The 71,151-nt window shown below is 45.4% G+C and overlaps 1 protein-coding gene across 1 annotated transcript; it reads right to left on the minus strand.

Moving 5' to 3' along the window:
• Nucleotides 1-979: 979 nt before the first annotated feature.
• LOC141106704 (intelectin-1-like) lies at nucleotides 980-39,518 on the minus strand. Its single transcript, XM_073597640.1, has 5 exons — nucleotides 39,240-39,518; nucleotides 38,722-38,880; nucleotides 32,227-32,347; nucleotides 32,025-32,128; nucleotides 980-1,147 (listed from the first exon to the last, which is right to left on the minus strand). The coding sequence occupies exons 1-5, from the start codon at nucleotides 39,429-39,431 to the stop codon at nucleotides 980-982; spliced, it is 744 nt and encodes a 247-aa protein (XP_073453741.1). The 5' UTR covers nucleotides 39,432-39,518.
• Nucleotides 39,519-71,151: the final 31,633 nt, after the last annotated feature.

The raw sequence follows: 71,151 nt of genomic DNA on the forward strand, positions 1-71,151 counted from the left end.
AGGAAACAGGCTTTCTTCCCTTTGATGGGAGAAATTACTCAAACTATTCAAAATGAGTGGTCTAGGACTGATAAAAAGCTGTCGTTTGGCCGTTTCAATAAATTGTATCCCTTTGCCGGAGGCGGGAACAAAGTCACTAAACTCCATGCCTGTGGTAGACGCATCAGTGGTGCGACTCGCAAAGAATATTACCCTGCCTATGGAAGATTCCACTTCTTTCAAGGATCCTCTTAACAGACGAATCGACCTGGACCTCAAGAGGAGCTATTTAGCTGCAGGAGCTGCATGTAAGCCAGCGATCGCCCTCACCTCCGTGTCTAATGCCATTAGAGCTTGGATGGATAACATTGAAACAGCTCTGCGCCAGGATGTCCCCAAGGAAGACATAATTAAAGCCTTGGAAGAAATTAGATTGTCAGCAGACTTCGTTGGAGTAGCAGCTATAGACACGATTAGGTGTTCAGCAAGATCTATGCCGCACTCAGTAATGGCGAAAAGAGCCTTGTGGTTAAAACCCTGGATGGCGGATTTGGCTTCCAAGCAAAATTGGTGCAAAATCCCGTTCGACGGGAAGGCATTATTTGGACACAGGATGGATAAAGCCATATCTAGGTTGTCAGGAGGAAAGTCAGGTATGCTTCCCCAAGACAGAAGGATGCGAAGATCCAGAGGGGGTTCTTCCAGGTTCCGCCAGTCAAACCCTAGGGATTTCAGACAATCAAGGCAGTTCAGAGACGGCAGAAGACCCTGGAGGGGGCACTCAGGCATCCTTTTTGGGCAGAAAATCGAAGGCCCCTCCGACTCCACATGAGCAGAAGCAATCCTTTTGACGCCAGATTAGCCCAGACACTCCCGGTGGGAGCCAGGCTAAAATTCTTTCTTCCAGTCTGGGCCAGCAAATGCCAGGATCCCTGGGTTCTGTCAACAATCCAATGGGGACACTTTTGGAGTTTCTCTCATCCTCCACCTCAAAATTCGTTCACGAGAACGGAAATTCCATCCTCTCCGCTGAAGGCTCAAGCCCTAAGACACTTCGTATCGTCACCCCAACTTCAGGGAGCAGCTGTGCCGGTTCCTTTGGCGGAGCGCTTCGCAGGCTTCTATTCCACTCTATTTCTGGTCCCAAAGAGAATGGGTGGATGGAGGCCTGTGATAGGTCTAAAAAGACTCAACAGGCACATACACCCAGAAAGCTTCAAGATGGAGTCTCTACAAACAATTATTCAGGCAGTACAGCCAACAGATTGGATGATCTCAATCGATCTGCAGGATGCGTACTTACACGTGCCAATTCTACCTGCCTTTCAGAAGTATCTCAGATTTGCAGTAGGTCGGATCCACCTGCAGTTTCAAGCCCTGCCCTTCGGTCTGTGCACCTCCCCCAGGGTGTTCACCAAGATTCTAATATAAGCTCTGGTTCCCCTGCAGGAGAGGGGTTTGAGGATATACCACTATTTGGACGACATCCTCCTCCTAGCAAGCAGTCCGGGTCAGTTGGTGTATCACCGAGACATTCTTCGCCAGTCCCTGAGAGAACTAGGATGGTTGATAAACTCAGAGAAGAGTCAGCTTGCACCTACACAGCGGATGATCTATCTAGGTGCGATGTTCGACACCCGGGAGGGGACAATGTCATTACCATCCCTGAAGATGAGGATTATTATCTAGAAGATGGTCAAAACCATTGCGAGCCGGTATCTAACGGCATCGCAATGCCTGAGCCTCATTGGCACAATGTCTGCTTGTATACCGATGATTCCTTGGGCCCATTGGCATTTGAGGTATTTTCAGATGGGTTTCTTGGCGCAGTGGAAGAAACAGCGACTCTCTCAGACAATTCTGCTGACGGGAGCAATGCGCAGGAGCCTCCATTGGTGGACTCTTCCGGAAAACCTCTCCAAACCTCGTCATCTGGGTTCCCTCTTCTGGATCATAGTTACGTCCGACGCAAGTGGACAGGGCTGGGGAGCCCATTGCGGGGAAACCAGGATACAGGGGAGATGGTCCTGTTCCACCCTGGGAGTAGTATCCAACATACTGGAGATGAGAGCAGCGTTCTTGGCTCTAACTTCATTGGCTTCTCAGATCAGGGGCCAGAGAATACTTTTACGCCTGGACAACAGGGCAGCTGTCGCGTACCTGCAGAGGCAGGGGGGCACTCGCAGCACATCACTCCTCAGGGAAATAGAGCCGATTATGCTCTGGGCAGAGAAGAACGTCCTAGACCTCAGGGCGATGTATCTCCCGGGAAGGTTGAACACGGAAGCAGACACGCTGTCGAGGAAATTCTTGGACAACAACGAGTGGGCTATTTATCCCCAGGTCTTCCATCAGATTGCCAACCTCTGGGATCCTCCTCAGGTAGACCTATTTGCCACTCCGGGGAATGCCAAACTGACCAGATTCGTCTCTCGCCTTCCGTATACGCAAGCAGGGGAAGTAGATGCCCTGTCATGCCCCTGGAGGTTCACCACCGCATATGCCTTTCCCCCCGGCCATTAATATTCAAGTTCCTCCTGAGACTTCTCAGAGAAACAGTCCAGGTACTGGCAGTACTCCCATATTGGCCGAAGAGACCCTGGTTTCGGCTAGCTATGCGCCTCAGTGTGACCTCTCCAATCAGGATCCATTCTTTCCCTCAACTTCTGACGCAGGGCAGTTTAGTTCATCCAGACCCTCAGAAGCTGAACCTTCGAATCTGGAGGTTGAGAGGTGAAGGTTAGAGTCCCTAGGATGTTCCCCAGGGGTCATAACAACCCTCCTAAGAGCCAGGAAGCCAGCAACCAATGCTATATATTCAAAAATATGGGACAAGTTCTTGTCATTTGCTGCCTCAAATGAGTTTAATCCAATCTCTCCTTCTACATCAGATGTTCTCGGTTTCCTCCAGTCAGGACTTGATCTGGGTCTTGGCCTAAGTTCCCTCAAAGTGCAAGTAGCAGCAATTTCTGCCGCAACAAATAGAAGATGGGCAGAAGAGCCCTTAGTAGTCACTTTCCTCAGAGGAGTGTTAAAGATTCGTCCACCTGTCAGACGGTCTTTTCCCAAGTGGGATTTATCCCTGGTCCTTGAAGTCCTCTCTGACCATCCATTTGCCCCAGTGGAACAACTGACAATATGGAACATAACACTAAAAACGGTTTTCCTGCTAGCCATTACATCCAGTAGAAGGATCTCAGAACTCCACTCGTTAGGGATAGGTGATGACCACATCTCTTTCTTCCACGATAGAGTGGAGCTTCGTCCCCTTCGGGGGTTCACACCCAAAGTCGCTACTCCAAGTCACCTTTTTGAGCCTTGGGCACTACCAGTATTTGCTGAAGCGGATTCGGGATCATGTCACGAGCTGGACGTTTCCAGAGTGCTCAGAGCCTACCTAGAGGCCACTAGATCCTTCAGGAACTCGGTGTCACGGGCAAGGCCAGAGCGGAGGCTGTTGGAGAGGACTGTGTGCAAGCCTGTTGCCCACCGATTATGGGCCCTAGCATTTGGGGCAATGGTGCTCTCTGTGAGCTGTATGCCTGGGGACCCTGGGGTTGGTGTTACTTTGGATTCAGCTCCATGTTCCCCCAAAACACACAGACTCTGGAACCCGTTGTATGCCATATTAGAATGATAAGACTGAGTTATACTGTTGGGACACATCCTGTGAGGAGATGCTAATGTCATCATCTCCACTCACCTGTCTGATGTCAGCTATAATGGGTTTAATGTAAATAAGTTTAGTCTAGGTTCTAAAGGTATTCAACTCATTGTTGTTTGTTCTAATTAATCCTGTGTTGATGTTTATGGTAATGTGTGTTAATTGAATGAGCTGATCACATTGTCCTCTATACAATGTAGGAGACGGGACGACTCCTATTGGAGCTCATGTTAATTAGGTTAATTAGGTTACGTTTGTATTGTTAGAGTAATCTTCGCCTGTGTATATAAGACTGTATTCTGGTTCTGAATAAAGTGAGTCCATGTTAGCAGTGAAGCAAGTGTCGCCTTGTTTTCTGCTCAGAAAGAGGTTGGAATATCTGATATCTGTATACAGACTGGGAGGAAGTGGTATATGACGGAAGCACTCAAGCGGAGTGTGGGGCGTTCCGTGACATTGGTGGCAAGCAGCGGGAAAGCTTCTTGAAGTCTGGGACATCCAAACTTCCATCTGGATCCAAGGTCCAGATAGCAGAAGAGGAGAGGTACAGATACCAGCCGCCATGGATGAGGAATTCAGAAGGAGGTTGCGAGAGATGCAGATACAGCACAGAGGACCAGTATCGGAGCAGGTCCTGCTGGGATGGTGTGATTCTATTCGCTGCAAACTCTGGAAGGAAGTGCTAGCCCGTGAGCAGCGACACCAGGGAAAAGTTCTCCCCTCCATCGAGGAAAGGTACTGGTCGCAGTACGGACTGCGGGTGCGGTTTTTGGGAGAAAAACCACACAAGAAGCAGACAGCTGAATTAAGCAGGCTGGTCTGGGCAGAGATGAAGTTGGATGAGAGCTACAGAGCCCTCCGGTGGCATGTATCCCAAGCATGTCCCTGGATAGCGGATGACAGCCCAATGGAAGGCTTAAGCTACGGCGGCTTGGGACTGTTGTTTGTGAAGCTGACAGGGGACCCTAACTTTGGGAGTGATTTGGAGCGGCGGGTGGACGAAATCATGGATTTCAGAGAAGGGCTACTGAACATTTCGGAAGTGCACTGGGCACAGGAAGATTTGGAGTTTCTGGCCGTTCAGGAATGGGAGCTAGAGATCGCCTACAGACGGCTGCTAGACATGGCTCAGTGCCAGGGCTGGGCTCCCTTTGCCTGGGACTATCAGGAAATACCAGCTGACAACCCTGAAATCCTGGCTGAAGAGTCGGCAATGTGGCAGAGCGATAGTGTGCTTTGCCAACCTGCCCCCACAGCTATGGAGGCGGAGGTCTTATGGCGGATGCAGCAAGTGCTGACTGACCTTGATGATCCTGTTTCTGCATGGGATGATCTTGGATGGAGGAATGTGCCTGTCCAGCAGCATGCCAGAGAATCTGCAGTGGAAAATCTGGAGATTGCCGTCCCCAAACCTGAAGTGCTGACAACAGGGCAGAGCTCTGCTAACCTCTGTCCAGAAATGATAACATCTTCTGGGTTCCATGGACAGGAGATGGTGAACCCCTATTCCCCGACATCAGTTGCAGAGACATGGGATTTGATAGACTTTTCTGCTGAGGAAGAACCGTCGGGTGAGCCCCCAGCAGAAGAGTTGGGATTAGGGCCAAACTTCATTGCGCTCTGCTCAGCACTGATGACATCTTCTGAGTTCCACGGACAGGAGATGGTGAACCTCTATCCACAGACACCAGTTATAGAGGTAGAGGATTTAATAGACTTTTCTGCTGAGGAAGAACAACCTGATGAGCCTCCAGCAGAAGAGCTGCTATCAGGGCCAAAGTTCACTGTGTTCTGCCCAGCACCAACAGTGGCTTCAGCCTTCCTGAGAGAAGAGGTAGTCAGCCTTTCTCCCACAACACTGACAGGGACATGTGATTTTCTGCCAGCAGCATCTACGGAGTTAAAACAAACTTCTCCAGCAGAAGTGCTGGCAACCGGACAGAGGGTCCAAGACCTCTGCCCCACACCTGCAGCAATTGTGGAGGTCCAAGGAGAGAATGCAGTCATCACCTCACAACTGCAGCTTGATCTGGTGTCAGTTGATGGGGCTTCAGTCCCCACCTGTATACCCCAGGGATGCTGGGCAGTCGGCCCAGATCCCCAACAGCAGGATGGAGTGAGCCCAGTCCCCCTGTCTTCTCTCCAGCGGCAGAAAGGATTCCAGGGAGAAGAGCCAGTCCGGGCCTCTCCCCAGCGGCAGATATGTTCTCTGAGAGAGGCAGAGGATGGCTGGGTGAGTAATGCACTGTTTGGGATGATTTGTTTGGGGTACTGTGTGGGTACAGGCAGTAGAGGACTGGAGCTGTGGATTAACTTCGGAGTCAACCCGTCTGGGGTCTCCTCCTGTGTTAGTCTCCTGCCGAAAGGGGAGAAATGTCACGGGCAAGGCCAGAGCGGAGGCTGTTGGAGAGGACTGTGTGCAAGCCTGTTGCCCACCGATTATGGGCCCTAGCATTTGGGGCAATGGTGCTCTCTGTGAGCTGTATGCCTGGGGACCCTGGGGTTGGTGTTACTTTGGATTCAGCTCCATGTTCCCCCAAAACACACAGACTCTGGAACCCGTTGTATGCCATATTAGAATGATAAGACTGAGTTATACTGTTGGGACACATCCTGTGAGGAGATGCTAATGTCATCATCTCCACTCACCTGTCTGATGTCAGCTATAATGGGTTTAATGTAAATAAGTTTAGTCTAGGTTCTAAAGGTATTCAACTCATTGTTGTTTGTTCTAATTAATCCTGTGTTGATGTTTATGGTAATGTGTGTTAATTGAATGAGCTGATCACATTGTCCTCTATACAATGTAGGAGACGGGACGACTCCTATTGGAGCTCATGTTAATTAGGTTAATTAGGTTACGTTTGTATTGTTAGAGTAATCTTCGCCTGTGTATATAAGACTGTATTCTGGTTCTGAATAAAGTGAGTCCATGTTAGCAGTGAAGCAAGTGTCGCCTTGTTTTCTGCTCAGAAAGAGGTTGGAATATCTGATATCTGTATACAGACTGGGAGAAAGTGGTATATGACGGAAGCAATCAAGCGGAGTGTGGGGCGTTCCGTGACACTCGGAAAGACTTTTTATTGTTCCATTCGGTAAATACAGAGGCAAGGAAGCTTCCATCAGAATCCTGGCATCTTGGGTGGTAAAACTAATCCAGAAGGTCTACAGGATGAAGAATTTGGAACCTCCATCCCGAGTGAATGCTCATTCTACAAGGGCAGTCTCAACCTCCTGGGCAGCAAGGGCTAACGTGTCACTAGAGACGGTGTGCAGGGCCGCCACCTGGTCTTCTTGCAATACTTTCCTCAGACACTACCATATCGACCCAGGAGCTCTCACAATGGTTGAGTTCGGGAGAAGGGCAGTGCAGGCTGCAATGTCTCATTCTAATTAAACTTCTATTGTTAAGCATTATCCCACCCGTGTCAGCTAGTTATTTATCACTAGTATGCTGCCATGGAGGCACCAGGAAAACTGAAAATTGTATCATACTTACCGTAATTTTCCTTTCCTGGTGCCTATCCATGGCAGCATACGCTCCCACCCTCGGTATTCTATTTGACGGAGAATGTTGGGGGAGGGACTACGTCTTTAATTTATGCTATTCACTGGTCCTGAGGGAGGAGTCGAGGTGGAGCTCTATCACTAGTATGCTGCCATGGATAGGCACCAGGAAAGGAAAATTACAGTAAGTATGATACAATTTTCCGTTTCTGAGCTGAACCTGAAAGCAAGACTTTGGAGACCCCTGGTATCAAGGAGATCGGGAAGCCGGTGTTTCATCTGATACTTGCTTATTAGGCTGTGATCGTTCAGCCAGGAGGTGAGAGGCTGGAGGAACAGCTACCCTTACACACTATCTATCTATCACTGATTACTTTTGGAAGAACTTTGTTTGGCACGTTTTTTCAATTACACCTGTCACAATGGAGATCTAATTTTCTATGGGACTTTTTTGAGATTGTTTTGTATAAATATTTCTTTTTCACAGTATTATTCATTCACACTCTGTGTCATCACATATGTTGCAATTCTTGTATAATTTTTTTCACTTGATACTCTTAGTGATTTAATAATTCCCTCCTTTTTTGGATGGGACTTCTTTGAGACTGTTTTGTATAATTCTTTTTCTTTTTCACAGTAGTATCCATTCACACTCTGTGTCATCACATATGTTGCAATTCATGTTTAATTTTTTTCACTTGATACTCTTAGTGACTTATTAGTTCCCTCTTTTTTGGACGTCACACTGGTTGTATTATTCATATATAGTTCCAGTATTTTTGGATTAGTAGATTTTTATTATTTTAATTTATGCCGCACTGACTACACTTATTGTTTCACTAGTCATTTCCTTGTTCAATTATTTTATTTATTCTTTGATTGCTGCACCAATTATCGTACTTGCAGTCACTTTGTTCTTTAGGGAAATGTCTTATTTTGGATTTATTTATTTGAGTGGTGGTGTTTGAAGATCCTCCTAGGCTGTTTGGTCTGTGGATATTAACATTCATTATTTCTTTCTTTCAGTGGACCATTTATTTAGTTATTCATGTACATGTTAATGGGCTAATAAGAAACAGTTACTAATTATTCACATTCTGTGTAATTACATAGGATTTGCTTCTGTTTTAGCTATTTCATCGTTTGATGCAATACTGGCTTTCTGTGACCTTTGATTGTAGTGGAAGATCAAGTATTTAGACATTATTGATACCTGGAGATCTGGCTTTGTTGCCTCTTAGTATGGTTGATGGTTATACATATGTATTTACTTTTATGGGTAAGCGCCGTATATCTTTTATTATTACTGTTCAGCTAAAGCTACCTGTAGAAGATTGGTGGTGTTTTTCTGATCCTATCACTACCACAGGCAGCTACATTATTTTTTAGTGTAGTGCGACCTCTGCACAGTGTTCAGCTAAAGCTACAAGTTAGCGTAGTGAGACCTCTGCACAGTGTTCAGCTAAAGCTACAAGTTAGTGTAGTGCGACTTCTGCATAGTGTTCAGCTAAAGCTACAAGTTAGTGTAGTGCGACTTCTGCATAGTGTTCAGCTAAAGCTACAAGTTAGTGTAGTGCGACCTCTGCACAGTGTTCAGCTAAAGCTACAAGTTAGTGTAGTGCGACCTCTGCACAGTGTTCAGCTAAAGCTGCAAGTTAGTGTAGTGCGACCTCTGCACAGTGTTCAGCTAAAGCTACAAGTTAGTGTAGTGCGATCTCTGCACAGTGTTCAGCTAAAGGTACAAGTTAGTGTAGTACGACCTCTGCACAGTGTTCAGCTTAAGCTACCTGTAGAAGGTTGGTGTTGTTTTCCTGATCCTATCACTACCGCAGGCAGCTACATTATTTACATGTTAGTGTAGTGCGACCTCTGCACAGTGTTCAGCTAAAGCTACAAGTTAGTGTAATGCGACCTCTGCACAGTGTTCAGCTAAAGCTACCTGTAGAGGATTGGTGGTGTTCTCATACTAATAATACTACAGGCAGGCAGTTGATTGAGACCTCTGCACAGTGTTTAGCTAAAGCTACAAGTTAGTGTAGTGCGACTTCTGCATAGTGTTCAGCTAAAGCTACAAGTTAGTGTAGTGCGACCTCTGCACAGTGTTCAGCTAAAGCTACAAGCTAGTATAGTGCGACCTCTGCACAGTGTTCAGCTAAAGCTACAAGTTAGTGTAGTGCGACCTCTGCACAGTGTTCAGCTAAAGCTACAAGTTACTGTAGTGCGACCTCTGCACAGTGTTCAGCTAAAGCTACAAGTTACTGTAGTGCGACCTCTGCACAGTGTTCAGCTAAAGCTACCTGTAGAAGGTTGGTGTTGTTTTCCTGATCCTATCACTACCCCAGGCAGCTACATTATTTACACGTTAGTGTAGTGCGACCTCTGCACAGTGTTCAGCTAAAGCTACAAGTTACTAAAGCTACAAGTTAGTGCAGTGCGACTTCTGCATAGTGTTCAGCTAAAGCTACAAGTTAGTGTAGTGCGACCTCTGCACAGTGTTCAGCTAAAGCTACAAGTTAGTGTAGTGCGACCTCTGCACAGTGTTCAGCTAAAGCTACAAGTTAGTGTAGTGCGACTTCTGCATAGTGTTCAGCTAAAGCTACAAGTTAGTGTAGTGCGACCTCTGCACAGTGTTCAGCTAAAGCTACAAGTTAGTGTAGTGCGACCTCTGCACAGTGTTCAGCTAAAGCTACAAGTTAGTGTAGTGCGATCTCTGCACAGTGTTCAGCTAAAGGTACAAGTTAGTGTAGTACGACCTCTGCACAGTATTCAGCTAAAGCTACCTGTAGAAGGTTGGTGTTGTTTTCCTGATCCTATCACTACCGCAGGCAGCTACATTATTTACACGTTAGTGTAGTGCGACCTCTGCACAGTGTTCAGCTAAAGCTACAAAGTAGTGTAATGCGACCTCTGCACAGTGTTCAGCTAAAGCTACCTGTAGAGGATTGGTGGTGTTCTCATACTAATAATACTACAGGCAGGCAGTTGATTGAGACCTCTGCACAGTGTTCAGCTAAAGCTACAAGTTAGTGTAGTGCGACTTCTGCATAGTGTTCAGCTAAAGCTACAAGTTAGTGTAGTGCGACCTCTGCACAGTGTTCAGCTAAAGCTACAAGCTAGTGTAGTGCGACCTCTGCACAGTGTTCAGCTAAAGCTACAAGTTAGTGTAGTGTGACCTCTGCACAGTGTTCAGCTAAAGCTACAAGTTACTGTAGTGCGACCTCTGCACAGTGTTCAGCTAAAGCTACCTGTAGAAGGTTGGTGTTGTTTTCCTAATCCTATCACTACCGCAGGCAGCCACATTATTTACACGTTAGTGTAGTGCGACCTCTGCACAGTGTTCAGCTAAAGCTACAAGTTAGTGTAGCGTGACCTCTGCACAGTGTTCAGCTAAAGCTACAAGTTACTGTAGTGCGACCTCTGCACAGTGTTCAGCTAAAGCTACCTGTAGAAGGTTGGTGTTGTTTTCCTGATCCTATCACTACCGCAGGCAGCTACATTATTTACACGTTAGTGTAGTGCGACCTCTGCACAGTGTTCAGCTAAAGCTACAAGTTACTAAAGCTACAAGTTAGTGCAGTGTGACTTCTGCATAGTGTTCAGCTAAAGCTACAAGTTAGTGTAGTGCGACCTCTGCACAGTGTTCAGCTAAAGCTACAAGTTAGTGTAGTGTGACCTCTGCACAGTGTTCAGCTAAAGCTACAAGTTAGTGTAGTGCGACTTCTGCATAGTGTTCGGCTAAAGCTACAAGTTAGTGTAGTGCGACCTCTGCACAGTGTTCAGCTAAACTACAAGTTAGTGTAGTGCGACCTCTGCACAGTGTTCAGCTAAAGCTACAAGTTAGTGTAGTGCGACCTCTGCACAGTGTTCAGCTAAAGCTACAAGTTAGTGTAGTGCGACCTCTCCACAGTGTTCAGCTAAAGCTACAAGTTAGTGTAGTGCGATCTCTGCACAGTGTTCAGCTAAAGCTACAAGTTAGTGTAGTGCGATCTCTGCACAGTGTTCAGCTAAAGGTACAAGTTAGTGTAGTGCGACCTCTGCACAGTGTTCAGCTAAAGCTACAAGTTACTGTAGTGCGACCTCTGCACAGTGTTCAGCTAAAGCTACCTGTAGAAGGTTGGTGATGTTTTCCTGATCCTATCACTACCGCAGGCAGCTACATTATTTACACGTTAGTGTAGTGCGACCTCTGCACAGTGTTCAGCTAAAGCTACCTGTAGAAGGTTGGTGTTGTTTTCCTAATCCTATCACTACCGCAGGCAGCTACATTATTTACACGTTAGTGTAGTGCGACCTCTGCACAGTGTTCAGCTAAAGCTACAAGTTAGTGTAGCGTGACCTCTGCACAGTGTTCAGCTAAAGCTACAAGTTACTGTAGTGCGACCTCTGCACAGTGTTCAGCTAAAGCTACCTGTAGAAGGTTGGTGTTGTTTTCCTGATCCTATCACTACCGCAGGCAGCTACATTATTTACACGTTAGTGTAGTGCGACCTCTGCACAGTGTTCAGCTAAAGCTACAAGTTACTAAAGCTACAAGTTAGTGCAGTGGGACTTCTGCATAGTGTTCAGCTAAAGCTACAAGTTAGTGTAGTGCGACCTCTGCACAGTGTTCAGCTAAAGCTACAAGTTAGTGTAGTGCAACCTCTGCACAGTGTTCAGCTAAAGCTACAAGTTAGTGTAGTGTGACTTCTGCATAGTGTTCAGCTAAAGCTACAAGTTAGTGTAGTGCGACCTCTGCACAGTGTTCAGCTAAAGCTACAAGTTAGTGTAGTGCGACCTCTGCACAGTGTTCAGCTAAACTACAAGTTAGTGTAGTGCGACCTCTGCACAGTGTTCAGCTAAAGCTACAAGTTAGTGTAGTGCGACCTCTGCACAGTGTTCAGCTAAAGCTACAAGTTACTGTAGTTCGACCTCTGCACAGTGTTCAGCTAAAGCTACAAGTTACTGTAGTGCGACCTCTGCACAGTGTTCAGCTAAAGCTACCTGTAGAAGGTTGGTGTTGTTTTCCTGATCCTATCACTACCGCAGGCAGCTACATTATTTACACATTAGTGTAGTGCGACCTCTGCACAGTGTTCAGCTAAAGCTACAAGTTACTAAAGCTACAAGTTAGTGCAGTGCGACTTCTGCATAGTGTTCAGCTAAAGCTACAAGTTAGTGTAGTGCGACCTCTGCACAGTGTTCAGCTAAAGCTACAAGTTAGTGTAGTGCGACCTCTGCACAGTGTTCAGCTAAAGCTACAAGTTAGTGTAGTGCGACCTCTCCACAGTGTTCAGCTAAAGCTACAAGTTAGTGTAGTGCGATCTCTGCACAGTGTTCAGCTAAAGCTACAAGTTAGTGTAGTGCGATCTCTGCACAGTGTTCAGCTAAAGGTACAAGTTAGTGTAGTGCGACCTCTGCACAGTGTTCAGCTAAAGCTACAAGTTACTGTAGTGCGACCTCTGCACAGTGTTCAGCTAAAGCTACCTGTAGAAGGTTGGTGTTGTTTTCCTGATCCTATCACTACCGCAGGCAGCTACATTATTTACACGTTAGTGTAGTGCGACCTCTGCACAGTGTTCAGCTAAAGCTACAAGTTAGTGTAACGTGACCTCTGCACAGTGTTCAGCTAAAGCTACAAGTTACTGTAGTGCGACCTCTGCACAGTGTTCAGCTAAAGCTACCTGTAGAAGGTTGGTGTTGTTTTCCTGATCCTATCACTACCGCAGGCAGCTACATTATTTACACGTCAGTGTAGTTCGACCTGTGCACAGTGTTCAGCTAAAGCTACAAGTTAGTGTAGTGAGATTTCTGCACAGTGTTCAGCTAAAGCTACCTGTAGAGGATTGGTGGTGTTCTCATACTAATAATACTACAGGCAGGCAGTTGATTTTGCTAGCTGCAGTATCAGTATATATATATTATTATTATTATTATTATACGAGATTTATATAGCGCCAACAGTTTACGCAGCGCTTTACAATGTATAAGGGGGACAACACAATTACAGTACAGTTCAATACAAAAGGTACAGGAGGGCCCTGCTCGTAGAGCTTACATTCTAAAGGGAGGGGGTGGTGGTGCAAAAGGTAATAGCTGCAAAGAATGATTTGATGGGGGTGGCTCAGGCACAGTTATGTGGGTGTGGGATAGGCTTGCCTGAATAAATGAGTTTTCAGGGATCTCCTAAAGGTGGACAGGGTAGGGGCTGATCGGACATACTGGGGCAGGGAATTCCAGAGGATGGGAGAGGCTCTGGAGAAGTCCTGAAGGCGAGCATAGGAGGAGGTAACAAGGGAGCTAGAGAGCAAGAGGTCCTGGGAGGAGTGAAGGGGGCGATTTGGGCGATATCTGCAGATGAGGTTGGTGATGTAGATGGGGGCGATGTTGTGAATGGCTTTGTATGTTATGGTTAGCATTTTGAATTTTACACGGTGGGGTAGGGGAAGCCAGTGAAGGGATTGGCAGAGAGGAGCAGCAGTCACAGATCGATTAGTGAGGTGTATTAGTCTAGCAGCAGCATTCATAATAGACTGAAGGGGGGATAGCCTGCTTAAGGGTAGGCCATTAAGGAGAGAGTTGCAGTAGTCGAGGCGGGAAATAATCAAGAAGGGAATAATTTGCTTTGTGGTGTCATTAGTCAGGAAGGGTCGAATGCTGGAGATGTTGCGGAGGTTAAGGCGGCAGGATTTAGCCAGTGATTGGATATAGGGGCAGGACCCTGGCATGTGTGGAGGGACCAATGGTTGTGTTGTTGATATTAATGGTGAAGTCACAGGAGAGGGACCGTGAAGAAGGAAATATAACAAGCTCAGTTTTAGAAAGATTAAGTTTGAGGAAGTGGTGTGACATCCATACCGATATGTCATTCAGCAAGTTTGAGATCTGTGAGGAGATAGTGGGGATGAGTTGAGAAGTGGAGAGATAGATCTGTGTGTCATCGGCATAGAGGTGGTATTGGAAGCCATGGGAGATTATCAACTGGCCCAGGGAAGAGGTATAGAGTGAGAAAAGGAGAGGCCCAAGGACGGAGCCTTGGGGTACCCCAACAGAAAGAGGAAGGGGAGCAGAGGAGATGGAGTTGTAAGTGACACTGAAAGTGCGCTGAGATAGGTAGGAGGAGAACCAGGATAATGCAGAATCACGGAGGCCAAGGGAGTGTAATTTGCTGAGGAGCAGCAGGTGGTCAACTGTGTCAAAGGCAGCAGAGAGGTCTAAAAGTATGAGTATGGAGTAGGGGCTATTGGTTTTGGCAGTTATTAGGTCATTGGTGAGTTTTAGTAGGGCAGTTTCAGTAGAATGTTGTAGGCGGAAGCCAGACTGTAGGGGGTCGAGAAGGTTGTTGTCCGTGAGGTAGCGACTCATTTGGTCATGAACAAGGCGTTCGATGAGCTTGGAGGCAAACGGGTGAAGGGAGATAGGTCTTAAGTTATTCAAACAGGTGGGGTCTAGTGAGGGTTTTTTGAGTATGGGGGTAACCAGTGCATGTTTGAGCGGGGAAGGAAAGGTGCCGGAGGAGAGGGAGAGGTTGAAGATGTGGGTTAGGGAGTTGAGGATAGAGTGGGAAGGTGGTTGCAGTAATTGAGAGGGGACAGGGTCCAAGGAACATGTAGTGAGGTGGGCCATGGAGAGGAGTTTATCAACTTCTTCTGTGGTAACTGGGCAAAAGGAGGAGAGTATTGAGTGTGGTGTTGGACCTGATATGTTGGGTAGGAGAGGAATTTGAATGCTGGATATCTCCTTGCGAATTGTGTTGATTTTGCTATTGAAGTGGTTGGCAATATGCTGAGCGGTAAGCAAGTTGGTGGGTGGGGCAGTGGGGGGTGAAGTAAGGAATTAAGGGTATAAAAGAGTTGACGAGGTTTGGATGAGAGGGTTTTGATGACAGTGTTGTAATAGGTTTGTTTAGCAGTGTGGAGGCAGGAGTTGTATTTGAGAAGGACAGATTTGTAGAGGGTAAAATCTTGCAGGGATTTAGATTTACGCCATGCTCGCTCAAGAGCACGGCTGTGTCTCTTGAGACTTCTGGTGCTGTCTGTTTGCCAGGGTTGTGGCAGATGGGGCCTGGTTCTGCGTGTAGAAAGAGGAGCAAGTACGTCTAGGGAGGATGACAACGTGGTGTTGTAGATGGAAGTGGTTAGGTCTGGGCAGGACAGGGGTGCGATTTTGTCATAAAGGCCATCAGTAGCAGATTGAAGAAGGAAAGGTTTGAGGTTGTGAAGGTTCCTGCGGGTAGTGGTTTGTGGGTTGGCAGCATGGGATATAGGAGACAAGGAGAGTGTGAAACGGATAAGGTTGTGATCAGAGAGAGGAAAGGGTGCGTTGGAGAGATTGCAGGGAGTGCAGCAATGGGAGAATACAAGGTCGAGAGTGTTGCCGTTGGAGTGAGTGGTGGTTTGTGTCCATTGTGTTAGGTTAAAAGAGGAGGTTAGGTTGAGTAGTTTAGAAGTGGTAGCATTATTAACATTGATTGGAATGTTAAAGTCACCTAGGATGATGGCAGGCACTTCGGATGAGAGAAAATAGGGTAGCCATGCAGAGAAGTCATCCAGAAAGCGTGATACTGCTCCAGGAGGCCGATAAATGACTGCGACCCTCAGACAAGCTGGAGAGAAAAGACGAATGCAGTGCATTTCGAAAGAGCAGGTGGAAAGAGAGGGAGGTGTGGGCAGTACCTGGAAGGTGCATTGTGGGGAGAGGAGAAGTCCGACACCACCTCCTTTTCGTCCACTGGGTCTGGTGGTGTGAGTCCAGAGAAGGCCACTGTGGGACAGTGCAGCTGGAGAGGTAGTATTGAATTTCTGGAGTCAGGTTTCAGCTATAGCAAATAGATCAAGGGATTTGGAGAGGAAAAGGTCATTGACAGAAACTAGTTTGTTGAAGACTGAGCGGGCATTCCAGAAGGCACATGAAAGAGGGGGGCTGACTTGTGGAATCAGGGGAATTGGGATGAGAAGGTTGAAGTTACGACTACTGTTGGAGGAGGTAGATGGCCGATCTTGGCGTTGGGAATTGGGTGTGGGAGGGCCGGGGTTTGGTGCGATGTCCCCAGACATTAGGAGTAGTAGGAGGGTGAGGGTGGTAAGGCGGGAGTGGGATTTATAGGAGGGCAGATGCTGTGGTGGAATGGACGTGGTGATACTGTGTGGGCTTAGAATGAGCAGGAGGTGGTAAGTGGAGTAATATTGAGTGGGCAGAAGAGAGGGAGATATGTAAAGGTTGGGGGCTGAAGAGGGTTGGTAAAGACATGAGAGTTTGAGGAGAGAGGACATTATAACAAAGATTAGTGTGAGCATTTTAGAGGGTGGGGACAGGCTAATAGAAGTAAGGCTGAGGAAAGTTAAAGAATGAAGTGGAACTTCCTGCAAAATAGCTGTGGAACAATGTCTGTACTTACTTTTTTGTAGCAGTGCCTTAGTCGAAGTGCCCGTGTCCAAGTGCCAAACACCTGTTGCCGGCGTGACACTTTGTGCAAGGAGTGACCAGCCTAAACCCTCGCCAGCCATCCCAAGAAATTAACTAAATTTTTAGTGGGAAGGTGTGGGGGGGGGGGGGGATTCAAAATTATTCAATTAGAAGCTGATAAAACCAAGCTTGTGGGGGGGGGGGGGGGGTGGGGTTTTACAACTGGTCTGGACAGATTGCAGTGCAAGAGAGGGCAACAGAATAAGGTTAAATGTTTGATCTTGTTCAGGGCAGCAGAATACAAAATAAGTGACACTTTCAAAAACAAACAAGTATAGACAGTAGTTTCAAATTCTTAGTAAGGCAGAATTAAAGTTCAGTTAGGCAATGTAGTCCAGTGTTTAAGAGAAGAGTGGAGTCTTTGCAGTTACCAGAGGGTATGAAGAGTCATATATATATATATATATATATATATATATATATATATATATCCCAGCTTAGTGCAGCTACATCTCACTGCAGGCCATTAGTATGTCTGGAAGGCCAACAAGGAGAGGCAGACAGTCACAAGCCAATAAAAGAGGGCAAGCAGGCTCTGTGTCTAGAGGCAACAGTGCTGGTCGTGGACACGGTGCATCCTCATTAGCACGTGGCCGTGGGACACGCTTGCCCTTTTTTTCAGCAGCTGGCCGTGTTGAGCCGCAACATGCGGAAGACTTGGTCGAGTGGATGACCAAGCCGTCCTCATCCTCCTCATCCTCTCTCACTCATGCTCAGGGTACTTTGTCTGGCAAAGCAGCTGCCAACGCGGGCCTCTTCCCTCGGCTCAATGGCATCAGTGACTCCTTCCCTAGCCCCACCATGTCCTCCTGAGGATTCCCTCGAACTGTTTGACCACAGTGTTGGGTACATGCTCCAGGAGGATGCCCAGCGTTTAGAAGGCTCTGATGATGATACTGAGCTAGATGAAGCCAGTAACGTGAGTACGGACAGAGGGGGGTGGCCAAGAAGGACAGCAATCTGGCAGTCATGTTCCCCCTGCTGCAGCATACTGCCAGGTTTGCTCCAGTGAGGAGGAAGGAGATGATGAGGTCACTGACTCAACATGGGTGCCTGATAGGAGAGAGGAGGAGGAGGAGGCACATCACCAACGAGGCAGGATGCCCTCCGGGGGCCAGCCTAAGGGCAGCACACTGACTGCATCACACCTCAGAGCTCCGCATGTGCAGGGCACTGCTGTCTCTGAGCATTATTCCAAAAGTTCTTTGGTGTGGGCCTTTTTTGAGACGAGTGCATCAGATGGCACCGCTGCTATTTGCAACATATGTCTCAAGCGTATCTCGCGTGGCCAAAACATCTCCCGCTTGGGCACCACATGCTTGACCAGACATATGTTGACCTGCCATGCAGTTCGTTGGCGTACCTAAAAGACCCAACCCACACCAAAACACAAAGAGGACCTCTCCTTACTCCTCATCAGCTGGGATCTCCAACCCCACTATACCTTCAGTCCTCTCTGAGACCTGCACTGAGAGGAATGTAGGTGTAGAATTAGGTGTGTCACAGCCAAGTACTTGCGGGCAATCTGCTATCGGTACACCAACGTCAGATTGTACCAGGCAAATTTCCCTGCCCCAGCTGCTGCACCGCAAAAAGAAGTTCGCTCCCAGCCATCCACATGCCCAGCGGTTGAATGCTAGCTTGGCAAAATTGCTAGCACTTCAACTGCTATCTTTTCAGTTGGTAGACTCTGCCCCCTTCCGTGAGTTTGTGGAATGTGCGGTTCCTCAGTGGCAGGTTCCCAAACGTCACTTTTTCTCACGGAAGGCGATTCCGGCTCTCTACCGGCATGTGGAAGGCAATGTCTTGGCCTCGCTGGACAGGGCGGTCAACGGTAAGGTGATTATTACAGCTGACTCGTGGTCCAGCAGGCATGGACAGGAACGTTACCTAAGTTTCACCGCGCATTGGGTGACTCTTCTGGCAGCTGGGAAGGATGAAGGACAAGGAGCAGTAGTTTTGGAGGTTGTTCTGCCACCACGCCTCCCAAATGCCACTACTAGTGATTCTGACACACCTCTCTCCTCCACCCCCTCCTTGTCACGTACCTGGTGGTGGAGCCCAGAATGCAAGGAGTAGCCTCTCGTGTGCCTCTGGTTCGAGAGCCCCTGATAGAGAAGACAGGGACTCAGGAGTGCAGGGGGCCACAAGTGCTTGGTAAGTGGCAGGTGTAGAGTTGATCCGGACCTCTGGTGAAGCAGCAGGAGGACTGACAGGAACACTGGATCCACTGGCAGGAACTCAGGAACAACAGGCAACAGGGAGGTGTTCTGTAGTACAACTGAAGCACTGGAACAACTGGTAGAAGAACCGGAACTCTTGGCAGGAACACTGGAACTGTTGACTGGATAGAGAAGCACTGTAGCTAGAAGGAACCCACGAACAAGCAGGCAGCAGGGAGGTGTTCTGTAGTACAACTGAAGCACTAGCAAAGTCAGACAGGCCGGGTCAAACACAGGCAAGCAGAGCAGGTACAAAACGGAATCAGGAGAGTAGTCAGGGCACGAACCGGGTCGGCAACGGACAGGCAGGTAATAACTGAAGGATGAGGCAGGAGAATCGTCAGACAAGCCGAGGTCGGAGACAGGCAGCAAACAGGAGAAGTCTGCCTGCCGCCGAGTACCGATCGTACGTGCCCGTTCGTCTCATCGTGTACCCGCGTACACCCGCTCGTATTAGCGTGCACCCGCATGCGTCCGTTCGCGTCAACGCGCCTCCGAACGCGTCCTCTTGCTCTACTGACAGTAGCTCTGTTAACCGATCTTCCGCCGACGGCTGAACTAGCAGAACGTCTTTCATGACATTGCCCCCCCCCCCAAGGTGCAGCCTCCGGATGCCCAACTGTGCCATCTTACTTGGATGAGATCTTTTAAAGGCAAGAATCAACCTCCTAGCATGGATGTTAGACTCCGGCTCCCAGGAGTTTTCCTCAGGCCCATACCCCTTCCATTTTACCAAGAACTGGACTTGATTACGTCTCTTCCTACAATCCAGAATGGACTCAACCTCATATTCGGTTTCTCCGTCAATGATCACGGGCTCAGGAGGATTGACCATCCGGTTGACAAAAGGATCAGGAACTGCAGGTTTGAGTAGGGCAACATGAAAGACCGGATGAATCCGGAATGATTCTGGTAGCTTTAGTTCGTAGGCCACATTATTAATTTTTCTTGTCACTGCAAAAGGACCCACGAACTTGGGACCCAATTTTTTGGAAGGACAAGCCAATCTTAAATTCAAAGTGGATAACCAAACCAAATCTCCAGGTTTAAGATCAAGCTCCCCCCTTCTCTTCTTGTCAAACACCTCTTTGTTATAGTCCTGGGTCCTTGCCATAGTCTCTTGCAGAAGCTTATTATTTGATTCAAAGAAGTTTAGGTTTTCTTGCACAGCTGGTACTGGACACTCCGGAATGTTAGTGGACAAGAACAGAGGATGGAACCCATAATTTGCAAAAAATGGTGTTTGTTTTGTAGCGGAATGAACAGAGTTGTTGTATGCAAATTCGGCAAGGGGAAGAAGCGGAGCCCAATCATCCTGAGAAAACGAGGAAAAACAGCGCAGATACTGCTCCAGCGTCTGATTCGTTCTCTCTGTCTGGCCATTTGTTTGGTAGTGATAGGCAGAAGAGAAGGCAAGATCAATTTTCAGGGATTCACAAAGAGCTCTCCAGAACCTAGAGGTGAATTGTACCCCCCGATCAGAGGTAATATTGGCAGGGATGCCATGAAGTCTCACCACCTCCTTAATGAATGTCCTGGCAGTTTCAGCAGCAGTAGGGGTACCTTTCATTGGTAGGAAATGTGCCATCTTGGATAGTCTATCCACTATTACGAAGATCGCAGTGTAGCTTTCAGAAGGTGGCAACTCGACAATAAAATCCATGGAGATCATCCTCCATGGCTTCTCCGGGACAGATAGTGGTTTTAACAGGCCCCAGGCTTTAGATTTGCTGCCTTTATTTTGGATACAGGTGACACATGCTTCCACGTAGTCCTTGCAGTCCTTTCTTAATGATGGCCACCAGAACGTGCGCTGAAGAAGTTCAGATGTTTTATGTACTCCGAAATGGCCGGCTAACATATGGTCATGGCAAGAACTAACAGCTGCCGTTCGCGCCTCCTGAGGTACGAAGATCCTATCCTTAAACCACAGAAGATCATCTCTGGCCTGTAGGGTTGTATCAGGTGGAGTGGAAACATTCCTGGAGGCTTGCTTGATCTGTGACAGTAGATCCCCTTGGAGTAACAGAAAGTTCCCTAAGGACAAGATGGTATCTGGCGGAGAAGGTGCTTCTGAATCACTGTACATCCGTGACAGAGCGTCAGGCTTGATATACTTTGACCCGGGACGGTAGGTAATATGGAAAGAAAATCTAGTAAAGAACAGTGCCCATCTGGCCTGTCGTGGTTTCAACCTCTTGGCAGTCTTTAAATATTCTAGATTCTTGTGATCTGTATAAACAAGAATCGGGTGGGCTGCTCCCTCCAACAGGTATCGCCATTCCTCCAGCGCAGCTTTGATCGCTAACAATTCTCAATCACCCACGTCATAGTTCCTTTCTGCTTCCGATAATTTACGGGAAAAAAAAGCGACTGGGTGCAGAAGAGCCCCTGTCTTTGGGAGAGTACTGCGCCGACCGCTATCTCCGAGGCGTCCACCTCCAGGATGTAGGGCAATGTGGAATCAGGATGTTTTAAAACTGAGGCCGAGACAAACAGATCCTTCAGTGTAGTAAAGGCCATCTGAGCTTCCGTAGACCAGTGGAACTTGAGGCCCTGTTGGGTTAATCTTGTAATGGGAGAAATGATGGTGGAGAATCCCTTGATGAATTTTCTATAAAAATTCGCAAATCCCACGAAACGTTGAATCCCTCTTTTGTCAGTAGGAGCGGGCCAGTCCAAAATGGCGGAGACCTTCTGAGGGTCCATTTTGATGCCTTCCACTGAGATAATAAGACCAAGGAACTGAATACTCTCCTGCTCGAAGACACATTTCTCAGGCTTGGCGTAAAGGCCGTGCAGGCGAAGTCGGGTCAAAACGTTTCTGACATGTTCACGGTGTTCAACTAGGGAGGAAGAGAAGATTAGAATGTCATCTAGATAAATAACAACAAACAGGTCAAGGTAGTCTCTGAAAATGTCATTTACAAAATGCTGAAATGTAGCAGGAGCATTACAAAGTCCGAAAGGCATGACTAAATATTCGAAGTGCCCAAACCGGGTACGGAAAGCAGTCTTCCATTCGTCTCCCTTGCGAATGCGGACAAGATTGTAGGCACCACGAAGATCTAACTTAGAAAACACTACTGCAGACCCCAGCCTCTGAAAAAGTTCTGGCACTAATGGTAAGGGATAACGGTTCTTGATTGTGATTTTATTGAGTGCCCGATAATCCACACAAGGGCGCAATGAATGGTCTTTCTTTTCCACAAAAAAGATTCCTGCTCCTGCCGGGGACGTGGAGGGTTGGATGAAGCCTTTCTTTAGATTGTCTTCAATGTAAGTCTTTAATACTCCTAGTTCCAACTCTGACAAAGGAAATATTCTCCCAAAAGGAATCTCTGCCCCTGGGAGAAGCTCAATCGGACAGTCATATGGCCGGTGAGGAGGAAGGGTCTCGGCCCCTTTTTGACTGAAAACGTCCAGAAAGCTATGGTAGACTTCGGGTACAACTTGAAGGGTCTCGGCATCAGTTTCCAGGCACAACAGGGCAGAGGGAGCTTGAGTAACTTCTGGTAGACAGTGTTGGTGGCAATAAGAGGAGGGAAACTCAATTTTCCCTGAGGCCCAGTCAACTTGTGGGTTATGGGCCTTGAGCCATGGCATGCCCAATATGATGGGGAATAGAGGAGATTCAATGACATCCAGGCAAAGTAGCTCTTGATGAGTGCCAGCAATGGTAGTGAGCATAGGTACTGTTTCCTGGGTTACTGGTCCTGATCTGAGGGTAGAACCATCGGCCAGATATACGGAAAGTCCTTTCGCCCTGGGCCGGATGGGAATGTGATGTCTGGAAGCGAAGGACAAGTCTATAAAGCCACTGCAGGCCCCGGAATCAATGATAGCGCTGGTTGGTATATTCCCTCCTGGGAGCTGTAAAAGAAGTGGAACAGCCAGGTGAGACATATTATTCAGTGCAGCTGGGGTAAGAGCAGGAGAGACAGAGAGGCACTTACGAAGCTTGGCCGGGCATGTTCGTACAAAGTGTCCGGGTTCCCCACAATATAGGCACAGGTTACCAGCCCGACGGCGTTGACGCTCTTCAGGAGTGAGGGATGGCCGTAAGAGTCCCAGCTGCATTGGTTCCGGTGTATCTGAGGTCATGGTAGTAGAAGCTGGAGGAGCGGAGTGGGGAGAACTAGGCACCCGGGGCAGCATCCAGACAGGGCGAGCAGAACCAGAAGATCGCTCCGTACGTCGTTCTCTCAAGCGTCTGTCTATTTGGATGGAAAGGTCTATGAGGTCCTCTAAAGTCTCAGGAATGCCCACTCGGGCTAGTTCATCCTTCAAGGATTCTGAAAGGCCCATACGGAACTGATACCGTAGGGCGGCATTGTTCCAGTTTGTGTCGGAACTCCAGCGTCTGAATTCTGACACATAGTCTTCAATAGGTCTGCAGCCTTGCTGTAGGGAGTGCAAGGCTGTCTCTGCCGCGGCGGTCAGCTGTGGGTCTTCATATAGTGCTGACATAGCCCGAAAGAAGGTATCCAGGGTATCAAGTGATGTGTCTTTCTTTTCTAATAAGCGATGGGCCCAGGACTGGGGCTCGCCGGTCAGCAGCGAGATCACGAACCCCACCTTGGTGGCTTCCAGGGAGAAAGTCCTTGGTTGAAGGGCAAAAAAGAGCTCACACGAAAGGACCTGAATTTGCTCCGGTTACCCGAAAATCTTTCAGGCGTGGGGACCCTGGGTTCAGGCGGCAACATGACCACTGATGGTGAAGCAGAAGTCCCGGATACTGGAGGTGTAGAAGCTGCTAGGGCCTGGACTCGGCCTTCCAGCTGGGTGTAGCCTTCTTGTAGGCTTTTTACTGCCTGGGTAAGTCCAGCAAGATGGCGGCAGAGTTCATCCATGGGAGAGGCTCCCTGCGTGGGCTCAGACATGGCTGTCCGGTACTGTCACGTACCTGGTGGTGGAGCCCAGAATGCAAGGAGTAGCCTCTCGTGTGCCTCTGGTTCGAGAGCCCCTGATAGAGAAGACAGGGACTCAGGAGCGCAGGGGGCCACAAGTGCTTGGTAAGTGGCAGGTGTAGAGTTGATCCGGACCTCTGGTGAAGCAGCAGAAGGACTGACAGGAACACTGGATCCACTGGCAGGAACTCAGGAACAACAGGCAACAGGGAGGTGTTCTGTAGTACAACTGAAGCACTGGAACAACTGGTAGAAGAACCGGAACTCTTGGCAGGAACACTGGAACTGTTGACTGGATAGAGAAGCACTGTAGCTAGCAGGAACCCACGAACAAGCAGGCAGCAGGGAGATGTTCTGTAGTACAACTGAAGCACTAGCAAAGTCAGACAGGCCGGGGTCAAACACAGGCAAGCAGAGCAGGTACAAAACGGAATCAGGAGAGTAGTCAGGGCACGGACCAGGTCGGCAACGGACAGGCAGGTAATAACTGAAGGATGAGGCAGGAGAATCGTCAGACAAGCCGAGGTCGGAGACAGGCAGCAAACAGGAGAAGTCAGGAACAAGCCGGGTAACAGGAATCAGGTAAACAGGTATACTGGAAGCTTAGGGTCACAGGAAACGCTGTAAACCGGACAGCAAGGAAGCATGCTGACAGGTACCCTTAAATAGGCCTAATGGCGCCAAAGGCTGTCACACTGCACGTCTGCGCGCCACCGCGTGCACACGTGCAAGCCCGAGTACCGATCATACGCGCTCGTTCGTCTCATCGTGTACCCGCGTACACCCGCTCGTATTAGCGCGCACCCGCATGCGTCCGTTCGCGTCAACGCGTCTCCGAACGCGTCCTCTTGCTCTACTGACAGTAGCTCTGTTAACCGATCTTCCGCCGACGGCTGAACTAGCAGAACGTCTTTCATGACACTCCTCTTCTTCTTCCTCTATGGCCTTTTCCTGTGCTTTGTCCTCGGAAACCAGCGATGCTCCGTAGGCATTCAAGGGGCTACGCAAGTGCACAGGCCAAAAGATGCCATGCGGTGCTTGAGCTGGTGTGCTTGGGGGACAGGAGCCACACTGGGGCAGAGGTTCTGTCAGCTCTGCAGGGGCAGGTTCAGAGGTGGTTGACACAACGCCAACTTAAGGCAGGAATGGTGGTTTGCGACAATGGCACCAACCTCCTCTCCGCCCTCCGACAGGGACAAATGACCCATGTGCCCTGTTTGGCTCACGTCCTTAACTTGGTGGTGCAGCGGTTCTTGGGCAGGTACCCGGGCTTACAGGATGTCCTGAGGCAGGCCAGGAAAGTCTGTGTGCATTTCCGCCGGTCATATAATGCCAGTGCTCGGCTGGCAGACCTCCAAAAGGAATTTAACCTGCCCAAGAACCGCCTAATCTGTGACATGCCCACCAGGTGGAACTCAGCGTTGGCCATGCTGCAGCGGCTGCACATGCAGCAGAGGGCCATCAATGAGTACCTATGCGACTATGGCACAGGGACAGGGTCAGGGGAGCTTGGTTTTTTTCCCCACGCCAGTGGGCCATGATCAGGAATGCATGCACTGTCCTGTCACCATTTGAGGAGGCCACGAGGATGGTGAGCAGTGACAGTGCATGCATCAGTGACACTGTCCCTCTTGTCCACCTGTTGGAGCACACGCTGTGTGGAATAATGGACAGGGCACTTGAGGCAAAACAGAGGCAGGAAGAGGAGGACTTCCTTAGCTCTCAAGGCCCCCTTTATCCAGACAGTGTTCCTGCGTGCCCGCCGATCACACAGGAAGAGGACGAGGAGGAGCAGGAGGATTGTGTCAGTATGGAGGTGGAGCCTGGCATTTCGTCCTTAGTGACCCAGAGGACTCCGGACCGAATGCCTCAGCAAACCTACGCTGCATGGCCTCCCTGATCCTGCAAAGCCTGCATAAGGATCCTCATATTCGTGGTATCAAGGAGAAGGACCAATACTGGCTGGCAACCCTCCTTGATCCACGTTACAAGGGTAAGGTTGCGGACCTTATCTTGCCGTCGCAGAGGGAGCAGAGGATGAAACATCTTTGGGAGGCCTTGCAGAAAGGTCTGTGCAATGCGTTCCCAGAGACTGGGAGGTTACAAACTCCTGTTTCTGGACAACGTGTTGCTGAGGCTTCGGTCAGTCAAAGAAGGAGCGGTGGAGAAGGTGGCCGTCTGACGGATGCGTTCAGACAATTTTTTAGTCCGCAGCCCCAAGGTATGATCGGTTCCAGCAACCATCGCCAGCGTCTGTTTTACATGGTGCAGGAATACCTAGGGGCAAGACCTGACTTGGACACCTTTCCCACCGAAAATCCTCTGGGTTACTGGGTCTTGAGGATGGATCACTGGCCAGAGCTTGCACAGTATGCAATTGAGCTACTGGCCTGTCCTGCATCCAGCGTTCTTTCGGAATGCACATTCAGTGCTGCTGGAGGCTTTGTAACCAATCACAGGGTGCGTCTGTCGATCGACTGACCGTCATAAAAATGAATCAGTCTTGGATCAGCACCAGCTACCAAGCACCTGATGCTGATGTAACCGAATAATTTTTTTTGAAATGTCAGATCCCTTCAAAGACTGCCTATGCTGATGCTGAGTGACTATCCTGTTATGCTGAGTAATTATCCTCTTCCTCCTCAATGATCATGCTGATAGCTTGTAAGAACATTTTTGGTTCACCACCAGTGCCTAAGGCCCAATTTCTCAGCCCCTGTTTAATAGGGGCGTGTAATTACAATTTTTGATGCAATTCTTTGCAGCAGAACTAGTTCCTGCGCTCCAACTAGCGTATCTGTGAGGGGTTGCAGTGTTGTGGCACCAGTACCTAAGGCCCAACTTCTCAGCCCCTGTTTAATAGGGGCGTGTAATTACAATTTTTGATGTAATTCTTTGCAGCCGGGCTAGTTCCTGCGCTCCAACTAGAGTATCTGTGAGGGGTTGCAGTGTTGTGGCACCAGCACCAGTGCCTAAGGCCCAAATTTTCAGCCCTTGTTTAACAGGGGCGTGTAATTACAATTTTTGATGCAATACTTTGCAGCAGGGCTCATTTCTGCGTTTCAACTAGAGTATCTGTGAGGGGTTGCAGTGTTGTGGCACCAGCACCAGTGCCTAAGGCCCAATTTTTCAGCCCCTGTTTAATAGGGGCGTGTGATTACAATTTTTGATGCAATTCTTTGCAGCAGGGCTAGTTCCTGCGCTCCAATTAGAGGATCTGTGAGGGGTTGCAGTGTTGTGGCACCAGCACCACCACCAAAGGCCCAATTTTTCAGCCCCTGTTCAACAGGGGCATGTAATTACAATTCTTGATCTAATATTTCATAGCAGGGCCCATTTCTGCGCCGACCTAGAGTAACTGTGAGGACTTACAGTGTTGTGGCACCAGCACCACCACCACCAAAGGCCCAATTTTTCTGCTCCTGTTCAACAGGGGCATGTAATTACAATTCTTGATCTAATATTTCACAGCACGGCCCTGTGAGGGCTTACAGTGTTGTGGCCACAACAACACCTAAGGCCCAAATTTCTGCTGAGTATATAGGGCAGGCCCCTACTTTCAAAATCCAACTTACAAACGATTCCTACTTGCAAACGGAAGGGAAATTCTCTCCTGTAAGAGTTAATATGGGAAAAACTTTTCTCCTTTAGGCCTCTTTCACACGAGGGATCCGTATGTCCATTTTTCATCCTTCTGTTTCTGATGAAAAACGGACATACATTCATCCCTATGGAGCGTCGGATGTCATCGGTGACATGTCCGCTGACATCCGACCCCACTCCGATCCGAAAAGTGTAACGGAGGAAAAACCTACTTTTCCATCCGTTTTCGGATCGGATCGCGTGACGACGGACACTACGGTCCGTCATCATCCGATCCCCCCATAGGGGAGAGTGGCGCTCTGACAGGTCCGTCGCTGCACAGCGTGCAGCGATGGACCTGTCATCTTCCTGCTCAGCGGGGATCGGCGTAGCGATCCCCGCTGAGCAAGCGGGTGTTTACGGGGTGGATCATCACTGATCCGCCCCGTGAGAAAGAGCCCTAACACTGATGCTTTATCACCAATCCTTGTTTCACTAAAAACGCCAAATTTTCAAAAAACTTTTGTCATTGGGACAAAAAGTGAGGTGAAATCTTCTGAAGAGGAGCACAGACAGCAAAACAAATGTCACAGGGGTGATAACCCTTCCCTATGTTTTCCAAAAAGCTTAAAATAGATTTTTTGGCTGGAGCTAAACACGTTCAAAATGTACCAGTTCAAAATTACAAACAGATTCTACTTAACAACAAACCTACAGTCCCTGTCTTGTTTGCACCGCCTGTATACTGCTGTTCAGAGTATATAGGGCCTGGGGGCCCCACACCTTTCCTTTTTTAATTTGGGTGCGGGGTTTCCATTAATATCCATACAAGACCCAAAAGGGCCTGTTAATGGACTGAGGGGTCCCCAATGCCGTTTCTCTCACTGATTTTCATCCATATTGCCAGGACCCGACATTACATTAAAGCCGCAAGCAGTTTTAAATGACTTTTATTCCTTTAAAAATGTCATTTTGTGCAGGGACTGTTCTAAGCACTGGAAACACGTGCCACTTTACAGGCATACTATAGACACCCCCCTGGTACGATATTTAAAGGAATATTTCACTTTTTTTTTTTACTTTAAGCATCATTAAAATCACTGCTCCCAAAAAAACGGCCGTTTGTAAAACTTTTTTTTGCATTGATACATGTCCACTGGGGCAGGACCCGGGTCCCCAAACCCTTTTTAGGACGATACCATGCAAATTAGCCTTTAAAATGAGCACTTTTGATTTCGAACGTTCGAGTCCTCTAGACGTCAATGGGGTTCTAACGTGCAAATTTTCGGTCTGTTCGCAGGTTCTGGTGCGAACCGGGGGGTGTTCGGCTCATCCCTAGTCCCCAGCTTTGACTTTTCCTATGTACAGTAATTACAATGTTTGATCTGGTCAGTGTGCAAGTCGACCATGGTATGGAGAGAAAATTGGCATAAAACAGTTGGACTAGGGAAGCAGGGGATTTAAATCTGGGCCTGAGTGTAAACATAGCTTTATACACACTGCTTATCTCTTATTTAATTTAATGAGAAGTTTAGGTTGATTTATTTTTCCTAAACTGGATACTTTTAAAGCATATGCATTTATGTGTAGATCAATGTTTTTTCAACTTTTTTTATTCAGGGCACCCTTTAAAATGATGCACAATCTCAAGGCACCCGAATGTAAACAACTAAACTAATAGTTTTACATAATGCTGCAACATTCATACATGTAGGACACCCAATGTAAGAGGCGATTTATTCTTCCAAACCATATAGACCTTTGCACACTGGTATACCAGTGTTTCTCTTCTCCCTTGTCTCTCACTGAGCTAGTGTAACCCCAGTGCTGATGGAGAGGGGCAGGGGAGGGACAAACAAAGATGCTGGGTAGGTGCTCAATGCCCCCCTTATAAACCAATGACATTATAGGCTGTTAGGATGCCAGCAGCTAGAAGGTTGTAATGGTGCACAATGAAAACCTGTGGCTTTGTGTAACTTAAAGGCAGTCTTGGTCCCTCCTCTGGTTTGTAGCCAATTTTTGGACAATTTTTAGGCATTGTGCCAAGGCACTCCTGAAGCAACCTGAAGGCACCCCAGGTTGCCTGGGTGCCCTGGTTGACAAAGACTGGTGTAGATAATGAATAAGACAGGTTTGATGCAAAAATGCTATTTACTTTATTGAAGTAAACAAAAATTGTTAAAGGAAAAACATGAACGACATTAATTTCAAATTAACGATAGAAGAGAAGGACAGCTGCCTCAGTAATTTCCTTGGTGGAACTCCATCCAATGTGTGTTCCATAGCCGCCCCAGTCGAAGGCTGAAAAGTCTCCACACTGACGAGGTGATCCCTCTGGGATGTATCCACTTCCTCCAATGCAGTGCTACTAAGGAGTGTTATGCCCCGTACACACGATCGGACATTGATCGACATTCCGACAACAAAATCCTAGGATTTTTTCCGACGGATGTTGGCTCAAACTTGTCTTGCTTACACACGGTCACACAAAGTTGTCGGAAAATCCGATCATTCTGAACGCGGTGACGTAAAACACCTACGTCGGGACTATAAACGGGTCAGTAGCCAATAGCTTTCATCTCTTTATTTATTCTGAGCATGCGTGGCACTTTGTGCGTCGGATTTGTGTATACACGATCGGAAATTCCGACAACGGATTTTGTTGTCAGAAAATTTTATAGCCTGCTCTCAAACTTTGTGTGTCGGAAAATGTGTGATGGAGCCTACACACGGTCGGAATTTCCGACAACAAGGTCCTATCACACATTTTCCGTCGGAAAGTCCGACCGTCTGTACGGGGCATAAGAAGTATAAAATATTAGGAATTAAAGGTATCCTGTACAACGTAGAACATGCATCAAAAGAAAAAGTCCTGTGAACTTGGATTTAGTGGAAAGGTTTATGCTGGGTAATTTGAGAAAATATGTGTCATGTGTTAAATTAATTTAAATACTATTTGCTGTAAAAAGGTTATAAAGTTCCCATTTGAAAACAGATCAGAGATGGAGTTTTCATAAAACTACTAAATAGGAGAGGGGCCGATGCTGCATCCCATCCTTCAGCTATTTGTGAACTGTAGGCATTACCTGCTACTGATCTGTTCATTATTAAAGTGTGCAGATATTCAATGACTGAATATACACAGTATTTACCTGTATTGGACCTTTCAGAATATGTAGGCTATAATAGTTGTATTTTCCTACAGGCCATTAGGGGTAAGTTTTGGAATTGGTGGTTCTGTGTTTTCCAAGACTGAAGCCTCATACACACGATCGGATTGTTGGCCAACAAAACCGTGGAATTTAGTCCAAAGGGCGTTGGCCCAAACTTGTCTTACATACACACGCCACACAATTGTTGGCCAACAATTACGAACGTGGTGACATACTACATGGGTTTTCCACTCTTTAGCGCCACCCTTTGGGCTCCTTCTGCTAATTTTGCGTTAGTAGAAGTTTGGTGAATGTTGATTTGCGCTTTTCTTTTCACGCTTTTCATTTAGTGCTTTTCATTTCGTGCTTTTCATTACGTTTCTGCACGGCCGTTCGTCTACCAGACATGTTGCGGAATCGGAGGAGATAAGGTGTTATTTATTATTGGCCTTGGAGTTATTGCTTTGACATTATTTTTTTAGTTAAATAATGATTTGATTTGGTAAATTTTCTATATTTTTGGATGCATAGAATGCACTTTTTGTTCTATTGGCAGATAGCATGTCTAATTTTATTTGTTTTCTTAATGCACAATAAAAAATTGTGGAGAATAATACTTGGCTATGTGTTTTACTTCAAATGACAGTTTGGGAGTAGGCAGTTACATTTTAGAAAATAAAATGTAAAATTGACAAGGGAGACCAATATAGTTTTATCTTTGATCTTAAAAACTAGGGGATAATGGTGTTGTGGTAACTTGCCCAAATTAAAAAAAAAAGCATAATAATATTATTCTTGATATCACTAGAAAAAAAAAAAGCCTTTGAAAATTCGTTTGCATTAACTCCATCAGTATCACCAGCAAAGCAGCTTCATTATTATCCCATTAAAGAAGAAGAGAATTTGCGCTGCATTTGGAGATTTCATAATTTGCCACGTCATGAAAGTTAATTCTCCATTACAAATGCTAGTTTACAAGACCAACCGCTTCTGGCTCGTCCTTGCTTCCAAGCATGCGTGTTTGTACTTTTGACTTTTGTCCGATGGACCTGTGTACACACGCTCGGAAAATCCGACAACAGACATTTGTCCGCGGAAAATTTTAAAACCTGCTATCCAACATTTGTCCGACAACAAAATCTGACAACAATTGTCCGATGGAGCATACACATGGTCGGATTTTCCGCCAACAGCCTGTCATCACACATTTCCCGTCAGAAAATCCGATCGTGTGTACGAGGCTTTAAGTTGTTCTAACTAGTAGAAGATATTTACAATATGCAATCCTACAAATCTTAAAGGGATTCAAATTCAATGAAAACTATTAATATTATCTAGCTCTTTGATCCCTTTTCCCACTTCACTCCTCCTATGCATCCAAATCTGTTTGATTCATAGTAGTTGCAAACAAAATATGCATACAACCCCTTTTTTACTTTTTGGTATTAGTGTATGATGTACAGCAATGGCTTCTATGCCTTCATGTTGAAAAAATATGATCATGCAAATAAGAGTACTGTAAATGTGCAAGACATTGTATCAATACTAATGAAGCATTAATACTTACACACTCTACATTGCAGCCTGTCACTTTCACTCCAGCGCACAAAGCCAAGGGAGCTCTTTCTGTGTTAATAGCTCGGAACTGGACATAGCCGGCAGTGAACTCTTCTGTACCAAAAGAATGGATCATTAACTTGTTAATTATGTCACAGAACTCACATATAGAACAAAACATAAGAATTGATGGATATTTATCATAATCTTACTTGCTCCCAATGGTGAGTAGTAAGATGCTGTCTTATCAGCACTTCCAAAATCATACACTACAGGAACAGCAGATCCATTGTTTGCCAAACAGGCTCCAACATTGTACACCAAAGGGTATTTCTATGAAAAAGATAAAAACGTTGACTGAAACCATTGATGGGTAATAAATGACTCAATACTGTACTCTTATTGTAATAGAACTACTTTATCCATAGTACATAAAGCAAGGTGATAACAGCTGAGAAAAAAATTGGTCTAAATACATATCCTGTCATTAGGCTTGTCTAATTGTATCTATTTCCTGAATAAGCATAGCACAAAGACCACAAACAAATATTAAAATGAAAAAATATACATTCATATTAATCATTCATATATTATATATTACAAAATTATCCTTGTTTATTATGTAAAAAATGCAATGACTTTGCAAAAGTTCTCATTTAGAAACCAACTAGAATTTATGGTTTACTAATCCGACTACTGTAGATGGTAATCTGAATATCTGCTATACATTGCTGAGCCTTGGATGAAGTTACAAGGCTGGCCACACATTTTACAATTTTCTTGTACAATTTTCCTTTAGATTGATCAAAACCATATCATTTGAGGTCAAACCCAGGGCCGGGACAAGGGATGGGGGGGACACTCTGAGGAGATTGAGGGGGAGGGGATTTTTGTTGGGAGGGACAATTTGGGGGGGGGGGGCGGTGTAGTGATCGAGTATATGTATTAATATTGGGTGTATAGATAATTAATATTTAGGTATTATTATAATGATGATGAAGTACTCTTCCGCAGCAACCCAATTCTTCCAGAGAGATGCACTTTATTGACTTCCAACACAGAACAAAGTCCAAAGTCCACAGATGACAAAGAAATCCGACAGAGGAGATATAATTCAGAAACCCATATTATTCAGTCTTCCCATATAATTCAGTCTTCCCAGCCATGCACAGACAAGCCTCCCTCATACACAGACAAGCCTCACTTACCCATACAGACAAGCCTCACTTACCAAACCTATAGACTGAATGCCATGTTATATTCACCAGGCATTGAATGGCTGAGCAATTTGATTGGCCATTTCAATTTAGGACTTTGATTAGCTTTAGTCTTTCAAACAGACAACAACCCCCAGCCGTGAACAGCCGTGAACCATCCCAATTTGCACTCCCGCATATCAACATCAACAAGTCCCCTTTAGATATGTGTATACCACCTGAATACCCTTTGAGATGTTCAAATAGACTTGCATAAGATTAACACATCAAAGAGTCTTCAGCTGTTAAAATTCAGTTGGACAATGCAACTGAATTTCTGGTCAGCATGGCACTCCAATACAATATTATACATAAATTGGCCAATATATTACAACATATACCCCCACTTGGGTCGGTTCTAACTACTAGAACTGACCCATAAATCAAACAACAAAAAAATATCATTACGATTTAAGGTACTGGATGCTTTACAATGGCTCATATAAAATATGAAGTTGAAACTGGTTACATCTCTCTTCGCCAGCCTCTAAAATATCCCCATGAAACAGTTATTAGATAATATAACTTTTAGACCATGACTGGAAAAGGATTTGGTAAACATCAGTGGCCCATATAGCTGTTAGGCCTTATTATATCACATCAAGATCTTGAATATTGCGCAAAGACGAGCTGATGTCACAGTCCATTCTTTGGTCTGTCTTCATCACATCTCTCACCATCTCACTGAAAGTAAACTTGGTATGCTCTGGGAACTCCAATCCACAAGTCCAGGATTCTCTCATCTCCAGGCTCAAGCTTTCCATTTTTAAAGATGCTTTTACGCAAACACTCTACTTTCATCTTTATAGTAAGAAGAACTATCAATGTACCAGCACTCACTTTCAAGGTCAAAAGGTTTGGATATGGCAGTAAAAACTGTGCTTCAAACTATTTTCTTGCACTTGACATTCATGAGTCCATCTTTGCTGATTGCCAGTCACAATTTGCTTTTGTAATTTGCTGTAGGCCGACCCCTCATTGCCTTCAATAAAGCAGTTACTTGGATCATTCAGTCCACAATTACACTTGAACGGTATACCAACATATACATATAGATATACCCCCACACGATGGTTCAGATAGAATCAGCTTTACATCAGTGTTTATCAGATCTTCTATCCAGACAAAGCGGCAGTGGAAATTCTTGCCAGTATCTTCACCATGAAAGGTAGAAAGATCTTTTTCATCCATATATGTCATAGCCTTTAGCATATTATAAACAACTGAGTCAACAAAGTTTCAAATCATGACTAGAGTGATGAATTTCACTCACCCCTCTTATAAATTTAGGAAAACCACCCAACATGCTATAATTTATGCTATGTCAAGCCATTGTGCAGCATCTCACCTTAGATGTCAAATATATTGATCAATACGCATTATGTAATATGTACAGATGTTATGAAAATTATTTTAGGTTAAAATGCTTCTCTTTGGTTTTAAGATAAAAGTTCAAGAAATAAAACAAACAAAAATAAAAAATGAAAAGCAAAATATATCAGGAAAAGGGAGAAAAATTAAAAATTAGGGCGTTGAAGAAAAAAGAAAAAAAAAAGGTCCATTGCTTGATGAATATTGAGAGTCCATGAATTTTTTATAATTCCTTGTATAGTGATATATTTGTTTATTCAGCGTTTCTCCCCCACTAGCCAGCAATTTCAGACTGTGCTTCTGCTATTCACCGTCATTTAAATTTCAATATCTGAAAGACAAAAAAACTCTCCAACAAAACTAATTAGCAAGGTCCTTAAACATTGTTTGAGGTTAAAACAAAACACTATTTACACGTTTACAGTTTGGAGCTAATTCACCCCCACTGCTAGACAAGTGTCATCTGCATTCAAAGACAGATCTGGAGAATGTACATCTTGTACATTCATGACACCCTGCCTCCCCTTCAACTGCTGTAATAATTTATCACGTTCCCCTCTCATCTTGTCATACTCAATTTTCAGGTGGTCATATTTCTGTTTTAACTGAGAAAACGGTATCCAAGTCTTGGACCTTTTCTTATTATTATTTTGTTCAGCTCTGTTTTTCATATTAATATCACCTATGTTTGACCCGGTGTGTCCTCTCTGGGTGTTGTCATAGGATATTATCTTCTGATCTTTATGTTCAGTATTTGTCCTAAACAATGTGGCTAAATCAATTTTGACAGCCTGCTCATTTGACTTTCTCCATAAATGGTCTGCTCTCAACAATATGTCTTTTAAAACATGAGGATTTGGGGTAACTAATAAAATATTTTGTTTGATATCTTCATGCAAAGCATCTAGAAACATACTCATATGTATCAAGCCACCACGCTCAAATGCAAGATTATTACCGACCAATAATTCCATAATAGTTGCTATCCTGTGTGACAATTCATAGGGAGATTCATTTTGCATTTGTTGGATCTTTCCATGAATAGTAACATCAGAACGTACACCATACAAAACACATAATAATTCCAGTAATATGTTCCTTGTCCTCAGAGGCTGAATACAGATTTGTTTAATTCTCATCCAAAGACCACTTCCTACAGAATGTTGCAAAACTCTTTCTAAGTCAGATGGGTTGAGATTGTACATATCTCTGACTTGCTGCACGTCACAAAACCATTTTAAAAATCTGTTTAAATCATGGTATGGAACCATTCCTATTTCTTTAAGAATTGCGTCTAATAATTTTGGTTTCAATGGCTTCATTACAAGCTGAACTTCACCTGTATTATTATTATTGTTATAAACTGTGGTAGTCACAGTGGGGGCAGCTGGTAATGAATTATCAGATTTAATATGAGGTTCTGTTTGCTGCAGATTGCTGAATCCAAGATTTGATGCATATCTGCATTCCTGAGATCTCTTCTCTAATTCCATAATTCTTAATTTTGATCTCTCATTTTCCTCTGATATTTCATCACAATGTTTAGATTTCTCAAGTAAAGCTTCTCCAATCGTAACCGCATGCAATTTTAAATTTACTGTCTCGGTGTCTGATTGGTTTTGTAACCTCTCACAAACACTGTTGCTATTATCAACTGCCTTCTGTAACTGGGTAATTTCCTCAACCTTACCATTCAAAGAACTTTCCATTGTTAAACAGCAAGATAACAAGCCCTGTATAATGCAACCTTTTCTTTTACTTTCTGAAATTTTGCTATCAAAAATATTTTTCTCTAAAAATTCCTTCATCATCGTCCACGTCTGCTTACATTTTTCTGGAATTTCATAAGGACCGCCATGGCGCTTAATACATTTTAATACCCATCTGTTAACTTTATCAGAACTGACACACTGAGTAAGCATTTTGACTATATTACTAATAGTTAAAAAAAAGGAAATATTTTACTCACCGCATTAGTTACTCCTTCAGATTCCAGTTCGGGTCTTCTGGTACACGACACAGTCCTTTTTTTGTTGTTTCCAATCTCCAGAGAATAATTCTGGGGTTCCTAACTTGTTTAAATTTGTAGATCAGACTCTCTTATGTCACAACCAGACATTAGAGTCACAGCACAGCTCTTGGTTCTTCATCAGACTTCTGTCCACCTCACAGGATTGTTGTCACCACCGACTTCTGTTACTAAGTCCGAAAATGCTCTTCTGGTCACTTGAACGGCACAAATGTAGTGATCGAATTTAAGTTCAAAGAACGGGTCACGGCACCAGTTTAGTGATCGAGTATATTGTATTGAATATGTATTGGGTGGATAGATAATTAATATTTAGGTATTATTATAATGATGATGTAAGTACTCTTCCGCAGCAACCCAATTCTTCCAGAGAGATGCACTTTATTGACTTCCAACACAGAACAAAGTCCAAAGTCCACAGATGACAAAGAAATCCGACAGAGGAAATATAATTCAGAAACCCATATTATTCAGTCTTCCCATATAATTCAGTCTTCCCAGCCATGCACAGACAAGCCTCCCTCATACACAGACAAGCCTCACTTACCCATACAGACAAGCCTCACTTACCAAACCTATAGACTGAATGCCATGTTATATTCACCAGGCATTGAATGGCTGAGCAATTTGATTGGCCATTTCAATTTAGGACTTTGATTAGCTTTAGTCTTTCAAACAGACAACAACCCCCAGCCGTGAACAGCCGTGAACCACCCCAATTTGCACTCCCGCATATCAACATCAACAAGTCCCCTTTAGATATGTGTATACCACCTGAATACCCTTTGAGATGTTCAAATAGACTTGCATAAGATTAACACATCAAAGAGTCTTCAGCTGTTAAAATTCAATTGGACAATGCAACTGAATTTCTGGTCAGCATGGCACTCCAATACAATATTATACATAAATTGGCCAATATATTACAACAGGCGGCAGGGGGTAATAATTGCTAGGAGTGATTTAGGGGGATTTGTGTTGGGAGGGGGGATAAGGCAAAAGGATTTGTGGTAGGAGGGGGGATTTGGGGGGGTTGTGCTAGAAGAGGTGATATGGTGCAGGAGGGAGAAGAATTGTGCTAGGAGGGGAAATTTGTTTGGGGGGATTTGTGCTCAGAGGGGAAATTTAGGGGGTGGATTTGGATTTGGAGTGGGGGAGAAACAATGTGTACTCGGAAGGGAAATTTAAGGGGTAGAGGATTTGTGCTTGGAGGGGTGACTTTTTCTGGGGAGGGGCATTTGTGTTGGGGGGATTTGGGGGATGGAGGCAAAGATTTGTGCTGAATAAGAACATTTTTGAATAAGAAAACTGTATAATGTATGGCCAGCTTAAAAGGATAAGTTCACCTTTTAAAAAAAATAAAAATAAATGCACATGCTTTTGCAGGTAAAAGAAATGTGCATATATTTTTTTTTACTTGCAACCTGTAAAGCATTGCACCCACAATCAGCAGATCATGGGTGCCATGCAGGACTCCTGCAGACTTGTCAGTGTATCTGTTTGCTCAAACGGGCAGGCATATACACACTGACAGGAAGAGACAATGAACTACCAATGAGTCCTCAACAGCGCCATGGTAGTTCATTGAGAACTACACACCGACAACCGCAAAGGCTGTTGGTACTTGTAGTTTGCCATTCACAGAACTCTGTGAATGAATGATGTCCCCGGGCAGCTGCCTTGCTGTCAATAAAGGCAGCGGAGTGGGCAGCAGCTGCAAGATTGGGAACATGTTACACCTTAAAAACGGGTTCTCAAAGATGAATTTATCTTTTAAGGAGCAAAGTGCAATAACTAAATTCAGTAATCCAATTTGCGCTTGTGAGTGAGATTTACAAAGAATGGCTTTTGACTGGTGCTATGGGAAATAACTGGGTTAGAGCTTTGCTGCTTGCCCTATTTTATTTAATAAACCCATTTGTTTGAGTTTTGATTTCATAAGAACGTGCATGGTTCATATTTTTCAAACAACTTTGACAAACAAAGTAAAACCCTTTGTGTTAAAAGCTAGATAAAGTACAAAGGCCAGATATATTCCACAGAATGCTTACCTTGTAAAGCTGGAAGAGGTTTCCACCCTCCTGTTTAAAGAAACTGTTGTCCGTGCGATATTGCAACAAAGATGAATTCCTCCAATGAGACAAGTGTGTGTCATTGGGAACATGCCACAGACTCATATCTTTGGCAGTAATATCATAATATCCTGGATTCTAAAAACAAATTATTTAAAAACAGATTATTGTCTACGCATAGACATTATTAAGTTCAGAATAAATGGAAGTATTGTAGAAATTTGCCCTAAAAGTACTTTTCAGAGCTATCTGGTCAGTAAGAATCAGACTGAAGTCTACATGAAAAGTGATGATTGTGTAATGGTTTATATTTTGTGGCTGGCAGTCTTCACATGAATGGATATTTTTCAAAAATTCTGGAAGGTCACTGCAAACAGTACACAGGCCCTTGCCAACAACACAGCAGCAAGAATTTACTAAAAATGTCCTTCAGGTGCCTCATATTGTGGAAGCTAAACTAAAATAGTTCAATGTTTTTTTTTTTTTAATTGTAATACCTTGTAATTATCACTGGTTGCACCAACTGACAACCCAAATGTGGCATAATTTGCCCAGTTTCCTTCTCCCATTGGATTATTGAGGTTGTTTCCCTGCTGGCTGGACCAGCGATCTCCTGATGTGCATTTCCCATTCATGTTGTTCTCGTGTACACTTGCCACCAGTGTCCAACCTCCACCATTGGTTGTCATATCACAGAAGGTTTGGTAGATCAATCCATCTTCAGTGGACAGCAGGTAAATTCCATCTGGAGTAGCAGTATATTGTTTAGTTCAGAATTTATACTTGGACTAGAATCCACACCCAGTATACAGCTGATAAAATCATGGTAGAAGAAGGGTTACACATGCACTGCTTTAATCTTTAATCATCATAAATGCAGACAATTTTCATATATTTGTTCTGTCTTTGCCCTTGGTCACTAATTTCTACATTTGCACAAATGCAACCTTCTCTTGTTTTTTCGCATATAACAAATTATCTCCTCCTCTATAGTCTATTGTGCAGTCACTACATTTCCAACCACACCTCATCTGTCAACCATTTGTATTAATTTCTCTACGGGACTCCAGTTAACCTGAGCTCCGCCTTTTAAAACACTTCAGAATGCAGCTTCCCATCTGAATTTATAGTCTAAAATCAGCTTCCATCATTCTCCCCTTTTGTTTCTCTCAGGCAATTCTTTGCTCTCTGGAATTCTCTTCACTACCTTAGACATGTTTCCACCTTTATAATTTAAGCAGTCCCTCAAAACCCACCTCCTCAAAACGTGTTCCCTTGTTATCATATTATTGCAAACTATGTAAGCAACACTTACCAGCTTCAACAACTACGCATTCAAAGGAAAATAAGTCATCTAATTTGTATGAGCAACAAGGTTGCTTCTCTCATGTGCATAAGAAACAGAATTAATTATACATTGAGCGGTTTACTACAAACACAAATAAAATAGTAAAGAACAGGGAAAAATAAAATCTCTTTAGTTGACCTAATCATCATTTTACTACAAAAATACAAGTGCTTAAAAAGAGTTAGGGACAGACCTAAACTCCTTACCAGAACTACTTCAGAGTCTCTTCAAATACGGGTCTGGAGATCTCTGATCCGTTCATAATATATTTTATATAATATATATATATATATATATATATATACACACACACATACACACACACACTCACACACACATATACACACAATCAGGTCCATAAATATTGGGACATCGACACAATTCTAATTTTTTTTTGGCTCTATACACCACCACTAGGGGTGAGCTTCGTGTTCGAGTCGAACCCATGTTCGACTCGAACATCGTCTGTTCGCCCGTTCGCCAAATTGCGAACGATATGGGCCGTTCGAACCAAATTCGTGTGGTGCGTCATGGCCCATAATTCACTGCGGCATCGCAGTGCATTGCTGGCTGATGATTGGCCAAGCATGCACTATGACCCGCATGCTTGGCCAATCACAGCGCCGTAGAGAGAGCTGTAATTGGCCAAAGCCAGGGTGGCTTTGGCCAATTATGGCTCAGGGGGTTTAGAACACGCCCCACACTATATAAGGCCGCCTGCACGGCGGCCCTGTGTAGTGTGTGTTCCGGCCTTGAGATACATAGATAGGCAGAGAGACAGTGTCATTTCATTTGAGTTAGCTAGATTAGGCAGGACAATCAGTGAGTTAGCTGCATTTACAGTGTATTGTGTATATATATGCATCCCAGGTGTTGCATATATATATATATACACTGTATTCAGTTTAGCTAGATCTGTTCCTGTTATCTTCTTACTGACAGGCAGGCTTGTCTTGTTACAGTATTTACAGCTACCTGAAGAAAATTGCTGGTGTTCTTTTGATCCGATTAGTACCACAGTCAGGCAGCTAGACTATTTACAGTTAGTGCAGTGCGTCCTGCTCACAGTGTTCAGCTAAAACTACAAGTTAGTGGGGTGCGTCCTGCTCACAGTGTTCAGCTAAAACTACAAGTTAGTGCGGTGCGTCCTGCTCACAGTGTTCAGCTAAAACTACAAGTTAGTGTAGTGAGACCTCTGCACAGTGTTCATCTAAAGCTACAAGTTAGTGCAGTGCGTCCTGCTCACAGTGTTCAGCTAAAACTACAAGTTAGTGGGGTGCGTCCTGCTCACAGTGTTCAGCTAAAACTACAAGTTAGTGCGGTGCGTCCTGCTCACAGTGTTCAGCTAAAACTACAAGTTAGTGTAGTGAGACCTCTGCACAGTGTTCAGCTAAAACTACAAGTTAGTGCAGTGCGTCCTGCTCACAGTGTTCAGCTAAAACTACAAGTTAGTGTAGTGAGACCTCTGCACAGTGTTCATCTAAAACTACAAGTTAGTGCAGTGCGTCCTGCTCACAGTGTTCAGCTAAAACTACAAGTTAGTGCGGTGCGTCCTGCTCACAGTGTTCAGCTAAAACTACAAGTTAGTGGGGTGCGTCATGCTCACAGTGTTCAGTTAAAACTACAAGTTAGTGTAGTGAGACCTCTGCACAGTGTTCATATAAAGCTACAAGTTACTGCAGTACGTCCTGCTCACAGTGTTCAACTAAAACTACAAGTTAGTGGGGTGAGACCTCTGCACAGTGTTCAGCTAAAACTATAAGTTAATGCGGTGCATTCTGTTCACAGTGTTCAGCTAAAACTACAAGTTAGTGTAGTGAGACCTCTGCACAGTGTTCAGCTAAAACTACAAGTTAGTGTGGTGCGTCCTGCTCACAGTGTTCAGCTAAAACTACAAGTTAGTGTAGTGAGACCTCTGCACAGTGTTCAGCTAAAACTACAAGTTAGTGCAGTGCGTCCTGCTCACAGTGTTCAGCTAAAACTACAAGTTAGTGCGGTGCGTCCTGCTCACAGTGTTCAGCTAAAACTACAAGTTAGTGGGGTGAGACCTCTGCACAGTGTTCAGCTAAAACTACAAGTTAGTGCAGTGAGTCCTTCTCACAGTGTTCAGCTAAAACTACAAGGTAGTGTAGTGAGACCTCTGCACAGTGTTCATCTAAAACTACAAGTTAGTGCAGTGCATCCTGCTCACAGTGTTCAGCTAAAACTACAAGTTAGTGCAGTGCTTCCTGCTCACAGTGTTCAGCTAAAACTACAAGTTAGTGGGGTGAGACCTCTGCACAATGTTCAGCTAAAACTACAAGTTAGTGCGGTGCGTCCTGCTCACAGTGTTCAGCTAAAACTACAAGTTAGTGTAGTGAGACCTCTGCACAGTGTTCATCTAAAACTACAAGTTAGTGCAGTGCGTCCTGCTCACAGTGTTCAGCTAAAACTACAAGTTAGTGCGGTGCGTCCTGCTCACAGTGTTCAGCTAAAACTACAAGTTAGTGCGGTGCGTCCTGCTCACAGTGTTCAGCTAAAACTACAAGTTAGTGTAGTGAGACCTCTGCACAGTGTTCATCTAAAACTACAAGTTAGTGCAGTGCGTCCTGCTCACAGTGTTCAGCTAAAACTACAAGTTAGTGCGGTGCGTCCTGCTCACAGTGTTCAGCTAAAACTACAAGTTAGTGGGGTGCGTCCTGCTCACAGTGTTCAGCTAAAACTACAAGTTAGTGCGGTGCGTCATGCTCACAGTGTTCAGTTAAAACTACAAGTTAGTGTAGTGAGACCTCTGCACAGTGTTCATATAAAGCTACAAGTTACTGCAGTGCGTCCTGCTCACAGTGTTCAACTAAAACTACAAGTTAGTGGGGTGAGACCTCTGCACAGTGTTCAGCTAAAACTACAAGTTAATGCGGTGCGTTCTGCTCACAGTGTTCAGCTAAAACTACAAGTTAGTGTAGTGAGACCTCTGCACAGTGTTCAGCTAAAACTACAAGTTAGTGTGGTGCGTCCTGCTCACAGTGTTCAGCTAAAACTACAAGTTAGTGTAGTGAGACCTCTGCACAGTGTTCATCTAAAACTACAAGTTAGTGCAGTGCGTCCTGCTCACAGTGTTCAGCTAAAACTACAAGTTAGTGTGGTGCGTCCTGCTCACAGTGTTCAGCTAAAACTACAAGTTAGTGGGGTGAGACCTCTGCACAATGTTCAGCTAAAACTACAAGTTAGTGCGGTGCGTCCTGCTCACAGTGTTCAGCTAAAACTTCAAGTTAGTGTGGTGTGTCCTGCTCACAGAGTTCAGCTAAAACTACAAGTTAGTGGGGTGAGACCTCTGCACAATGTTCAGCTAAAACTACAAGTTAGTGCGGTGCGTCCTGCTCACAGTGTTCAGCTAAAACTACAAGTTAGTGTAGTGAGACCTCTGCACAGTGTTCATCTAAAACTACAAGTTAGTGCAGTGCGTCCTGCTCACAGTGTTCAGCTAAAACTACAAGTTAGTGGGGTGCGTCCTGCTCACAGTGTTCAGCTAAAACTACAAGTTAGTGCGGTGCGTCATGCTCACAGTGTTCAGTTAAAACTACAAGTTAGTGTAGTGAGACCTCTGCACAGTGTTCATATAAAGCTACAAGTTACTGCAGTGCGTCCTGCTCACAGTGTTCAACTAAAACTACAAGTTAGTGGGGTGAGACCTCTGCACAGTGTTCAGCTAAAACTACAAGTTAATGCGGTGCGTTCTGCTCACAGTGTTCAGCTAAAACTACAAGTTAGTGTGGTGCGTCCTGCTCACAGTGTTCAGCTAAAACTACAAGTTAGTGCGGTGCGTCCTGCTCACAGTGTTCAGCTAAAACTACAAGTTAGTGCGGTGCGTCCTGCTCACAGTGTTCAGCTAAAACTACAAGTTAGTGTAGTGAGACCTCTGCACAGTGTTCATCTAAAACTACAAATTAGTGCAGTGCGTCCTGCTCACAGTGTTCAGCTAAAACTACAAGTTAGTGCGGTGCGTCCTGCTCACAGTGTTCAGCTAAAACTACAAGTTAGTGCGGTGCGTCCTGCTCACAGTGTTCAGCTAAAACTACAAGTTAGTGGGGTGCGTCCTGCTCACAGTGTTCAGCTAAAACTACAAGTTAGTGCGGTGCGTCCTGCTCACAGTGTTCAGCTAAAACTACAAGTTAGTGTAGTGAGACCTCTGCACAGTGTTCATCTAAAGCTACAAGTTAGTGCAGTGCGTCCTGCTCACAGTGTTCAGCTAAAACTACAAGTTAGTGGGGTGCGTCCTGCTCACAGTGTTCAGCTAAAACTACAAGTTAGTGCGGTGCGTCCTGCTCACAGTGTTCAGCTAAAACTACAAGTTAGTGTAGTGAGACCTCTGCACAGTGTTCAGCTAAAACTACAAGTTAGTGCAGTGCGTCCTGCTCACAGTGTTCAGCTAAAACTACAAGTTAGTGTAGTGAGACCTCTGCACAGTGTTCATCTAAAACTACAAGTTAGTGCAGTGCGTCCTGCTCACAGTGTTCAGCTAAAACTACAAGTTAGTGCGGTGCGTCCTGCTCACAGTGTTCAGCTAAAACTACAAGTTAGTGGGGTGCGTCATGCTCACAGTGTTCAGTTAAAACTACAAGTTAGTGTAGTGAGACCTCTGCACAGTGTTCATATAAAGCTACAAGTTACTGCAGTGCGTCCTGCTCACAGTGTTCAACTAAAACTACAAGTTAGTGGGGTGAGACCTCTGCACAGTGTTCAGCTAAAACTATAAGTTAATGCGGTGCATTCTGCTCACAGTGTTCAGCTAAAACTACAAGTTAGTGTAGTGAGACCTCTGCACAGTGTTCAGCTAAAACTACAAGTTAGTGTGGTGCGTCCTGCTCACAGTGTTCAGCTAAAACTACAAGTTAGTGTAGTGAGACCTCTGCACAGTGTTCAGCTAAAACTACAAGTTAGTGCAGTGCGTCCTGCTCACAGTGTTCAGCTAAAACTACAAGTTAGTGCGGTGCGTCCTGCTCACAGTGTTCAGCTAAAACTACAAGTTAGTGGGGTGAGACCTCTGCACAGTGTTCAGCTAAAACTACAAGTTAGTGCAGTGAGTCCTTCTCACAGTGTTCAGCTAAAACTACAAGTTAGTGTAGTGAGACCTCTGCACAGTGTTCATCTAAAACTACAAGTTAGTGCAGTGCATCCTGCTCACAGTGTTCAGCTAAAACTACAAGTTAGTGCAGTGCGTCCTGCTCACAGTGTTCAGCTAAAACTACAAGTTAGTGGGGTGAGACCTCTGCACAATGTTCAGCTAAAACTACAAGTTAGTGCGGTGCGTCCTGCTCACAGTGTTCAGCTAAAACTACAAGTTAGTGTAGTGAGACCTCTGCACAGTGTTCATCTAAAACTACAAGTTAGTGCAGTGCGTCCTGCTCACAGTGTTCAGCTAAAACTACAAGTTAGTGCGGTGCGTCCTGCTCACAGTGTTCAGCTAAAACTACAAGTTAGTGCGGTGCGTCCTGCTCACAGTGTTCAGCTAAAACTACAAGTTAGTGTAGTGAGACCTCTGCACAGTGTTCATCTAAAACTACAAGTTAGTGCAGTGCGTCCTGCTCACAGTGTTCAGCTAAAACTACAAGTTAGTGCGGTGCGTCCTGCTCACAGTGTTCAGCTAAAACTACAAGTTAGTGGGGTGCGTCCTGCTCACAGTGTTCAGCTAAAACTACAAGTTAGTGCGGTGCGTCATGCTCACAGTGTTCAGTTAAAACTACAAGTTAGTGTAGTGAGACCTCTGCACAGTGTTCATATAAAGCTACAAGTTACTGCAGTGCGTCCTGCTCACAGTGTTCAACTAAAACTACAAGTTAGTGGGGTGAGACCTCTGCACAGTGTTCAGCTAAAACTACAAGTTAATGCGGTGCGTTCTGCTCACAGTGTTCAGCTAAAACTACAAGTTAGTGTAGTGAGACCTCTGCACAGTGTTCAGCTAAAACTACAAGTTAGTGTGGTGCGTCCTGCTCACAGTGTTCAGCTAAAACTACAAGTTAGTGTAGTGAGACCTCTGCACAGTGTTCATCTAAAACTACAAGTTAGTGCAGTGCGTCCTGCTCACAGTGTTCAGCTAAAACTACAAGTTAGTGTGGTGCGTCCTGCTCACAGTGTTCAGCTAAAACTACAAGTTAGTGGGGTGAGACCTCTGCACAATGTTCAGCTAAAACTACAAGTTAGTGCGGTGCGTCCTGCTCACAGTGTTCAGCTAAAACTTCAAGTTAGTGTGGTGTGTCCTGCTCACAGAGTTCAGCTAAAACTACAAGTTAGTGGGGTGAGACCTCTGCACAATGTTCAGCTAAAACTACAAGTTAGTGCGGTGCGTCCTGCTCACAGTGTTCAGCTAAAACTACAAGTTAGTGTAGTGAGACCTCTGCACAGTGTTCATCTAAAACTACAAGTTAGTGCAGTGCGTCCTGCTCACAGTGTTCAGCTAAAACTACAAGTTAGTGCGGTGCGTCCTGCTCACAGTGTTCAGCTAAAACTACAAGTTAGTGGGGTGCGTCCTGCTCACAGTGTTCAGCTAAAACTACAAGTTAGTGCGGTGCGTCATGCTCACAGTGTTCAGTTAAAACTACAAGTTAGTGTAGTTTGACCTCTGCACAGTGTTCATATAAAGCTACAAGTTACTGCAGTGCGTCCTGCTCACAGTGTTCAACTAAAACTACAAGTTAGTGGGGTGAGACCTCTGCACAGTGTTCAGCTAAAACTACAAGTTAATGCGGTGCGTTCTGCTCACAGTGTTCAGCTAAAACTACAAGTTAGTGTGGTGCATCCTGCTCACAGTGTTCAGCTAAAACTACAAGTTAGTGCGGTGCGTCCTGCTCACAGTGTTCAGCTAAAACTACAAGTTAGTGCGGTGCGTCCTGCTCACAGTGTTCCGCTAAAACTACAAGTTAGTGTAGTGAGACCTCTGCACAGTGTTCATCTAAAACTACAAGTTAGTGCAGTGCGTCCTGCTCACAGTGTTCAGCTAAAACTACAAGTTAGTGCGGTGCGTCCTGCTCACAGTGTTCAGCTAAAACTACAAGTTAGTGGGGTGCGTCCTGCTCACAGTGTTCAGCTAAAACTACAAGTTGGTGCGGTGCGTCATGCTCACAGTGTTCAGTTAAAACTACAAGTTAGTGTAGTGAGACCTCTGCACAGTGTTCATATAAAGCTACAAGTTACTGCAGTGCGTCCTGCTCACAGTGTTCAACTAAAACTACAAGTTAGTGGGGTGAGACCTCTGCACAGTGTTCAGCTAAAACTACAAGTTAGTGCAGTGCGTCCTGCTCACAGTGTTCAGCTAAAACTACAAGTTAGTGCGGTGCGTCCTGCTCACAGTGTTCAGCTAAAACTACAAGTTAGTGCGGTGCGTCCTGCTCACAGTGTTCAGCTAAAACTACAATTTAGTGTAGTGAGACCTCTGCACAGTGTTCATCTAAAACTACAAGTTAGTGCAGTGCGTCCTGCTCACAGTGTTCAACTAAAACTACAAGTTAGTGTGGTGCGTCCTGCTCACAGTGTTCAGCTAAAACTACAAGTTAGTGGGGTGAGACCTCTGCACAATGTTCAGCTAAAACAACAAGTTAGTGTGGTGCGTCCTGCTCACAGTGTTCAGCTAAAACTACAAGTTAGTGTAGTGAGACCTCTGCACAGTGTTCATCTAAAACTACAAGATAGTGCAGTGCGTCCTGCTCACAGTGTTCAGCTAAAACTACAAGTTAGTGCGGTGCGTCCTGCTCACAGTGTTCAGCTAAAACTACAAGTTAGAGGGGTGAGACCTCTGCACAGTGTTCAGCTAAAACTACAAGTTAGTGCGGTGCGTCCTGCTCACAGTGTTCAGCTAAAACTACAAGTTAGTGTGGTGAGACCTCTGCACAGTGTTCAGCTAAAACTACAAGTTAGTGTGGTGCGTCCTGCTCACAGTGTTCAGCTAAAACTACAAGTTAGTGTAGTGAGACCTCTGCACAGTGTTCATCTAAAACTACAAGTTAGTGCAGTGCGTCCTGCTCACAGTGTTCAGCTAAAACTACAAGTTAGTGTGGTGCGTCCTGCTCACAGTGTTCAGCTAAAACTACAAGTTAGTGGGGTGAGACCTCTGCACAGTGTTCAGCTAAAACTACAAGTTAGTGCAGTGAGTCCTGCTCACAGTGTTCAGCTAAAACTACAAGTTAGTGTAGTGAGACCTCTGCACAGTGTTCATCTAAAACTACAAGTTAGTGCAGTGCGTCCTGCTCACAGTGTTCAGCTAAAACTACAAGTTAGTGTGGTGCGTCCTGCTCACAGTGTTCAGCTAAAACTACAAGTTAGTGGGGTGAGACCTCTGCACAATGTTCAGCTAAAACTACAAGTTAGTGCGGTGCGTCCTGCTCACAGTGTTCAGCTAAAACTACAAGTTAGTGTAGTGAGACCTCTGCACAGTGTTCATCTAAAACTACAAGTTAGTGCAGTGCGTCCTGCTCACAGTGTTCAGCTAAAACTACAAGTTAGTGCGGTGCGTCCTGCTCACAGTGTTCAGCTAAAACTACAAGTTAGTGGGGTGAGACCTCTGCACAGTGTTCAGCTAAAACTACAAGTTAGTGCAGTGCGTCCTGCTCACAGTGTTCAGCTAAAACTACAAGTTAGTGGGGTGCGTCCTGCTCACAGTGTTCAGCTAAAACTACAAGTTAGTGGGGTGAGACCTCTGCACAGTGTTCAGCTAAAACTACAAGTTAGTGCGGTGTGTCCTGCTCACAGTGTTCAGCTAAAACTACAAGTTAGTGTGGTGCGTCCTGCTCACAGTGTTCAGCTAAAACTACAAGTTAGTGCAGTGCGTCCTGCTCACAGTGTTCAGCTAAAACTACAAGTTAGTGGGGTGAGACCTCTGCACAGTGTTCATATAAAGCTACAAGTTAGTGCAGTGCGTCCTGCTCACAGTGTTCAACTAAAACTACAAGTTAGTGGGGTGAGACCTCTGCACAGTGTTCAGCAAAAACTACAAGTTAATGCGGTGCGTTCTGCTCACAGTGTTCAGCTAAAACTACAAGTTAGTGCGGTGCGTCCTGCTCACAGTGTTCAGCTAAAACTACAAGTTAGTGCGGTGCGTCCTGCTCACAGTGTTCAGCTAAAACTACAAGTTAGTGCGGTGAGTCCTGCTCACAGTGTTCAGCTAAAACTACAAGTTAGTGGGGTGCGTCCTGCTCACAGTGTTCAGCTAAAACTACAAGTTAGTGTAGTGAGACCTCTGCACAGTGTTCAGCTAAAACTACAAGTTAGTGCGGTGCGTCCTGCTCACAGTGTTCAGCTAAAACTACAAGTTAGTGTAGTGAGACCTCTGTGCAGTGTTCATCTAAAACTACAAGTTAGTGCAGTGTGTCCCGCTCACAGTGTTCAGCTAAAACTACAAGTTAGTGCGGTGCGTCCTGCTCACAGTGTTCAGCTAAAACTACAAGTTAGTGGGGTGAGACCTCTGCACAGTGTTCATCTAAAACTACAAGTTAGTGCAGTGCGTCCTGCTCACAGTGTTCAGCTAAAACTACAAGTTAGTGCAGTGCGTCCTGCTCACAGTGTTCAGCTAAAACTACAAGTTAGTGTAGTGAGACCTCTGCACAGTGTTCATCTAAAACTACACGTTAGTGCAGTGCGTCCTGCTCACAGTGTTCAGCTAAAACTACAAGTTAGTGCGGTGCGTCCTGCTCACAGTGTTCAGCTAAAACTACAAGTTAGTGTAGTGAGACCTCTGCACAGTGTTCATCTAAAACTACAAGTTAGTGCAGTGCGTCCTGCTCACAGTGTTCAGCTAAAACTACAAGTTAGTGTAGTGAGACCTCTGCACAGTGTTCATCTAAAACTACAAGTTAGTGCAGTGCGTCCTGCTCACAGTGTTCAGCTAAAACTACAAGTTAGTGCAGTGCGTCCTGCTCACAGTGTTCAGCTAAAACTACAAGTTAGTGTGGTGCGTCCTGCTCACAGTGTTCAGCTAAAACTACAAGTTAGTGGGGTGAGACCTCTGCACAATGTTCAGCTAAAACTACAAGTTAGTGCGGTGCGTCCTGCTCACAGTGTTCAGCTAAAACTACAAGTTAGTGTAGTGAGACCTCTGCACAGTGTTCATCTAAAACTACAAGTTAGTGCAGTGCGTCCTGCTCACAGTGTTCAGCTAAAACTACAAGTTAGTGCGGTGTGTCCTGCTCACAGTGTTCAGCTAAAACTACAAGTTAGTGGGGTGAGACCTCTGCACAGTGTTCAGCTAAAACTACAAGTTAGTGCAGTGCGTCCTGCTCACAGTGTTCAGCTAAAACTACAAGTTAGTGTAGTGAGACCTCTGCACAGTGTTCATCTAAAACTACAAGTTAGTGCAGTGCGTCCTGCTCACAGTGTTCAGCTAAAACTACAAGTTAGTGGGGTGGGTCCTGCTCACAGTGTTCAGCTAAAACTACAAGTTAGTGGGGTGAGACCTCTGCACAGTGTTCAGCTAAAACTACAAGTTAGTGCGGTGCGTCCTGCTCACAGTGTTCAGCTAAAACTACAAGTTAGTGTGGTGCGTCCTGCTCACAGTGTTCAGCTAAAACTACAAGTTAGTGCAGTGCGTCCTGCTCACAGTGTTCAGCTGAAACTACAAGTTAGTGGGGTGAGACCTCTGCACAGTGTTCATATAAAGCTACAAGTTACTGCAGTGCGTCCTGCTCACAGTGTTCAACTAGAACTACAAGTTAGTGGGGTGAGACCTCTGCACAGTGTTCAGCTAAAACTACAAGTTAATGCGGTGCGTTCTGCTCACAGTGTTCAGCTAAAACTACAAGTTAGTGTGGTGCGTCCTGCTCACAGTGTTCAGCTAAAACTACAAGTTAGTGCGGTGCGTCCTGCTCACAGTGTTCAGCTAAAACTACAAGTTAGTGCGGTGCGTCCTGCTCACAGTGTTCAGCTAAAACTACAAGTTAGTGGGGTGCGTCCTGCTCACAGTGTTCAGCTAAAACTACAAGTTAGTGTGGTGCGTCCTGCTCACAGTGTTCAGCTAAAACTACAAGTTAGTGTAGTGAGACCTCTGCACAGTGTTCAGCTAAAACTACAAGTTAGTGCGGTGCGTCCTGCTCACAGTGTTCAGCTAAAACTACAAGTTAGTGTAGTGAGACCTCTGCACAGTGTTCATCTAAAACTACAAGTTAGTGCAGTGTGTCCCGCTCACAGTGTTGAGCTAAAACTACAAGTTAGTGCGGTGCGTCCTGCTCACAGTGTTCAGCTAAAACTACAAGTTAGTGGGGTGAGACCTCTGCACAGTGTTCATCTAAAACTACAAGTTAGTGCAGTGCGTCCTGCTCACAGTGTTCAGCTAAAACTACAAGTTAGTGCAGTGCGTCCTGCTCACAGTGTTCAGCTAAAACTACAAGTTAGTGTAGTGAGACCTCTGCACAGTGTTCATCTAAAACTACACGTTAGTGCAGTGCGTCCTGCTCACAGTGTTCAGCTAAAACTACAAGTTAGTGCGGTGCGTCCTGCTCACAGTGTTCAGCTAAAACTACAAGTTAGTGTAGTGAGACCTCTGCACAGTGTTCATCTAAAACTACAAGTTAGTGCAGTGCGTCCTGCTCACAGTGTTCAGCTAAAACTACAAGTTAGTGTAGTGAGACCTCTGCACAGTGTTCATCTAAAACTACAAGTTAGTGCAGTGCGTCCTGCTCACAGTGTTCAGCTAAAACTACAAGTTAGTGCAGTGCGTCCTGCTCACAGTGTTCAGCTAAAACTACAAGTTAGTGTGGTGCGTCCTGCTCACAGTGTTCAGCTAAAACTACAAGTTAGTGGGGTGAGACCTCTGCACAATGTTCAGCTAAAACTACAAGTTAGTGCGGTGCGACCTGCTCACAGTGTTCAGCTAAAACTACAAGTTAGTGTAGTGAGACCTCTGCACAGTGTTCATCTAAAACTACAAGTTAGTGCAGTGTGTCCCGCTCACAGTGTTCAGCTAAAACTACAAGTTAGTGCGGTGCGTCCTGCTCACAGTGTTCAGCTAAAACTACAAGTTAGTGGGGTGAGACCTCTGCACAGTGTTCATCTAAAACTACAAGTTAGTGCAGTGCGTCCTGCTCACAGTGTTCAGCTAAAACTACAAGTTAGTGCAGTGCGTCCTGCTCACAGTGTTCAGCTAAAACTACAAGTTAGTGTAGTGAGACCTCTGCACAGTGTTCATCTAAAACTACACGTTAGTGCAGTGCGTCCTGCTCACAGTGTTCAGCTAAAACTACAAGTTAGTGCGGTGCGTCCTGCTCACAGTGTTCAGCTAAAACTACAAGTTAGTGCGGTGCGTCCTGCTCACAGTGTTCAGCTAAAACTACAAGTTAGTGTAGTGAGACCTCTGCACAGTGTTCATCTAAAACTACAAGTTAGTGCAGTGCGTCCTGCTCACAGTGTTCAGCTAAAACTACAAGTTAGTGTAGTGAGACCTCTGCACAGTGTTCATCTAAAACTACAAGTTAGTGCAGTGCGTCCTGCTCACAGTGTTCAGCTAAAACTACAAGTTAGTGCGGTGCGTCCTGCTCACAGTGTTCAGCTAAAACTACAAGTTAGTGTAGTGAGACCTCTGCACAGTGTTCATCTAAAACTACAAGTTAGTGCAGTGCGTCCTGCTCACAGTGTTCAGCTAAAACTACAAGTTAGTGCAGTGCGTCCTGCTCACAGTGTTCAGCTAAAACTACAAGTTAGTGTGGTGCGTCCTGCTCACAGTGTTCAGCTAAAACTACAAGTTAGTGGGGTGAGACCTCTACACAATGTTCAGCTAAAACTACAAGTTAGTGCGGTGCGTCCTGCTCACAGTGTTCAGCTAAAACTACAAGTTAGTGTAGTGAGACCTCTGCACAGTGTTCATCTAAAACTACAAGTTAGTGCAGTGCGTCCTGCTCACAGTGTTCAGCTAAAACTACAAGTTAGTGCGGTGCGTCCTGCTCACAGTGTTCAGCTAAAACTACAAGTTAGTGGGGTGAGACCTCTGCACAGTGTTCAGCTAAAACTACAAGTTAGTGCGGTGCGTCCTGCTCACAGTGTTCAGCTAAAACTACAAGTTAGTGTGGTGCGTCCTGCTCACAGTGTTCAGCTAAAACTACAAGTTAGTGCAGTGCTTCCTGCTCACAGTGTTCAGCTAAAACTACAAGTTAGTGTAGTGAGACCTCTGCACAGTGTTCATCTAAAACTACAAGTTAGTGCAGTGCGTCCTGCTCACAGTGTTCAGCTAAAACTACAAGTTAGTGTGGTGCGCCCTGCTCACAGTGTTCAGCTAAAACTACAAGTTAGTGCGGTGAGACCTCTGCACAGTGTTCAGCTAAAACTACAAGTTAGTGCGGTGCGTCCTGCTCACAGTGTTCAGCTAAAACTACAAGTTAGTGTGGTGCGTCCTGCTCACAGTGTTCAGCTAAAACTACAAGTTAGTGCAGTGCGTCCTGCTCACAGTGTTCAGCTAAAACTACAAATTAGTGGGGTGAGACCTCTGCACAGTGTTCAGCTAAAACTACAAGTTAGTGCGGTGCGTCCTGCTCACAGTGTTCAGCTAAAACTACAAGTTAGTGGGTTGAGACCTCTGCACAGTGTTCAGCTAAAACTACAAGTTAGTGCGGTGCGTCCTGCTCACAGTGTTCAGCTAAAATTACAAGTTAGTGCGGTGCGTCCTGCTCACAGTGTTCAGCTAAAACTACAAGTTAGTGTAGTGAGACCTCTGCACAGTGTTCATCTAAAGCTACAAGTTAGTGCAGTGCGTCCTGCTCACAATGTTCAGCTAAAACTACAAGTTAGTGTGGTGCGTCCTGCTCACAGTGTTCAGCTAAAACTACAAGTTAGTGTAGTGAGACCTCTGCACAGTGTTCAGCTAAAACTACAAGTTAGTGCGGTGCGTCCTGCTCACAGTGTTCAGCTAAAACTACAAGTTAGTGTAGTGAGACCTCTGCACAGTGTTCATCTAAAACTACAAGTTAGTGCACTGTGTCCCGCTCACAGTGTTCAGCTAAAACTACAAGTTAGTGCGGTGCGTCCTGCTCACAGTGTTCAGCTAAAACTACAAGTTAGTGGGGTGAGACCTCTGCACAGTGTTCAGCTAAAACTACAAGTTAGTGTAGTGAGACCTCTGCACAGTGTTCATCTAAAACTACAAGTTAGTGCAGTGCGTCCTGCTCACAGTGTTCAGCTAAAACTACAAGTTAGTGGGGTGCGTCCTGCTCACAGTGTTCAGCTAAAACTACAAGTTAGTGTGGTGCGCCCTGCTCACAGTGTTCAGCTAAAACTACAAGTTAGTGCGGTGAGACCTCTGCACAGTGTTCAGCTAAAACTACAAGTTAGTGTAGTGAGACCTCTGCACAGTGTTCATCTAAAGCTACAAGTTAGTGCAGTGCGTCCTGCTCACAATGTTCAGCTAAAACTACAAGTTAGTGTGGTGCGTCCTGCTCACAGTGTTCAGCTAAAACTACAAGTTAGTGTAGTGAGACCTCTGCACAGTGTTCAGCTAAAACTACAAGTTAGTGCGGTGCGTCCTGCTCACAGTGTTCAGCTAAAACTACAAGTTAGTGTAGTGAGACCTCTGCACAGTGTTCATCTAAAACTACAAGTTAGTGCAGTGTGTCCCGCTCACAGTGTTCAGCTAAAACTACAAGTTAGTGCGGTGCGTCCTGCTCACAGTGTTCAGCTAAAACTACAAGTTAGTGGGGTGAGACCTCTGCACAGTGTTCAGCTAAAACTACAAGTTAGTGTAGTGAGACCTCTGCACAGTGTTCATCTAAAACTACAAGTTAGTGCAGTGCGTCCTGCTCACAGTGTTCAGCTAAAACTACAAGTTAGTGGGGTGCGTCCTGCTCACAGTGTTCAGCTAAAACTACAAGTTAGTGCGGTGCGTCATGCTCACAGTGTTCAGTTAAAACTACAAGTTAGTGTAGTGAGACCTCTGCACAGTGTTCATATAAAGCTAAAAGTTACTGCAGTGCGTCCTGCTCACAGTGTTCAACTAAAACTACAAGTTAGTGTGGTGCGTCCTGCTCACAGTGTTCAGCTAAAACTACAAGTTAGTGCGGTGCGTCCTGCTCACAGTGTTCAGCTAAAACTACAAGTTAGTGCGGTGTGTCCTGCTCACAGTGTTCAGCTAAAACTACAAGTTAGTGTAGTGAGACCTCTGCACAGTGTTCATCTAAAACTACAAGTTAGTGCAGTGCGTCCTGCTCACAGTGTTCAGCTAAAACTACAAGTTAGTGCGGTGCGTCCTGCTCACAGTGTTCAGCTAAAACTACAAGTTAGTGGGCTGCGTCCTGCTCACAGTGTTCAGCTAAAACTACAAGTTAGTGCGGTGCGTCATGCTCACAGTGTTCAGTTAAAACTAAAAGTTAGTGTAGTGAGACCTCTGCACAGTGTTCATATAAAGCTACAAGTTACTGCAGTGCGTCCTGCTCACAGTGTTCAACTAAAACTACAAGTTAGTGGGGTGAGACCTCTGCACAGTGTTCAGCTAAAACTACAAGTTAATGCGGTGCGTTCTGCTCACAGTGTTCAGCTAAAACTACAAGTTAGTGTAGTGAGACCTCTGCACAGTGTTCAGCTAAAACTACAAGTTAGTGCAGTGCGTCCTGCTCACAGTGTTCAGCTAAAACTACAAGATAGTGCGGTGCGTCCTGCTCACAGTGTTCAGCTAAAACTACAAGTTAGTGCGGTGCGTCCTGCTCACAGTGTTCAGCTAAAACTACAAGTTAGTGTAGTGAGACCTCTGCACAGTGTTCATCTAAAACTACAAGTTAGTGCAGTGCGTCCTGCTCACAGTGTTCAACTAAAACTACAAGTTAGTGTGGTGCGTCCTGCTCACAGTGTTCAGCTAAAACTACAAGTTAGTGGGGTGAGACCTCTGCACAATGTTCACCTAAAACTACAAGTTAGTGTAGTGAGACCTCTGCACAGTGTTCATCTAAAACTACAAGTTAGTGTAGTGAGACCTCTGCACAGTGTTCATCTAAAACTACAAGATAGTGTAGTGCGTCCTGCTCACAGTGTTCAGCTAAAACTACAAGATAGTGCGGTGCGTCCTGCTCACAGTGTTCAGCTAAAACTACAAGTTAGAGGGGTGAGACCTCTGCACAGTGTTCAGCTAAAACTACAAGTTAGTGCGGTGCGTCCTGCTCACAGTGTTCAGCTAAAACTACAAGTTAGTGTGGTGAGACCTCTGCACAGTGTTCAGCTAAAACTACAAGTTAGTGTGGTGCGTCCTGCTCACAGTGTTCAGCTAAAACTACAAGTTAGTGTAGTGAGACCTCTGCACAGTGTTCATCTAAACCTACAAGTTAGTGCAGTGCGTCCTGCTCACAGTGTTCAGCTAAAACTACAAGTTAGTGCGGTGCGTCCTGCTCACAGTGTTCAGCTAAAACTACAAGTTAGTGGGGTGAGACCTCTGCACAGTGTTCAGCTAAAACTACAAGTTAGTGCAGTGAGCCCTGCTCACAGTGTTCAGCTAAAACTACAAGTTAGTGTAGTGAGACCTCTGCACAGTGTTCATCTAAAACTACAAGTTAGTGCAGTGCGTCCTGCTCACAGTGTTCAGCTAAAACTACAAGTTAGTGCGGTGCGTCCTGCTCACAGTGTTCAGCTAAAACTACAAGTTAGTGGGGTGAGACCTCTGCACAATGTTCAGCTAAAACTACATGTTAGTGCGGTGCGTCCTGCTCACAGCGTTCAGCTAAAACTACAAGTTAGTGTAGTGAGACCTCTGCACAGTGTTCATCTAAAACTACAAGTTAGTGCAGTGCGTCCTGCTCACAGTGTTCAGCTAAAACTACAAGTTAGTGCGGTGCGTCCTGCTCACAGTGTTCAGCTAAAACTACAAGTTAGTGGGGTGAGACCTCTGCACAGTGTTCAGCTAAAACTAAAAGTTAGTGCAGTGCGTCCTGCTCACAGTGTTCAGCTAAAACTACAAGTTAGTGTAGTGAGACCTCTGCACAGTGTTCATCTAAAAATACAAGTTAGTGCAGTGCGTCCTGCTCACAGTGTTCAGCTAAAACTACAAGTTAGTGGGGTGCGTCCTGCTCACAGTGTTCAGCTAAAACTACAAGTTAGTGGGGTGAGACCTCTGCACAGTGTTCAGCTAAAACTACAAGTTAGTGCGGTGCGTCCTGCTCACAGTGTTCAGCTAAAACTACAAGTTAGTGTGGTGCGTCCTGCTCACAGTGTTCAGCTAAAACTACAAGTTAGTGCAGTGCGTCCTGCTCACAGTGTTCAGCTAAAACTACAAGTTAGTGGGGTGAGACCTCTGCACAGTGTTCAGCTAAAACTACAAGTTAATGCGGTGCGTTCTGCTCACAGTGTTCAGCTAAAACTACAAGTTAGTGTGGTGCGTCCTGCTCACAGTGTTCAGCTAAAACTACAAGTTAGTGCGGTGCGTCCTGCTCACAGTGTTCAGCTAAAACTACAAGTTAGTGCGGTGCGTCCTGCTCACAGTGTTCAGCTAAAACTGCAAGTTAGTGGGGTGCGTCCTGCTCACAGTGTTCAGCTAAAACTACAAGTTAGTGTGGTGCGTCCTGCTCACAGTGTTCAGCTAAAACTACAAGTTAGTGTAGTGAGACCTCTGCACAGTGTTCAGCTAAAACTACAAGTTAGTGCGGTGCGTCCTGCTCACAGTGTTCAGCTAAAACTACAAGTTAGTGTAGTGAGACCTCTGCACAGTGTTCATCTAAAACTACAAGTTAGTGCAATGTGTCCCGCTCACATTGTTCAGCTAAAACTACAAGTTAATGCGGTGCGTCCTGCTCACAGTGTTCAGCTAAAACTACAAGTTAGTGGGGTGAGACCTCTGCACAGTGTTCATCTAAAACTACAAGTTAGTGCAGTGCGTCCTGCTCACAGTGTTCAGCTAAAACTACAAGTTAGTTTAGTGAGACCTCTGCACAGTGTTCATCTAAAACTACAAGTTAGTGCAGTGCGTCCTGCTCACAGTGTTCAGCTAAAACTACAAGTTAGTGCAGTGCGTCCTGCTCACAGTGTTCAGCTAAAACTACAAGTTAGTGTGGTGCGTCCTGCTCACAGTGTTCAGCTAAAACTACAAGTTAGTGGGGTGAGACCTCTGCACAATGTTCAGCTAAAACTACAAGTTAGTGCGGTGCGTCCTGCTCACAGTGTTCAGCTAAAACTACAAGTTAGTGTAGTGAGACCTCTGCACAGTGTTCATCTAAAACTACAAGTTAGTGCAGTGCGTCCTGCTCACAGTGTTCAGCTAAAACTACAAGTTAGTGCGGTGCGTCCTGCTCACAGTGTTCAGCTAAAACTACAAGTTAGTGGGGTGAGACCTCTGCACAGTGTTCAGCTAAAACTACAAGTTAGTGCGGTGCGTCCTGCTCACAGTGTTCAGCTAAAACTACAAGTTAGTGTGGTGCGTCCTGCTCACAGTGTTCAGCTAAAACTACAAGTTAGTGCAGTGCTTCCTGCTCACAGTGTTCAGCTAAAACTACAAGTTAGTGTAGTGAGACCTCTGCACACTGTTCATCTAAAACTACAAGTTAGTGCAGTGCGTCCTGCTCACAGTGTTCAGCTAAAACTACAAGTTAGTGTGGTGCGTCCTGCTCACAGTGTTCAGCTAAAACTACAAGTTAGTGGGGTGAGACCTCTGCACAGTGTTCAGCTAAAACTACAAATTAGTGCGGTGCGTCCTGCTCACAGTGTTCAGCTAAAACTACAAGTTAGTGCGGTGCGTCCTGCTCACAGTGTTCAGCTAAAACTACAAGTTAGTGCGGTGCGTCCTGCTCACAGTGTTCAGCTAAAACTACAAGTTAGTGTAGTGAGACCTCTGCACAGTGTTCATCTAAAACTACAAGTTAGTGCAGTGCGTCCTGCTCACAGTGTTCAGCTAAAACTACAAGTTAGTGTAGTGAGACCTCTGCACAGTGTTCATCTAAAACTACAAGTTAGTGCAGTGCGTCCTGCTCACAGTGTTCAGCTAAAACTACAAGTTAGTGCGGTGCGTCCTGCTCACAGTGTTCAGCTAAAACTACAAGTTAGTGTAGTGAGACCTCTGTACAGTGTTCATCTAAAACTACAAGTTAGTGCAGTGCGTCCTGCTCACAGTGTTCAGCTAAAACTACAAGTTAGTGCAGTGCGTCCTGCTCACAGTGTTCAGCTAAAACTACAAGTTAGTGTGGTGCGTCCTGCTCACAGTGTTCAGCTAAAACTACAAGTTAGTGGGGTGAGACCTCTACACAATGTTCAGCTAAAACTACAAGTTAGTGCGGTGCGTCCTGCTCACAGTGTTCAGCTAAAACTACAAGTTAGTGTAGTGAGACCTCTGCACAGTGTTCATCTAAAACTACAAGTTAGTGCAGTGCGTCCTGCTCACAGTGTTCAGCTAAAACTACAAGTTAGTGCGGTGCGTCCTGCTCACAGTGTTCAGCTAAAACTACAAGTTAGTGGGGTGAGACCTCTGCACAGTGTTCAGCTAAAACTACAAGTTAGTGCGGTGCGTCCTGCTCACAGTGTTCAGCTAAAACTACAAGTTAGTGTGGTGCGTCCTGCTCACAGTGTTCAGCTAAAACTACAAGTTAGTGCAGTGCTTCCTGCTCACAGTGTTCAGCTAAAACTACAAGTTAGTGTAGTGAGACCTCTGCACAGTGTTCATCTAAAACTACAAGTTAGTGCAGTGCGTCCTGCTCACAGTGTTCAGCTAAAACTACAAGTTAGTGTGGTGCGCCCTGCTCACAGTGTTCAGCTAAAACTACAAGTTAGTGCGGTGAGACCTCTGCACAGTGTTCAGCTAAAACTACAAGTTAGTGCGGTGCGTCCTGCTCACAGTGTTCAGCTAAAACTACAAGTTAGTGTGGTGCGTCCTGCTCACAGTGTTCAGCTAAAACTACAAGTTAGTGCAGTGCGTCCTGCTCACAGTGTTCAGCTAAAACTACAAATTAGTGGGGTGAGACCTCTGCACAGTGTTCAGCTAAAACTACAAGTTAGTGCGGTGCGTCCTGCTCACAGTGTTCAGCTAAAACTACAAGTTAGTGGGGTGAGACCTCTGCACAGTGTTCAGCTAAAACTATAAGTTAGTGCGGTGCGTCCTGCTCACAGTGTTCAGCTAAAATTACAAGTTAGTGCGGTGCGTCCTGCTCACAGTGTTCAGCTAAAACTACAAGTTAGTGTAGTGATACCTCTGCACAGTGTTCATCTAAAGCTACAAGTTAGTGCAGTGCGTCCTGCTCACAATGTTCAGCTAAAACTACAAGTTAGTGTGGTGCGTCCTGCTCACAGTGTTCAGCTAAAACTACAAGTTAGTGTAGTGAGACCTCTGCACAGTGTTCAGCTAAAACTACAAGTTAGTGCGGTGCGTCCTGCTCACAGTGTTCAGCTAAAACTACAAGTTAGTGTAGTGAGACCTCTGCACAGTGTTCATCTAAAACTACAAGTTAGTGCAGTGTGTCCCGCTCACAGTGTTCAGCTAAAACTACAAGTTAGTGCGGTGCGTCCTGCTCACAGTGTTCAGCTAAAACTACAAGTTAGTGGGGTGAGACCTCTGCACAGTGTTCAGCTAAAACTACAAGTTAGTGTAGTGAGACCTCTGCACAGTGTTCATCTAAAACTACAAGTTAGTGCAGTGCGTCCTGCTCACAGTGTTCAGCTAAAACTACAAGTTAGTGGGGTGCGTCCTGCTCACAGTGTTCAGCTAAAACTACAAGTTAGTGCGGTGCGTCATGCTCACAGTGTTCAGTTAAAACTACAAGTTAGTGTAGTGAGACCTCTGCACAGTGTTCATATAAAGCTAAAAGTTACTGCAGTGCGTCCTGCTCACAGTGTTCAACTAAAACTACAAGTTAGTGGGGTGAGACCTCTGCACAGTGTTCAGCTAAAACTACAAGTTAATGCGGTGCGTTCTGCTCACAGTGTTCAGCTAAAACTACAAGTTAGTGTGGTGCGTCCTGCTCACAGTGTTCAGCTAAAACTACAAGTTAGTGCGGTGCGTCCTGCTCACAGTGTTCAGCTAAAACTACAAGTTAGTGCGGTGCGTCCTGCTCACAGTGTTCAGCTAAAACTACAAGTTAGTGTAGTGAGACCTCTGCACAGTGTTCATCTAAAACTACAAGTTAGTGCAGTGCGTCCTGCTCACAGTGTTCAGCTAAAACTACAAGTTAGTGGGCTGCGTCCTGCTCACAGTGTTCAGCTAAAACTACAAGTTAGTGCGGTGCGTCATGCTCACAGTGTTCAGTTAAAACTAAAAGTTAGTGTAGTGAGACCTCTGCACAGTGTTCATATAAAGCTACAAGTTACTGCAGTGCGTCCTGCTCACAGTGTTCAACTAAAACTACAAGATAGTGGGGTGAGACCTCTGCACAGTGTTCAGCTAAAACTACAAGTTAATGCGGTGCGTTCTGCTCACAGTGTTCAGCTAAAACTACAAGTTAGTGTAGTGAGACCTCTGCACAGTGTTCAGCTAAAACTACAAGTTAGTGCAGTGCGTCCTGCTCACAGTGTTCAGCTAAAACTACAAGATAGTGCGGTGCGTCCTGCTCACAGTGTTCAGCTAAAACTACAAGTTAGTGCGGTGCGTCCTGCTCACCGTGTTCAGCTAAAACTACAAGTTAGTGTAGTGAGACCTCTGCACAGTGTTCATCTAAAACTACAAGTTAGTGCAGTGCGTCCTGCTCACAGTGTTCAACTAAAACTACAAGTTAGTGTGGTGCGTCCTGCTCACAGTGTTCAGCTAAAACTACAAGTTAGTGGGGTGAGACCTCTGCACAATGTTCAGCTAAAACTACAAGTTAGTGTAGTGAGACCTCTGCACAGTGTTCATCTAAAACTACAAGTTAGTGTAGTGAGACCTCTGCACAGTGTTCATCTAAAACTACAAGATAGTGTAGTGCGTCCTGCTCACAGTGTTCAGCTAAAACTACAAGTTAGTGCGGTGCGTCCTGCTCACAGTGTTCAGCTAAAACTACAAGTTAGAGGGGTGAGACCTCTGCACAGTGTTCAGCTAAAACTACAAGTTAGTGCGGTGCGTCCTGCTCACAGTGTTCAGCTAAAACTACAAGTTAGTGTGGTGAGACCTCTGCACAGTGTTCAGCTAAAACTACAAGTTAGTGTGGTGCGTCCTGCTCACAGTGTTCAGCTAAAACTACAAGTTAGTGTAGTGAGACCTCTGCACAGTGTTCATCTAAACCTACAAGTTAGTGCAGTGCGTCCTGCTCACAGTGTTCAGCTAAAACTACAAGTTAGTGCGGTGCGTCCTGCTCACAGTGTTCAGCTAAAACTACAAGTTAGTGGGGTGAGACCTCTGCACAGTGTTCAGCTAAAACTACAAGTTAGTGCAGTGAGTCCTGCTCACAGTGTTCAGCTAAAACTACAAGTTAGTGTAGTGAGACCTCTGCACAGTGTTCATCTAAAACTACAAGTTAGTGCAGTGCGTCCTGCTCACAGTGTTCAGCTAAAACTACAAGTTAGTGCGGTGCGTCCTGCTCACAGTGTTCAGCTAAAACTACAAGTTAGTGGGGTGAGACCTCTGCACAATGTTCAGCTAAAACTACAAGTTAGTGCGGTGCGTCCTGCTCACAGTGTTCAGCTAAAACTACAAGTTAGTGTAGTGAGACCTCTGCACAGTGTTCATCTAAAACTACAAGTTAGTGCAGTGCGTCCTGCTCACAGTGTTCAGCTAAAACTACAAGTTAGTGCGGTGCGTCCTGCTCACAGTGTTCAGCTAAAACTACAAGTTAGTGGGGTGAGACCTCTGCACAGTGTTCAGCTAAAACTAAAAGTTAGTGCAGTGCGTCCTGCTCACAGTGTTCAGCTAAAACTACAAGTTAGTGTAGTGAGACCTCTGCACAGTGTTCATCTAAAACTACAAGTTAGTGCAGTGCGTCCTGCTCACAGTGTTCAGCTAAAACTACAAGTTAGTGGGGTGCGTCCTGCTCACAGTGTTCAGCTAAAACTACAAGTTAGTGTGGTGCGTCCTGCTCACAGTGTTCAGCTAAAACTACAAGTTAGTGCAGTGCGTCCTGCTCACAGTGTTCAGCTAAAACTACAAGTTAGTGGGGTGAGACCTCTGCACAGTGTTCAGCTAAAACTACAAGTTAATGCGGTGCGTTCTGCTCACAGTGTTCAGCTAAAACTACAAGTTAGTGTGGTGCGTCCTGCTCACAGTGTTCAGCTAAAACTACAAGTTAGTGCGGTGCGTCCTGCTCACAGTGTTCAGCTAAAACTACAAGTTAGTGTGGTGCGTCCTGCTCACAGTGTTCAGCTAAAACTACAAGTTAGTGGGGTGCGTCCTGCTCACAGTGTTCAGCTAAAACTACAAGTTAGTGTGGTGCGTCCTGCTCACAGTGTTCAGCTAAAACTACAAGTTAGTGTAGTGAGACCTCTGCACAGTGTTCAGCTAAAACTACAAGTTAGTGCGGTGCGTCCTGCTCACAGTGTTCAGCTAAAACTACAAGTTAGTGTAGTGAGACCTCTGCACAGTGTTCATCTAAAACTACAAGTTAGTGCAGTGTGTCCCGCTCACAGTGTTCAGCTAAAACTACAAGTTAATGCGGTGCGTCCTGCTCACAGTGTTCAGCTAAAACTACAAGTTAGTGGGGTGAGACCTCTGCACAGTGTTCATCTAAAACTACAAGTTAGTGCGGTGCGTCCTGCTCACAGTGTTCAGCTAAAACTACAAGTTAGTGTAGTGAGACCTCTGCACAGTGTTCATCTAAAACTACAAGTTAGTGCAGTGTGTCCCGCTCACAGTGTTCAGCTAAAACTACAAGTTAGTGCGGTGCGTCCTGCTAACAGTGTTCAGCTAAAACTACAAGTTAGTGGGGTGAGACCTCTGCACAGTGTTCAGCTAAAACTACAAGTTAGTGTAGTGAGACCTCTGCACAGTGTTCATCTAAAACTACAAGTTAGTGCAGTGCGTCCTGCTCACAGTGTTCAGCTAAAACTACAAGTTAGTGCGGTGCGTCATGCTCACAGTGTTCAGTTAAAACTACAAGTTAGTGTAGTGAGACCTCTGCACAGTGTTCATATAAAGCTAAAAGTTACTGCAGTGCGTCCTGCTCACAGTGTTCAACTAAAACTACAAGTTAGTGGGGTGAGACCTCTGCACAGTGTTCAGCTAAAACTACAAGTTAATGCGGTGCGTTCTGCTCACAGTGTTCAGCTAAAACTACAAGTTAGTGTGGTGCGTCCTGCTCACAGTGTTCAGCTAAAACTACAAGTTAGTGCGGTGCGTCCTGCTCACAGTGTTCAGCTAAAACTACAAGTTAGTGCGGTGCGTCCTGCTCACAGTGTTCAGCTAAAACTACAAGTTAGTGTAGTGAGACCTCTGCACAGTGTTCATCTAAAACTACAAGTTAGTGCAGTGCGTCCTGCTCACAGTGTTCAGCTAAAACTACAAGTTAGTGCGGTGCGTCCTGCTCACAGTGTTCAGCTAAAACTACAAGTTAGTGGGCTGCGTCCTGCTCACAGTGTTCAGCTAAAACTACAAGTTAGTGCGGTGCGTCATGCTCACAGTGTTCAGTTAAAACTAAAAGTTAGTGTAGTGAGACCTCTGCACAGTGTTCATATAAAGCTACAAGTTACTGCAGTGCGTCCTGCTCACAGTGTTCAACTAAAACTACAAGTTAGTGGGGTGAGACCTCTGCACAGTGTTCAGCTAAAACTACAAGTTAATGCGGTGCGTTCTGCTCACAGTGTTCAGCTAAAACTACAAGTTAGTGTAGTGAGACCTCTGCACAGTGTTCAGCTAAAACTACAAGTTAGTGCAGTGCGTCCTGCTCACAGTGTTCAGCTAAAACTACAAGATAGTGCGGTGCGTCCTGCTCACAGTGTTCAGCTAAAACTACAAGTTAGTGCGGTGCGTCCTGCTCACCGTGTTCAGCTAAAACTACAAGTTAGTCTAGTGAGACCTCTGCACAGTGTTCATCTAAAACTACAAGTTAGTGCAGTGCGTCCTGCTCACAGTGTTCAACTAAAACTACAAGTTAGTGTGGTGCGTCCTGCTCACAGTGTTCAGCTAAAACTACAAGTTAGTGGGGTGAGACCTCTGCACAATGTTCAGCTAAAACTACAAGTTAGTGTAGTGAGACCTCTGCACAGTGTTCATCTAAAACTACAAGTTAGTGTAGTGAGACCTCTGCACAGTGTTCATCTAAAACTACAAGATAGTGTAGTGCGTCCTGCTCACAGTGTTCAGCTAAAACTACAAGTTAGTGCGGTGCGTCCTGCTCACAGTGTTCAGCTAAAACTACAAGTTAGAGGGGTGAGACCTCTGCACAGTGTTCAGCTAAAACTACAAGTTAGTGCGGTGCGTCCTGCTCACAGTGTTCAGCTAAAACTACAAGTTAGTGTGGTGAGACCTCTGCACAGTGTTCAGCTAAAACTACAAGTTAGTGTGGTGCGTCCTGCTCACAGTGTTCAGCTAAAACTACAAGTTAGTGTAGTGAGACCTCTGCACAGTGTTCATCTAAACCTACAAGTTAGTGCAGTGCGTCCTGCTCACAGTGTTCAGCTAAAACTACAAGTTAGTGCGGTGCGTCCTGCTCACAGTGTTCAGCTAAAACTACAAGTTAGTGGGGTGAGACCTCTGCACAGTGTTCAGCTAAAACTACAAGTTAGTGCAGTGAGTCCTGCTCACAGTGTTCAGCTAAAACTACAAGTTAGTGTAGTGAGACCTCTGCACAGTGTTCATCTAAAACTACAAGTTAGTGCAGTGCGTCCTGCTCACAGTGTTCAGCTAAAACTACAAGTTAGTGCGGTGCGTCCTGCTCACAGTGTTCAGCTAAAACTACAAGTTAGTGGGGTGAGACCTCTGCACAATGTTCAGCTAAAACTACAAGTTAGTGCGGTGCGTCCTGCTCACAGTGTTCAGCTAAAACTACAAGTTAGTGTAGTGAGACCTCTGCACAGTGTTCATCTAAAACTACAAGTTAGTGCAGTGCGTCCTGCTCACAGTGTTCAGCTAAAACTACAAGTTAGTGCGGTGCGTCCTGCTCACAGTGTTCAGCTAAAACTACAAGTTAGTGGGGTGAGACCTCTGCACAGTGTTCAGCTAAAACTAAAAGTTAGTGCAGTGCGTCCTGCCCACAGTGTTCAGCTAAAACTACAAGTTAGTGTAGTGAGACCTCTGCACAGTGTTCATCTAAAACTACAAGTTAGTGCAGTGCGTCCTGCTCACAGTGTTCAGCTAAAACTACAAGTTAGTGGGGTGCGTCCTGCTCACAGTGTTCAGCTAAAACTACAAGTTAGTGTGGTGCGTCCTGCTCACAGTGTTCAGCTAAAACTACAAGTTAGTGCAGTGCGTCCTGCTCACAGTGTTCAGCTAAAACTACAAGTTAGTGGGGTGAGACCTCTGCACAGTGTTCAGCTAAAACTACAAGTTAATGCGGTGCGTTCTGCTCACAGTGTTCAGATAAAACTACAAGTTAGTGCGGTGCGTCCTGCTCACAGTGTTCAGCTAAAACTACAAGTTAGTGTGGTGCGTCCTGCTCACAGTGTTCAGCTAAAACTACAAGTTAGTGGGGTGCGTCCTGCTCACAGTGTTCAGCTAAAACTACAAGTTAGTGTGGTGCGTCCTGCTCACAGTGTTCAGCTAAAACTACAAGTTAGTGTAGTGAGACCTCTGCACAGTGTTCAGCTAAAACTACAAGTTAGTGCGGTGCGTCCTGCTCACAGTGTTCAGCTAAAACTACAAGTTAGTGTAGTGAGACCTCTGCACAGTGTTCATCTAAAACTACAAGTTAGTGCAGTGTGTCCCGCTCACAGTGTTCAGCTAAAACTACAAGTTAATGCGGTGCGTCCTGCTCACAGTGTTCAGCTAAAACTACAAGTTAGTGGGGTGAGACCTCTGCACAGTGTTCATCTAAAACTACAAGTTAGTGCAGTGCGTCCTGCTCACAGTGTTCAGCTAAAACTACAAGTTAGTTTAGTGAGACCTCTGCACAGTGTTCATCTAAAACTACAAGTTAGTGCAGTGCGTCCTGCTCACAGTGTTCAGCTAAAACTACAAGTTAGTGCAGTGCGTCCTGCTCACAGTGTTCAGCTAAAACTACAAGTTAGTGTGGTGCGTCCTGCTCACAGTGTTCAGCTAAAACTACAAGTTAGTGGGGTGAGACCTCTGCACAATGTTCAGCTAAAACTACAAGTTAGTGCGGTGCGTCCTGCTCACAGTGTTCAGCTAAAACTACAAGTTAGTGTAGTGAGACCTCTGCACAGTGTTCATCTAAAACTACAAGTTAGTGCAGTGCGTCCTGCTCACAGTGTTCAGCTAAAACTACAAGTTAGTGCGGTGCGTCCTGCTCACAGTGTTCAGCTAAAACTACAAGTTAGTGGGGTGAGACTTCTGCACAGTGTTCAGCTAAAACTACAAGTTAGTGCGGTGCGTCCTGCTCACAGTGTTCAGCTAAAACTACAAGTTAGTGTGGTGCGTCCTGCTCACAGTGTTCAGCTAAAACTACAAGTTAGTGCAGTACTTCCTGCTCACAGTGTTCAGCTAAAACTACAAGTTAGTGTAGTGAGACCTCTGCACAGTGTTCATCTAAAACTACAAGTTAGTGCAGTGCGTCCTGCTCACAGTGTTCAGCTAAAACTACAAGTTAGTGTGGTGCGTCCTGCTCACAGTGTTCAGCTAAAACTACAAGTTAGTGGGGTGAGACCTCTGCACAGTGTTCAGCTAAAACTACAAGTTAGTGCGGTGTGTCCTGCTCACAGTGTTCAGCTAAAACTACAAGTTAGTGTGGTGCGTCCTGCTCACAGTGTTCAGCTAAAACTACAAGTTAGTGCAGTGCGTCCTGCTCACAGTGTTCAGCTAAAACTACAAGTTAGTGGGGTGAGACCTCTGCACAGTGTTCATCTAAAACTACAAGTTAGTGCGGTGCGTCCTGCTCACAGTGTTCAGCTAAAACTACAAGTTAGTGGGGTGAGACCTCTGCACAGTGTTCATCTAAAACTACAAGTTAGTGCGGTGCCTCCTGCTCACAGTGTTCAGCTAAAACTACAAGTTAGTGTAGTGAGACCTCTGCACAGTGTTCAGCTAAAACTACAAGTTAGTGCAGTGCGTCCTGCTCACAGTGTTCAGCTAAAACTACAAGTTAGTGCGGTGCGTCCTGCTCTCAGTGTTCAGCTAAAACTACAAGTTAGTGCGGTGCGTCCTGCTCACAGTGTTCATCTAAAACTACAAGTTAGTGTAGTGAGACCTCTGCACAGTGTTCAGCTAAAACTACAAGTTAGTGCGGTGCGTCCTGCTCACAGTGTTCAGCTAAAACTACAAGTTAGTGTAGTGAGACCTCTGCACAGTGTTCATCTAAAGCTACAAGTTAGTGCAGTGCATCCTGCTCACAGGGTTCAGATAAAACTACAAGTTAGTGGGGTGCGTCCTGCTCACAGTGTTCAGCTAAAACTACAAGTTAGTGCGGTGCGTCCTGCTCACAGTGTTCAGCTAAAACTACAAGTTAGTGGGGTGAGACCTCTGCACAGTGTTCAGCTAAAACTACAAGTTAGTGCGGTGCGTCCTGCTCACAGTGTTCAGCTAAAACTACAAGTTAGTGTGGTGCGTCCTGCTCACAGTGTTCAGCTAAAACTACAAGTTAGTGCAGTGCTTCCTGCTCACAGTGTTCAGCTAAAACTACAAGTTAGTGTAGTGAGACCTCTGCACAGTGTTCATCTAAAACTAAAAGTTAGTGCAGTGCGTCCTGCTCACAGTGTTCAGCTAAAACTACAAGTTAGTGTGGTGCGTCCTGCTCACAGTGTTCAGCTAAAACGACAAGTTAGTGGGGTGAGACCTCTGCACAGTGTTCAGCTAAAACTACAAGTTAGTGCGGTGCGTCCTGCTCACAGTGTTCAGCTAAAACTACAAGTTAGTGTGGTGCGTCCTGCTCACAGTGTTCAGCTAAAACTACAAGTTAGTGCAGTGCGTCCTGCTCACAGTGTTCAGCTAAAACTACAAGTTAGTGGGGTGAGACCTCTGCACAGTGATCAGCTAAAACTACAAGTTAGTGCGGTGCGTCCTGCTCACAGTGTTCAGCTAAAACTACAAGTTAGTGGGGTGAGACCTCTGCACAGTGTTCAGCTAAAACTACAAGTTAGTGCGGTGCGTCCTGCTCACAGTGTTCAGCTAAAACTACAAGTTAGTGCGGTGCGTCCTGCTCACAGTGTTCAGCTAAAACTACAAGTTAGTGTAGTGAGACCTCTGCACAGTGTTCATCTAAAGCTACAAGTTAGTGCAGTGCGTCCTGCTCACAGTGTTCAGCTAAAACTACAAGTTAGTGGGGTGCGTCCTGCTCACAATGTTCAGCTAAAACTACAAGTTAGTGTAGTGCGTCCTGCTCACAGTGTTCAGCTAAAACTACAAGTTAGTGTAGTGAGACCTCTGCACAGTGTTCAGCTAAAACTACAAGTTAGTGCGGTGCGTCCTGCTCACAGTGTTCAGCTAAAACTACAAGTTAGTGTAGTGAGACCTCTGCACAGTGTTCATCTAAAACTACAAGTTAGTGCAGTGTGTCCCGCTCACAGTGTTCAGCTAAAACTACAAGTTAGTGCGGTGCGTCCTGCTCACAGTGTTCAGCTAAAACTACAAGTTAGTGGGGTGAGACCTCTGCACAGTGTTCAGCTAAAACTACAAGTTAGTGCGGTGCGTCCTGCTCACAGTGTTCAGCTAAAACTACAAGTTAGTGTAGTGAGACCTCTGCACAGTGTTCATCTAAAACTACAAGTTAGTGCAGTGCGTCCTGCTCACAGTGTTCATCTAAAACTACAAGTTAGTGCAGTTCGTCCTGCTCACAGTGTTCAGCTAAAACTACAAGTTAGTGTAGTGAGACCTCTGCACAGTGTTCATCTAAAACTTCAAGTTAGTGCAGTGCGTCCTGCTCACAGTGTTCAGCTAAAACTACAAGTTAGTGCGGTGCGTCCTGCTCACAGTGTTCAGCTAAAACTACAAGTTAGTGGGGTGAGACCTCTGCACAGTGTTCAGCTAAATCTACAAGTTAGTGCGGTGCCTCCTGCTCACAGTGTTCAGCTAAAACTACAAGTTAGTGTAGTGAGACCTCTGCACAGTGTTCAGCTAAAACTACAAGTTAGTGCAGTGCGTCCTGCTCACAGTGTTCAGCTAAAACTACAAGTTAGTGTGGTGCGTCCTGCTCTCAGTGTTCAGCTAAAACTACAAGTTAGTGCGGTGCGTCCTGCTCACAGTGTTCATCTAAAACTACAAGTTAGTGTAGTGAGACCTCTGCACAGTGTTCAGCTAAAACTACAAGTTAGTGCGGTGCGTCCTGCTCACAGTGTTCAGCTAAAACTACAAGTTAGTGTAGTGAGACTTCTGCACAGTGTTCATCTAAAGCTACAAGTTAGTGCAGTGCGTCCTGCTCACAGTGTTCAGCTAAAACTACAAATTAGTGGGGTGCGTCCTGCTCACAATGTTCAGCTAAAACTACAAGTTAGTGTGGTGTGTCCTGCTCACAGTGTTCAGCTAAAACTACAAGTTAGTGTAGTGAGACCTCTGCACAGTGTTCAGCTAAAACTACAAGTTAGTGCGGTGCGTCCTGCTCACAGTGTTCAGCTAAAACTACAAGTTAGTGTAGTGAGACCTCTGCACAGTGTTCATCTAAAACTACAAGTTAGTGCAGTGTGTCCCGCTCACAGTGTTCAGCTAAAACTACAAGTTAGTGCGGTGCGTCCTGCTCACAGTGTTCAGCTAAAACTACAAGTTAGTGGGGTGAGACCTCTGCACAGTGTTCAGCTAAAACTACAAGTTAGTGCGGTGCGTCCTGCTCACAGTGTTCAGCTAAAACTACAAGTTAGTGTAGTGAGACCTCTGCACAGTGTTCATCTAAAACTACAAGTTAGTGCAGTGCGTCCTGCTCACAGTGTTCATCTAAAACTACAAGTTAGTGCAGTTCGTCCTGCTCACAGTGTTCAGCTAAAACTACAAGTTAGTGTAGTGAGACCTCTGCACAGTGTTCATCTAAAACTACAAGTTAGTGCAGTGCGTCCTGCTCACAGTGTTCAGCTAAAACTACAAGTTAGTGCGGTGCGTCCTGCTCACAGTGTTCAGCTAAAACTACAAGTTAGTGGGGTGAGACCTCTGCACAGTGTTCAGCTAAATCTACAAGTTAGTGCGGTGCCTCCTGCTCACAGTGTTCAGCTAAAACTACAAGTTA

Source organism: Aquarana catesbeiana, linkage group LG08 (assembly GCF_042186555.1).
Source record: "Aquarana catesbeiana isolate 2022-GZ linkage group LG08, ASM4218655v1, whole genome shotgun sequence".
Classification (NCBI taxonomy): domain Eukaryota; kingdom Metazoa; phylum Chordata; class Amphibia; order Anura; family Ranidae; genus Aquarana; species Aquarana catesbeiana.

Bases quoted from the DNA above. Each gene is read 5' to 3' on its own strand.
- LOC141106704 (XM_073597640.1), bottom strand. From the start codon at position 39,431: ATGACAACCAATGGTGGAGGTTGGACACTGGTGGCAAGTGTACACGAG. The intron at 38,881-39,239 runs GTATTACAATTA...ATTTGTTTTTAG, and splicing joins CAACCAGTGATAATTACAAG to AATCCAGGATATTATGATAT. The intron at 32,348-38,721 runs GTAAGCATTCTG...TCTTTTTCATAG, and splicing joins ACCTCTTCCAGCTTTACAAG to AAATACCCTTTGGTGTACAA.